The sequence below is a fragment of the Jaculus jaculus genome, chromosome X, assembly GCF_020740685.1.
Source record: "Jaculus jaculus isolate mJacJac1 chromosome X, mJacJac1.mat.Y.cur, whole genome shotgun sequence".
Taxonomy (NCBI): Eukaryota; Metazoa; Chordata; class Mammalia; order Rodentia; family Dipodidae; genus Jaculus; species Jaculus jaculus.
Genome location: NC_059125.1, coordinates 152,933,740 through 153,004,821, shown reverse-complemented (window position 1 = coordinate 153,004,821; position 71,082 = coordinate 152,933,740). Strand labels below are relative to the sequence as shown.

At 45.2% G+C, this 71,082-nt stretch overlaps 3 protein-coding genes and 1 long non-coding RNA gene across 4 annotated transcripts in view; all 4 read left to right on the top strand.

The window, feature by feature from the left end:
* The window catches only part of LOC123456593 (cancer/testis antigen 1-like), a 6,001-nt gene extending 2,945 nt beyond the window's left edge, over positions 1–3,056 (top strand). Inside the window, exons 2-4 of the mRNA XM_045139981.1 lie at positions 1,656–2,130; positions 2,485–2,613; positions 2,770–3,056. Coding sequence (XP_044995916.1) covers positions 1,656–2,130; positions 2,485–2,613; positions 2,770–2,887 — 722 coding nt within the window. The 3' untranslated portion in view covers positions 2,888–3,056. The remainder of the gene's footprint in view (positions 1–1,655; positions 2,131–2,484; positions 2,614–2,769) is intronic.
* A 10,271-nt stretch (positions 3,057–13,327) lies between these two features.
* On the top strand, positions 13,328–19,328 carry LOC123456592 (cancer/testis antigen 1-like). The gene is made up of 4 exons (XM_045139979.1): positions 13,328–13,445; positions 17,928–18,402; positions 18,757–18,885; positions 19,042–19,328. The coding sequence occupies exons 1-4, from the start codon at positions 13,328–13,330 to the stop codon at positions 19,157–19,159; spliced, it is 840 nt and encodes a 279-aa protein (XP_044995914.1). The 3' UTR covers positions 19,160–19,328.
* Positions 19,329–33,306: 13,978 nt separating this feature from the next.
* LOC123456614 lies at positions 33,307–34,139 on the top strand. The gene is made up of 3 exons (XR_006634593.1): positions 33,307–33,341; positions 33,696–33,824; positions 33,981–34,139. It is a non-coding gene; the product is annotated as an uncharacterized LOC123456614 (long non-coding RNA).
* Positions 34,140–41,927: 7,788 nt separating this feature from the next.
* Positions 41,928–52,251, top strand: LOC123456591 (cancer/testis antigen 1-like). Its single transcript, XM_045139978.1, has 4 exons — positions 41,928–41,982; positions 51,020–51,494; positions 51,849–51,977; positions 52,134–52,251. The coding sequence occupies exons 1-4, from the start codon at positions 41,928–41,930 to the stop codon at positions 52,249–52,251; spliced, it is 777 nt and encodes a 258-aa protein (XP_044995913.1).
* The last annotated feature ends 18,831 nt before the right edge of the window (positions 52,252–71,082 follow it).

Here is a 71,082-nt window from a genome sequence, read left to right as displayed (position 1 = left end):
ATCTCTGAGCTGCACCTTGTAGACTGGTTCTAAAGGGTTCAGATATATCAGTGAAGGCCATCTCTGCTTCCGTGTGGGACAAGAAAGGCATAGAGACAGTGATGGTAGAACCTGGTTACGGTGTCATTTGACCTTACTTTGCCCGTGGCTCAAGACTATCAGTTTGAGGCCTGAGGTCATCCAGGCTGCCCTCACATCTGTGTCTCAAATTTTGGACCACCCACGTGTGCACCCACCCAGGCCACTGGATCATTGTTTAGGTGTTCTGTTCTGGCATTTCCCTAGATGTATTCATCAGAGACTGTTCTATACTCTCCATCATTCCCACTTTTTACTGAACATCCCTAGTGCTTGTGATTGAACAGAATCAAATACAGTGAAACAATCTTTTCTCTGGTCCCCTGGCTGTGGTCAGGGCCATCCATACTTACATGACTGAATTTGTGGACTGTCCTGTTCACAATATAGTCAGGTCTGCTGACTATAAGCTACAGGCTGTAGTAGGTCATCTCCATAGTGGCCAGTGGTGTGAGGTTCCTGTGAGTTCTGAGGCAGCCAGTCTCTGGGCTTGCTCAGGTTTCCTGAGCCACCAGGGTGGCTTTGACGTTCATCCCTGTCTACAGCAGCTTAGAAACCTTAGTCTGAAGCCTGCGTGGTGGCTCAGCCCTGCTCGCTTCCCCTCAGGGAGGCACTTGCTATAACTGAGTGACACCTCATAGTACCTATGTACCTCAGGAAACACCTGGTGCAAGCCAGTCAAAGACACTGCCCTGCAAGAAAAACCTCCATAGATGGACCTGGAAAGTATTATACTAAGTCAGGTAACCCAGGCCCAGAAAACCAAGGCCACATGTTCTCCCTCATATGGGGATCCTAGCTACAGATGACTGGGCTTCTGTGTGAGAATGAAAATACTTAGTAGCAGAGGCCAGTAAGTTGAAAAGAGACATAAAGGGTGGAGAAAGGAAGGGAGGAGGATACTTAATAGGTTGATATTGTATATATGTAATTACAAGGATTGTAATGGGGAGGTAATATGATTGAGAATGGAATTTCAAATGGGAAAGTGTGGGGGTGGGGAGGGAGGGAATTACCATGGGATATATTTTATAATCATGGGAAATGTTAATAAAAATTTAAAAAAAAATGAAAATATGACAATAAAAAAAATTAAAAAAATAAAAAATAAAAAATAAAAGAAAAACCTCCATAGGAGCACCAACTAAGTTTTCACCTTAATGCATATGCCTTCACCTGGTGAGGGAAATGGGACTACATTGTATGCAAGGGTGTTCCAGGTCTGAGGGAACAACTGGGGGGCAGCCTAGCAGAACCATATGTCACGGCCTGTATGCGGAGGGGTGAAGGACAGAGGGGGCCTATTTGCGCAAGAGCTCTGAAGCCTTGAGTTGTACCGCCTACAACTACCACCAGACTGAGCTTCCTCAGGACTAGGTTTTCTGTTGTCCACGGGATCTGTGGCATTCAATGTGCCAGCTTGGCGAGAAGCCACCTTGAAGGGGTGTATTTTCCCAAATGCCCTAAGGAACAACAGTGAGAGGGAGCACAAGCTGTATGGCCCATTATAGTCTCCGTAGGCCAGGGAGTGGGCAAGCTTAGTGGGAACCAATATTCGTGAGTTCCTGTTTCCACAGGCGCCACAGACCTCAGGGACCTCACGTGCCACGAACGTTGGGGAAAGGGGCGGGGCCTGACTCGCGGCCTCATTTCCTCCTCAGGACGCCATTCGGGTGCGGGCTCCGTGAGGAAGGCCCGAGTGGACACGCAGGAGCCCGCAGTGGGCACCGGCGGAGCCGCGGGAGGAGGAGGAGGAGAAGAAGGAGAGCATAGAGGGCAGAATCGTCCTCGTGCTCCCGAAGACCAGCGCAGCCCCGGCCGTTCTTCAGCGGGCGAAGGCCGCAGTGACGACGAAGACGACGTCCGGGAGCCGCGCGGCGCTCAGGATCCCGGTAACGAGGCTGCTGCGGGCGACCCCGACGAGGGAGGCCCTGTCCAGCAAGGGGGGCCTGGTGAAGGAGCAGCTGCTGCGCCCCAGGACGCTCAGGCACCACTCGCCTCCGGGCCCAGCGGAGCTGCTGTGATGGCGATGGGAAATCGACTCCTGGAGTTGTATCCTTTTTGTGGAGCCCCTTGACCAGGAATCGGGGGTGGTAGCTAGAACATGCAGGCAAGGGTATGGGGGCATGTTTCAAAGACGTTCACAGCATATTTATTTAATAAGGGGCTGAGAGTGTGTCTGTGGGCAGTCAGGTACAACTTGGTTTAACATTCTGACAGGGCAGGGAGTCACTTATATGGCAGAGGGCTGAGGGAGTGCGGTGGGGAAAGACTGAGCATTGAGGAGATGGCTTGCACTGACCTGGTATAGGCAGGAGAGCGAGTTTTTGAGCCAGACCTTATAGGTGTACTGAGGCAAATGGTATAGAAAGTACTAGATATTGCCTTAATAATACCCCCCACCAGCTCTGTTACAGTGCCTTTCCGTTCCCCTCTGGAAGCACACATGGCTCGCACGTCTTTGATCTCAAATGCTCAGCTCCAACAAATGATGGTTCAGCAGGAGTTCACAGTGGATAACAGTACCCTGTCTGCGTTAGTTCTCCAAGAGTCTGTAGTCGGGGGTGGGGGAGGGAGTCTCCACTCTGGGGGTGATGTATTGGAGGATCGGGTGCTTAGTTGTAAGCAAGAGCAGAATGCTGGGGACTTGTACAGATATCTTTTCTCTGATGGTGTCTCTCTCCTTTTTAGTAGGTTGACGTCTGAAGACCCTAATCTCTTCCGAATTTCCATTAACATCTTCCATGACCAGTTTTTCCTGGTGTTGAGGAACATTCAGAATCAAGAGTTAGTGGCAGATGTAAAATGAGGACAAGGAAGGAGGCCTGATGTCTAGTATTTGGGTGCTTTCCTCATCCACACATGACAAAGGCAGAAGCATTTAATGTTTTTGGTTCAATATTATATCAAAGTCCTGGTTTTTGACTCTATGTTCTCCATAGTAGTCTCTTGGTAGACTTGTTTTCCTGTTGTTAAGAGTGGATACTTAAATACTTAAATGCTTGTTTCTGAAGTAAATAAAACAAAGTACCATTTCTTTGTTTTTTGGTTTTTTGTTTGTTTGTTTGTTCTGACTTTACTCTCTGGTGGTAAGGTAGATGCCTCCCAAGTTATCTTTTGTACTTCAATAGGGGGAGTGGCAATTCTGATAATGATATCTTGTCGTAGTATAGTGTACTTGAAGACAATTTAGGAAATAGAAGAAAAAGTATATTATTTAAATCCAGCCATTCAGCACAAAATACAGTCAATAATTTTGAAGTTAGAAAATTTGGGGCTTGGGATATAGTTCAGGGGTAGAGTATTTATTTAGCATGGTGGAAGTCTGGGGTTCTGTTCTGAGTACTACAACAAAAATAAAATTTATTAATCCTACAGTTTTATTCATATGTGTGTATGAAAGTAACATACAGGTTTTTAAGTTTCCTCTTATTTTTTCCTTAATATTTTAAAACACTGCCTTTTGGGGTTAGGTAGGATGGCATGTGCTTAAAATCTCAGGCCTGGGGAAGCAGAGTTAGGAGGATCCCTGGGGCTCACTGAAAAGCTAATCTAGCTTAATTGGTAAGCTTCACGCAATGAGAGATCATGTCTCAGAAAAAGGTGGATGAGGGCTTGGGAGGAGACTCCAGGAGTAAAGTGCTTGCTAGTCCAGCAAGAGGATCTGAGTTCTGGTCCCCAGAACCCACATAAAGCCAGAAGTAGTAGAACATGTCTGTAACTTCAATGCTCCTATGGCTAGATAAGAGGAGGAGCAGGAGAATCCTGCAGAATCTAGACTCAAGCAGGTTGAAAGGTGAGGACCAACAGTGATGTTGTCCTCTAACATACACACACATGTATCATACAGCCATACATCATACACAGACTCATACACACAAAAATGTCAATGGCATCGTTGAGGTTGACAAGGCTGTCCTCTGGCCTCTGCACATATAAGAACAAGGACATACACACACAGAGGGGGGCATAAAACATGGTACTTTTCCATTTTCTAATATTCTCCCTGAAAAAGTATTGACCATAGCTTAAAAAGAATGCCATCATTGAATGTTTATAGTGTCCAAGTTTCCCAGATTATACATAATTTTACATAATAATACCTATCCCTTTAACAACTGAACCATCTCTCCAAGCTGTGAATACCTATTATTGAGCTAAATTGTCAGAAGCAGAACTACTAAGTTAAACATGTATGCATTTTTTACTTAAAATTTTTGACTTATTGTACAAAATTTCTCTAGAGAATACACCTTCCTGCCCAAATTCTGGTTTCACTATGTCATTGCAAGCACTGGATTATCTTTCTGTCAAAATTTAAAAAAATACTATATGCTGGAAGCTCAACAGCACAAAAACACCAGGGTGGGAATTTTGTAGCTCTTTGAGGTTACCGTAGCGGAACATGAGAACAGTCGCTTGTGATTAGGAAGTGGGTGGCTAGCTTCCTAGCTGCTTCATTAGAGTCTTGCTAAATTCCAACATTGACTCTTACAGATTTCCATCAGATTTTTTTAAAGGTCAGCTTGTTTATTTATTTATGTATTTACTTGACAGAGAAAGAGGGGGCAAGAGAGAGAGAGAGACAGAGAGAGAGAGAATGGGCACGCCAGGGCCTCCAGTCCCCAGTCCCTGCAAACAAACTCCAAACATGCCCCCTTGTGCATCTGGCTAACGTGGGTCCTGGGTAATTGAACCTGGATCATTGGGCTTTGCAGGCAAATGCCTTTACAGCTAATCCATCCCTCTAGCCCCCAGATTTTTATAGACAACTTTATTATTTCCTTTTCTATCTGAATCCTTTTTATTAATTAATTTTGTTCTTTTTTGTGGGTTGGATATTCATAATCCTTGCATCCATCCCTCGTACTTGTTGGAAGGATATCAGGTCTTTCTGAAATCCCTGGCTGCTGCCTCCTGAATCATGAGCCTTTGTGTTCTCCTGAGTAGGGGAAGCCTCTGGTACCTGTGTTACTTTCGGGCTGAGCAGAGTTATCTATCATTCTCTTGGGATATCTGTGGGGTGGTGGTTTACTTCTGTTTAGCAGTTTACTCGTATGCTTGTATTCACTAGAAGTCTTCTACACACTGGAACAGGGTCCTGTTCTGTAAGCAGCATCCTCCCTCCCTCCCTCTTCGCTCCCTCTCTCTCTCTCTCTCTCTCTCTCTCTCTCTCTCTCTCTCTCTCTCTCTCTCTCTCCCTCCCTCCCTCCCTCCCTCCCTCCCTCCCTCCCTCTCTCTCCCTCTCTCTCTCCAGATTTCCTCTTTCCATCTTGCAGCTTGTGGTGGCCCAGACCCTCAAACCCTTCTCCTTACCTGTGAGTGTCTGCTGGACAATTCGAGAAAAAAAAAATCTGTCTCCTGCCAGGATTCAGGGAATGTTGTGGTGTTCACCTGGTTTGTGATCATTTCTGCCTGATAAGCACTCCATTTTAGCCTTGCATCTCTTTGGTCTGCTTTAGGGATTCTTTCAAGTGGATCAAATCCCTAGTATTCCATACATTGCATATTGTACCTTTGTCGCAATGTAGAGTAGTTAGATTGTGGGCTGCAGGAAGAGAGACTCTGTTCATGATCCCATGAGAGTGGGCTTGGTGAATAGCAGGAGAGGAAGAATGTCCACTAATCTAGCATGTATATTGGCCACAGGAGGGAGGAGCTCCTTCCCTCCTACCTTTCTCTTCACTCTCCCTCTTTCTCTCTCTCATGCATTCTTCATTTAATCATCTCCCATATATCATTGTACATCCAGTGCCTCCTTTGCATCATCCTGGTTCATTTTTATTATACTTTATTGATTTATGGCTACTAATCTCTCTCAGGTAAAAATTGCATCATCTCCCTTTGACTTAGTTTCTATAGCATGGCATAGGTAATTTTTCAAGCCGTGCTACCATTATCTTCTATCTTTCTGGGTATCGATGGTTACACTGGGAGAAAAATCAGTCAGTTCTTAGCAATCTGACAAAGGAGGAATAGGGCCAGAGCCATAATGGAGTGGGCTTTTCCCACATAGCCCGTATTCCTCTAAAGATTATTTACATGGGGCTCCAGTGATGGCTTAGCTGGTAAAGCATTGCACAAATGTGAAGGACTGAGATCAGATCCCCAGCATCCATGTAAACACAAAGTATGCTGGCTTGCAAGTGTAATCTCATAGCTCAGGAGACAGAAATAGGCAGATCCCAGTAATAAGCTGTATAACTAATCTAACTGAATTGGTGATGTCTGGGCTGGAGAGACACTGCATCAGTAATTAAGGTGGATATTCATTGATGAAGACAATTGACATGGAACTCTGGCCTCCACATACACACATATGTGTGTCTCCATATACATAAGAACACATATATGCACTTGACCCATAACACACACACATACACGCACACACGCCACATCGCACTTTCAAAAGAGGGGTTCTGGGATTGGAGAGATGGCCCAGCACTTAAGGCACTTGCCCAAAAAGCCTAAGGACCCAGGTTCAATTCCCCAGATCCCATGTCAGCCAGATGCACAAGGTGGTGCATGCATAAGGAGTTCAATTGCTGTGGCTGGAGGCCCTGGCATGCTTATTCCCTCTCATTCTCTCTCTCTCTCTCTCTCCCTCTATCTAATAAATAAGTTAAAAATTTAAAAATAGGGATTCCACATTATCCACTAAGCCATACCTCCATCCCTTCAATGTTTTTTAATTCACTTCTTTTAGTTTCTACTATTTCATTTAAATTTATAAATTATATACATTTGAAGTTATTTGTTGGTGGTACTCTGTTTGCAAGACCTGTCTGGTTCCTGACCAGAAACCTAGTAGGCACCAGAATTCATGCCTTTTCTTAGGACCCCAAGATGCCACATCCATTCAGCTCAGGCAGAAAACATTCACACTTGGTCCGGGTCAAAAAAAGAAAAAAAGAGTCTGCCCATTTTTTTGTGGCCCCCACTTCCCTTGCGTTATCAGTGAGGCACTGTGCTCTAGGGCTGCCTAGCCAAACGAGTGTGAATTGACTTTCATTTCTGAATGTAGAAACACATGCATCTTGGTCTACAAACTTTTGGATTACCCAGCCATCCTCCTTGCCTTCCTAGGAACTCACACTCCTTCACCAAATAGGTGCCAGAATATAAAAGGAAACACAAGTGTTAGAAGCCATTCCCGCCTCACCCTTGCCCTGCCATGTTCCTTCAGGACCACTAAGAAAGAGAAAGTTCTACTCCTTAAAACATAAGCATATAGGATTCCACTGGGTGGACACACATACACACACACACACACACACACACACACACACACACACACACACCCTGTCATCATCATGCTTTGCTGCCAAAGAAAAGGACTACATCTGAAATCCCCACTAGAAGTCACGGCTCTTGCACAAGGTTCTGCCAGTCTGGGCTCATGCCAAATGAGCCTCCTTAACCTGAAATACCCAGCCTAGTGCCCATAGAGACAAGCTGCCCTGTGGCCATTCTGCTGACTATCTAGTGTGCTTCTGTTCTTTGAGGAAGTAAGGTTTGTAGGGGCTTGTCCAGCCTTATCAGGACACACATATGTTGTTCTGTCATCATAACACCCAGGTAAAACAAGGTGTTAGGGGTTCAGGAAAGTCCTTGAGTCTCAAACCCTAGGTTCATATCTAATTTTAAAAAAAGATACATTTTTACTTATTAATTTCTTAGAGACAGAGAGGGAGAGACAGGGTGAGAGGGAACAGGGGTACCAAGGCCTCTAGCCATTGCAAATGAACTCCAGATGCATGTGCCACCATGTGCTTACATGGGACATGGAGAATCGAATCATACCTGGGTCCTTAGGCTTCACAGACATGTGCCTTAACCGCTAAGCCATCTCTCCAGCCCTCATGTCAACATTTAACCAAAGAATTGAATAAAATAAGACTAAGAAAGGACTAGAGAGATGGCTTAGTAGGTTAAGGTGCTTACTTGCAAAGCCAAAGGACCCAGGTATGATTCCTCAGGACCAACGTAAGTCAGATGGACAAGGTGGTGCATGTGTCTGGAGATCCTTTGCAATGGCTGGAAGTCCTAGCGTAACCATTCTCGCCCTCTCCCTCTCTCTCTCTTTCTCTCTAATAAATGAATAATACTGATAAAGATAATTATTAAAATATTACATTTATTGAGGGAAGTACAGGACCAAGGGAAGGAAGATGGATATACCCATGTGGTAGTTCTTGAAGAAATGTAAAAATCAACTGGGTGTGGTGGCTAATGCCTTTTAATACCAGCGCTCTTGGCAGAGGTAGGAGAATTACGGTGAGTTCAAGGCCACCATGAGACTACATAGTGAATTCCAGGTTTGCCTGGGCTAGAGCTAGGTCCTACCATAAAAAAAGAGAGAGAGAGAGAGAGAAAGAAAGAAAGAAAGAAAGAAAGAAAGAAAGAAAGAAAGAAAGAAAGAAAGAAAGAAAGAGAAAGAAAGAAAGAAAGAAAGAAAGAAAGAAAGAAAGAAAGAAAGAAAGAAAGAAGAAAGAAAGAAAGAAAGAAAGAGAAAGAAAGAAAGAAAGAAAGAAAGAAAGAAAGAAAAAACCAGAGTAAGAAAGAAATAAAGAAAAGAAAAAGAAATGTTAAAAGGGACAGGAGAAAGGAAAGAAACTTCAAAAGAGCTCCTGCCATGCAGAGGGCAGGAAAGGTAGGTAGGGATCAGGGGGTTCCCCGTCATCACAGCACAGCTGTGCTGAGACAAGGGGAAACTCACCAGGAACTGGAGATTCAAAAGTGACCAGGCAGCCCAATGAGAGGCTTGTCTCCTTGCACACATCTATTTAAAAACTTATTATGGTAGGTTTCATCTTCTGGCTCAGGAGACAGAGAGCTGATTGGTTTTGGATAGAGGCTGTCTTGAAGAGGCAAGCTATGACACCAAGTTCTGGGGACTGAGCTTGACCAACCAAAATGTTAAGATTAAATCCTAGGAAAGAAGACTTCCCTCCCAGGAGGGGCCCAGGGTGTGGACAAACAGATCTAAGGAAAAGATAATAAGTCAGATCTTATTTTGATCTCTAGCAAAGTGGAGACTGTAAAGATATTTTCAGGGACCCAGTCACACTTACTGCCTAACAAAGCTACATGACTCCCTCACACAGGCGTTAAAGCATAGGGGTCCAGCTTGTGTCAGCATTCAGGGCTGTGATAGGCCTGGCTCCTTAAGCAATGATAATGTATCATTGGGGGATGCCTGCCTGGTAAGGGATGATAATATGTGCTGTGATCATGCGGGTTTTCTTGGTTAGGTTGGGGTAGCCTAGTGGAGTCATCTATCAGGGCCTTGATATCTTATGGAGGGGTGTCCCAGCAGAGGTTTGGCCTGATTGCACAGGCACTCTGAAGATCTCCTTGTACCACCTATTAGTGCAAATGGGATGTACTTCCTGAATCCTCAGGCTTCCTATGGCTCAAGTTATTAGAAATACTCAGCAAGGGTGTTCTTGCTTGGAAGGAAGCAAGTGGGGTTCATTTGACGTAGTGAGGTAGGGAACATCCTTGCATGGGAACAGAGGATTTTAGGTCATCAGAGGTCTCTCAGAGGCATGAGGCCATTCAGCTTAACAGGAAGCAACCTCTGACAGGTCCTGTTTCCACAGGTGCTTTGGGCCTTGCAAGGTGCTGTGTGGGGAAAAGGATACCTCATTCCTTCAGTAGAGCCAGAGAAGGACAGTGGAGCAGGAGGTGGGTGCTAGTGTGAAGATCCCAGAAGCCACGCAGGTCCTAGGTAGGAGAACAGGTGGCATAGTAGGCAACAAAGAATGCCAGGGAGACTGGCAGCTGAAGCTTGAAGCCCAGAACAGCAGAGGTTGTTCAGAGAGAGCTGAAGGCTTTCAGGTGTATACGTGGAGGTTGATAAGGTGCAGGAGTGGAGGGCATGACTGTGGAGGAAGTTCTGCTGGTCAAGGGATGATTGTGAGATTCAGAGCAGGAGTGAGACACCATGGACTGGGTTTCCTTAGATAGCATGGGAAGCCAAATACTGGGGTGGCATCCTTTCCACAGTTCATGGCAGAGGCTCAGGGATGACGTGGGAGTGGTCTGGAATAGACAAGCAGAGGTTTGAGGCCCATCTCGGGATGACATGGCAAAGAGAGAGAGGTATGAGGGAATAGAGGGGTCTGGAAGAGTGAGTCTGCAGTTTGCCATTGGAGCTGGCGGGAGGGTGTGGTATGGGTAGCATCCCCTGAAGTGACTGTGTGAGTGGGCTTCTGTAGCCAACAAGGATGGTTTAGGAGGAAGTAGGTCTGTGTTACAAAGTCACCTTAATGGGATCTGTACGTGTGACCTCATGGTGCCCTCACCTATCCTTTATGAATACAGAGATCAGCTGCGCATACCTAACCCGGTATGAAGAATCACATGATGGAGCAGTTCACAGAGAGCTCTGAGTGATCCACCTTTTCCTGTTTATATGAGTTACAAAAGGGGAGAGGACTTATGAGTGGCAGCTTGTGGCTAGCCCTGTCTCTGACTAAAGGGGTATTCCATTGCACATGTGCAGACACCAAAGAATGTAAGGAGGTAGCTCGGTGGACTGGGCCTGTAGTCATCGAACAGGCACTATTAAGGAGCTTAGTAAGCTGGGTCTTGTAGTGTTGCAGTTACCTTCACATTCCTGGAAAAACATTCAACCAGAAAGAGCTTGTGGGAGAAAAGGGCTGCAGGCTTAAGGAATCCAGAAGAAACACCATCAATGGCAGAAGAAGCTGGCTCACTTCCATAGATGCATAGCACTATGAGACACCACCAGCAGCCAAGAAGCACAAACAGCCAGATTTCAAACCACTCTGAACACACCTAAGGACTATACTTAAGATCAGCCCACATTGACACCTCCCCTAACAGGCTACTGGAGGCTTAATTTCCAAGCTTAATCAAAACTACCAGAGACCATTTGGAATGTACATTCACATTCAAACCACCACTGTAACAGGCTGCATGACCGTCTGGGAGCAGGAATGCAGAGGCAAGGATTTAGCTACCCAAGTATGACTTTTCCTTTCCTCTCACTTTTAGTCGATTAACTTCTGAAAACTCCAGCCTACTCCAGAGGTCTTCCTTGTCCCTGTTCAGGCATATTTTCATGGTAATGTTGGTCTTGGGAGACTTTATCATCAAGCCTCAGGAAAAGGAGTCCTTTCCTCTGGCTGGAATTCAGTTTACTGGATATCACATGGCCATTGAATTTCTTTTTTTTTTTTTTTTGGTTTTTCGAGGTAGGGTCTCACTCTGGTCCAGGCTGACCTGGAATTAACTCTGTCATCTCAGGGTGACCTTGAACTCATGGCAATCCTCCTACCTCTGCCTCCCGAGTGCTGGGATTAAAGGCGTGCGCCACCACGCCCGGCTGCCATTGAATTTCTTGATCTCACAGCAATTACGGTTATCTTCACATTGCTGGGCCCATCCATATTCTTTCACTGATGGTGGTGGACGGCGTACAGCGGCCATCTCTTCTGAAGAGTTATTGGCATTAAATGGATGGTAGGGACATTTTCTTCAGTACTTGTAACCATTATTTAAGTTGCACTGGTCAATAATTCTCCATCCATGCACATGCACGTAACTCTCATTGAACATAATGGGACATACACACAGAGAAAACATGAAAGTAGCCTAGGGAAGAGCTGGGAAGAAGAGGGTTTCAATGGACTGGAGACTGGGAGAGGGGCAAGACAATGTAATGAAGAGGGAATATGTTCAAAATATATCCTATAAATGTATACAAGTTGCCAAGTAGAAAATAAAGTTTAAAAAATAAAATTAGGGTCTTGAAAGATGGTTCAGCTGTTAAAGGCACTTGCTTGCAAGCCTGATGGCCGAAGTTTGATTCCCTAGTACACATGTAAAACCAGATGCACAAAGTGGTACATGCATCTGGAATTTTTTTGCAGAAGCAGGAAGCCCGGGAATGCCCATATTCATGCACTCTGTCTATCTCTCTGTCTCTCAAATAAATGAATAAGAATATTTTAAATGTAAAATTTAAAAAGTCATAGAAGTAAGAAGGGAAATAGCAGGGAAGAAGAGGTTTAATGGGAGGAGATAACATGTGGTAATGGGTGTAAATATAAGAAAATATACTACATATGTATGGAATTGTCAAAATGAAGTTAAATAAAATGTGTAAGATTCAGGTGTGGTCATGCATGTGCCTTCAACCTTGGCAATGAAGAGGCTGGAAATAGGTTGCTCACTGGGTTTTTCTGAAAACCTGACTCATTCAGTGAGACACCCTGTGTTAAGGAAATAAAGTGGAAGAGTGGTGGAGGATACTTGATATCTTCCTTTGGCCTCCACACATGTTTACCATGGGCACGTGCATCTGCACATGTACTCACACACACATACAAAAGTAGCCAGTAAGATCCATGAAGAAATATTTGAAGTGTAAGAGCATAAGGAGAGCTGGCCAAACCCACAAAAGAATAAAGCAAGGTAACACCGTCTCCTAAACACCTAACAAATCTGTCCCAAAACTTTTCTCCACTGATATGAAACCATTTCAGTCATAATTCTCAAAACACCTATCCAAATTCATCTGGTTGTTTGATGTCTCCATGCAGATTAAATTTTGTTCTTTAGGTGGAAATCAGACTCAGTGGTGATAGGGATGTTCCCAGTATCAGAATTCTGAAGGGATGTGACTGGAGAGATGGCTCATCAATTAAAGGAATATGTTTGCAAAGTCTGATTGCCTCCGTTCAATTCCCCAGGACCTACATAAAGCCAGATGCATAAAGTGGTACATGTGTTTAAAGGTTGTTTGCAGTATCAAGAGGTCCTGGTTGCACTCATATTCTCTCTCTCTCTCTTTCTCTGCTTGCAAGTAAATAATGTATAAAGATTATGGAATGGAAGCTGGAAGATGGCTAAGTAGTTGAGGCACCTACCTGCAAAGACTAAGGACCCAGGTTTAATTCCCTAGTACCCACTTAAAGCCTGAGGCACAAAGTGGCACATGCATTTGGAATTCATAGACAGTGGCTAGAGGCCCTGCTGTGCCAATTCTCTCCCCTTCTCTCTCTCTCTCTCAATCCTTCTTTCTCTCTGTGTCAAATAAATGTATTTTTAAAAACCTAGGGGCTCAGGGAACCTACAGAAGAGTGGCCCAGGCCTGCATCACTGCATCCACGCAGGTTCCCAAAGCTGCTTGGGACCACTGCTCTTAGTGTGGCAGCAGAGGAGCCAGGGCTGGGGCAAGGCCCTTTGGGCTTGCTGAGCCTGACTTAGGTTGGGGATGTGGCTGCGCTGGAATGTGGGAATTGTTGGGCCCTGCCCCACCCCAGCTACTAGTCCTGAAGATGGTGCTGGTGACCCTCCCCTTCCCTCCTTGTTGGTGCTCTTGTCTGGGCCTTGTAAGTGCCCTACCTCATTCCTGTGGAACCCTGGGGCTGGGGGCCACTGCGCATTACACAGCCCCTAGGGCACCACAGGGATGTAGGGCATGCGCAGTAGACACTGGCCTGGAACAAAGCACTCCTAAGCAAACACTGTATGCCGCCTGCCTCCCCAGGCAGCCGCTGCTCAGGCAGCACAGGACAGGCCTTGGTAACACGTGGACGGCTGCCTGCCTGCTCTGCCACCACATCCACCGTACTTGAGTGTTAGGAGTGGAGACTCTAGTGGCTCTGTTCCCTGTACCCCCCGATCCCCACACTGAACAGACTGCAGGCTGCACTGCTGTAGTCAGGCTCTAGCTCAGGAATGACAGGACTCTCTGCGGGCTCAGACCCGCTCCCCAAACTCTCCCTCATCCTTCTTTCATGCTCATCCACACAAGGGAACTGTTTAAGCTTCACCTGACACCCAATATCCAACCATAGGAATATCCAGCAGTTCCCAGCCTCACCTAGCGCAGCTTCCCTCCCAGCCCCACCTACATCTGAAACCCTGTGTCACCTTTCTTCTCTCCCATCTCCCAGTGGTCTGTTCTTTTTTTAAAAAAATTTTTGTTTATTATTTTTATTTATTTATTTGAGAATGATAGAAAAAGAGGCAGATAGAGAGAGAGAATGGGCGCGCCTGGGCCTCCAGCCACTGCAGATGAACTCCAGATGCGTGCGCCCCCTTGTGCATCTGGCTAACTTGGGTCCTGGGGAATGGAGCCTCGAACCGGGGTCCTTAGGATACACAGGCAAGCGATTAACCGCTAAGCCATCTCTCTAGCCCCCAGTGGTCTCTTCTTAATGGAGGCACTGTTCTGTTTCATCCCTTGCCCTGTCCTGTCCCTTCCATACCAACCCTGCCCCTTCCATAGCAACCCGATGCATTGTTGCACCTCAAGACACTATAATAAGAACTGTTTTCACTTGGGAAAAAAAAAAAACCCCTAGGGGCAGCAGAGATGGCTCAACGGATAAGGCACTTGCCTGCAAACCCTAATGACCTGGGTTCAATAACTCCACAGCCAGATGCACAAAGTGGCACATGTATCTGGCGTTCATTTCCAGTGGGTAGAGGCCCTGTAGCACCTATTCTCTCTCTCTCTGTCTTCTCTCTCTCTTGCTCCCTTGTTGCAAATAAATAAAATGCTTTAAAAAATAATAAAACTCTTTGTTTAAAAAGAATTCTTGAGGGCTGGAGAGATGGGTTAGTGGATAAGCGCTTGCCTGTGAAGCCTAAGGACCCCGGTTCGAGGCTCGGTTACCCAGGTCCCACGTTAGCCAGATGCACAGGGGGCGCACGCGTCTGGAGTTCGTTTGCAGAGGCTGGAAGCCCTGGCGCGCCCATTCTCTCTCTCTCCCTCTATCTGTCTTTCTCTCTGTGTCTGTCGCTCTCAAATAAATAAATAATTAATTAAAAAAAAGAATTCTTGAGAGAGAACACATTTTCTGGACAGTAAGGTCATACTGTATATCAACAACCTCAGATATGAATAAAAATGTAAAGTTTAATTTAGTATCTTATTTTGATAATTCAGATGGATGAAATAATTATTCATGCAAAGACTTCTATAGAATTGCATGAATCATAACTTTTCATGGTGGAAAAGAATGAAAGCATCAATTACATTATAAGTGTATATGCATACACTACAGTACATGTTTGTGAAGATTTTTTAGACAAGCTCATATGCTACATGAAAATGATTTAGAAATTGAGTTATAACAATGATGAACCTGAGAAAGCATACATGTTCTGTTCTTGTTATGTACTTCATATAAAAATATTAGGATGGAACTCAAAAAAAAATCCTCCAGTGCTGGAGAGATGGTGTAGCGGTTAAGCGCTTGCCTGTGAAGCCTAAGAACCCCGGTTCGAGGCTCGGTTCCCCAGGTGCCACGTTAGCCAGATGCACAAGGGGGCGCACGCATCTGGAGTTCGTTTGCAGAGGCTGGAAGCCCTGGCGCGCCCATTCTCCCTCTCTCTCCCTCTACCTGTCGTTCTCTGTGTCTGTCGCTCTCAAATAAATAAATAAAATTTTAAAAAATATATATTAAAAAAAATCCTCAAACGTGTCCACTGAAGTTAATACTAAAGGAAAGGAAAGAATTGTTTTCTTGTACTTCTTGACTTGCCATCATAAATACCATCTGGATACATACCTGAATTCCAGAATCATCCCTTCCACACAATGACAAAATCATGAAAATGTAGATACACAGAAACTGAAATGATCCTCAGATGCAGAGGAGTAGACTAAATTTATTTTCTGGGGTAACAACATTTAAGCAGCTCTCCTTTAGTAACAGAGCAACAGTAGTGTGGACAATCGCCAAGAACCAATGCATGAAAAAGTGGCAGCTGCTGTATGCACTCAGTCCCTGGGGAAGCATGGATGAACTAAGAAACACTAGGTTAGGCTTAGCACCCTTTGCCTGACTGGAGTATAATAATACATGGGTCACAAAGCACTGCATGGTCTGCATCAACTTGGAAAACAAAGCCAGACACATGATGGAGATTTTGAGTTGGGAGGATTCTTTAGGACTCAGTCAGCTAAAACTGAAGGACAAAAAGAGAAACATGATAAAAACAAGTATTTTTCCTTGGCTCTCTGTATTGGTGACATGCCAAGTGCATTAGGAATGCCTTCTTCCACCCTAAGTTCTCTTGACAGTTTATATCGACCTCTTGTATGGACCTTCTGATGGAGGTCAAATCCAACTGCAGACCACTACCCTCCCACCCAGGTCCCTTTTTTGACTCACATAGCCAGTACAGTACCAGACACTATGAGGTATCTCTGAGCTGCACCTTGTAGACTGGTTCTAAAGGGTTCAGATATATCAGTGAAGGCCATCTCTGCTTCCGTGTGGGACAAGAAAGGCATAGAGACAGTGATGGTAGAACCTGGTTACGGTGTCATTTGACCTTACTTTGCCCGTGGCTCAAGACTATCAGTTTGAGGCCTGAGGTCATCCAGGCTGCCCTCACATCTGTGTCTCAAATTTTGGACCACCCACGTGTGCACCCACCCAGGCCACTGGATCATTGTTTAGGTGTTCTGTTCTGGCATTTCCCTAGATGTATTCATCAGAGACTGTTCTATACTCTCCATCATTCCCACTTTTTACTGAACATCCCTAGTGCTTGTGATTGAACAGAATCAAATACAGTGAAACAATCTTTTCTCTGGTCCCCTGGCTGTGGTCAGGGCCATCCATACTTACATGACTGAATTTGTGGACTGTCCTGTTCACAATATAGTCAGGTCTGCTGACTATAAGCTACAGGCTGTAGTAGGTCATCTCCATAGTGGCCAGTGGTGTGAGGTTCCTGTGAGTTCTGAGGCAGCCAGTCTCTGGGCTTGCTCAGGTTTCCTGAGCCACCAGGGTGGCTTTGACGTTCATCCCTGTCTACAGCAGCTTAGAAACCTTAGTCTGAAGCCTGCGTGGTGGCTCAGCCCTGCTCGCTTCCCCTCAGGGAGGCACTTGCTATAACTGAGTGACACCTCATAGTACCTATGTACCTCAGGAAACACCTGGTGCAAGCCAGTCAAAGACACTGCCCTGCAAGAAAAACCTCCATAGATGGACCTGGAAAGTATTATACTAAGTCAGGTAACCCAGGCCCAGAAAACCAAGGCCACGTGTTCTCCCTCATATGGGGATCCTAGCTACAGATGACTGGGCTTCTGTGTGAGAATGAAAATACTTAGTAGCAGAGGCCAGTAAGTTGAAAAGAGACATAAAGGGTGGAGAAAGGAAGGGAGGAGGATACTTAATAGGTTGATATTGTATATATGTAATTACAAGGATTGTAATGGGGAGGTAATATGATTGAGAATGGAATTTCAAATGGGAAAGTGTGGGGGTGGGGAGGGAGGGAATTACCATGGGATATATTTTATAATCATGGGAAATGTTAATAAAAATTTAAAAAAAAATGAAAATATGACAATAAAAAAAATTAAAAAAATAAAAAATAAAAAATAAAAGAAAAACCTCCATAGGAGCACCAACTAAGTTTTCACCTTAATGCATATGCCTTCACCTGGTGAGGGAAATGGGACTACATTGTATGCAAGGGTGTTCCAGGTCTGAGGGAACAACTGGGGGGCAGCCTAGCAGAACCATATGTCACGGCCTGTATGCGGAGGGGTGAAGGACAGAGGGGGCCTATTTGCGCAAGAGCTCTGAAGCCTTGAGTTGTACCGCCTACAACTACCACCAGACTGAGCTTCCTCAGGACTAGGTTTTCTGTTGTCCACGGGATCTGTGGCATTCAATGTGCCAGCTTGGCGAGAAGCCACCTTGAAGGGGTGTATTTTCCCAAATGCCCTAAGGAACAACAGTGAGAGGGAGCACAAGCTGTATGGCCCATTATAGTCTCCGTAGGCCAGGGAGTGGGCAAGCTTAGTGGGAACCAATATTCGTGAGTTCCTGTTTCCACAGGCGCCACAGACCTCAGGGACCTCACGTGCCACGAACGTTGGGGAAAGGGGCGGGGCCTGACTCGCGGCCTCATTTCCTCCTCAGGACGCCATTCGGGTGCGGGCTCCGTGAGGAAGGCCCGAGTGGACACGCAGGAGCCCGCAGTGGGCACCGGCGGAGCCGCGGGAGGAGGAGGAGGAGAAGAAGGAGAGCATAGAGGGCAGAATCGTCCTCGTGCTCCCGAAGACCAGCGCAGCCCCGGCCGTTCTTCAGCGGGCGAAGGCCGCAGTGACGACGAAGACGACGTCCGGGAGCCGCGCGGCGCTCAGGATCCCGGTAACGAGGCTGCTGCGGGCGACCCCGACGAGGGAGGCCCTGTCCAGCAAGGGGGGCCTGGTGAAGGAGCAGCTGCTGCGCCCCAGGACGCTCAGGCACCACTCGCCTCCGGGCCCAGCGGAGCTGCTGTGATGGCGATGGGAAATCGACTCCTGGAGTTGTATCCTTTTTGTGGAGCCCCTTGACCAGGAATCGGGGGTGGTAGCTAGAACATGCAGGCAAGGGTATGGGGGCATGTTTCAAAGACGTTCACAGCATATTTATTTAATAAGGGGCTGAGAGTGTGTCTGTGGGCAGTCAGGTACAACTTGGTTTAACATTCTGACAGGGCAGGGAGTCACTTATATGGCAGAGGGCTGAGGGAGTGCGGTGGGGAAAGACTGAGCATTGAGGAGATGGCTTGCACTGACCTGGTATAGGCAGGAGAGCGAGTTTTTGAGCCAGACCTTATAGGTGTACTGAGGCAAATGGTATAGAAAGTACTAGATATTGCCTTAATAATACCCCCCACCAGCTCTGTTACAGTGCCTTTCCGTTCCCCTCTGGAAGCACACATGGCTCGCACGTCTTTGATCTCAAATGCTCAGCTCCAACAAATGATGGTTCAGCAGGAGTTCACAGTGGATAACAGTACCCTGTCTGCGTTAGTTCTCCAAGAGTCTGTAGTCGGGGGTGGGGGAGGGAGTCTCCACTCTGGGGGTGATGTATTGGAGGATCGGGTGCTTAGTTGTAAGCAAGAGCAGAATGCTGGGGACTTGTACAGATATCTTTTCTCTGATGGTGTCTCTCTCCTTTTTAGTAGGTTGACGTCTGAAGACCCTAATCTCTTCCGAATTTCCATTAACATCTTCCATGACCAGTTTTTCCTGGTGTTGAGGAACATTCAGAATCAAGAGTTAGTGGCAGATGTAAAATGAGGACAAGGAAGGAGGCCTGATGTCTAGTATTTGGGTGCTTTCCTCATCCACACATGACAAAGGCAGAAGCATTTAATGTTTTTGGTTCAATATTATATCAAAGTCCTGGTTTTTGACTCTATGTTCTCCATAGTAGTCTCTTGGTAGACTTGTTTTCCTGTTGTTAAGAGTGGATACTTAAATACTTAAATGCTTGTTTCTGAAGTAAATAAAACAAAGTACCATTTCTTTGTTTTTTGGTTTTTTGTTTGTTTGTTTGTTCTGACTTTACTCTCTGGTGGTAAGGTAGATGCCTCCCAAGTTATCTTTTGTACTTCAATAGGGGGAGTGGCAATTCTGATAATGATATCTTGTCGTAGTATAGTGTACTTGAAGACAATTTAGGAAATAGAAGAAAAAGTATATTATTTAAATCCAGCCATTCAGCACAAAATACAGTCAATAATTTTGAAGTTAGAAAATTTGGGGCTTGGGATATAGTTCAGGGGTAGAGTATTTATTTAGCATGGTGGAAGTCTGGGGTTCTGTTCTGAGTACTACAACAAAAATAAAATTTATTAATCCTACAGTTTTATTCATATGTGTGTATGAAAGTAACATACAGGTTTTTAAGTTTCCTCTTATTTTTTCCTTAATATTTTAAAACACTGCCTTTTGGGGTTAGGTAGGATGGCATGTGCTTAAAATCTCAGGCCTGGGGAAGCAGAGTTAGGAGGATCCCTGGGGCTCACTGAAAAGCTAATCTAGCTTAATTGGTAAGCTTCACGCAATGAGAGATCATGTCTCAGAAAAAGGTGGATGAGGGCTTGGGAGGAGACTCCAGGAGTAAAGTGCTTGCTAGTCCAGCAAGAGGATCTGAGTTCTGGTCCCCAGAACCCACATAAAGCCAGAAGTAGTAGAACATGTCTGTAACTTCAATGCTCCTATGGCTAGATAAGAGGAGGAGCAGGAGAATCCTGCAGAATCTAGACTCAAGCAGGTTGAAAGGTGAGGACCAACAGTGATGTTGTCCTCTAACATACACACACATGTATCATACAGCCATACATCATACACAGACTCATACACACAAAAATGTCAATGGCATCGTTGAGGTTGACAAGGCTGTCCTCTGGCCTCTGCACATATAAGAACAAGGACATACACACACAGAGGGGGGCATAAAACATGGTACTTTTCCATTTTCTAATATTCTCCCTGAAAAAGTATTGACCATAGCTTAAAAAGAATGCCATCATTGAATGTTTATAGTGTCCAAGTTTCCCAGATTATACATAATTTTACATAATAATACCTATCCCTTTAACAACTGAACCATCTCTCCAAGCTGTGAATACCTATTATTGAGCTAAATTGTCAGAAGCAGAACTACTAAGTTAAACATGTATGCATTTTTTACTTAAAATTTTTGACTTATTGTACAAAATTTCTCTAGAGAATACACCTTCCTGCCCAAATTCTGGTTTCACTATGTCATTGCAAGCACTGGATTATCTTTCTGTCAAAATTTAAAAAAATACTATATGCTGGAAGCTCAACAGCACAAAAACACCAGGGTGGGAATTTTGTAGCTCTTTGAGGTTACCGTAGCGGAACATGAGAACAGTCGCTTGTGATTAGGAAGTGGGTGGCTAGCTTCCTAGCTGCTTCATTAGAGTCTTGCTAAATTCCAACATTGACTCTTACAGATTTCCATCAGATTTTTTTAAAGGTCAGCTTGTTTATTTATTTATGTATTTACTTGACAGAGAAAGAGGGGGCAAGAGAGAGAGAGAGACAGAGAGAGAGAGAATGGGCACGCCAGGGCCTCCAGTCCCCAGTCCCTGCAAACAAACTCCAAACATGCCCCCTTGTGCATCTGGCTAACGTGGGTCCTGGGTAATTGAACCTGGATCATTGGGCTTTGCAGGCAAATGCCTTTACAGCTAATCCATCCCTCTAGCCCCCAGATTTTTATAGACAACTTTATTATTTCCTTTTCTATCTGAATCCTTTTTATTAATTAATTTTGTTCTTTTTTGTGGGTTGGATATTCATAATCCTTGCATCCATCCCTCGTACTTGTTGGAAGGATATCAGGTCTTTCTGAAATCCCTGGCTGCTGCCTCCTGAATCATGAGCCTTTGTGTTCTCCTGAGTAGGGGAAGCCTCTGGTACCTGTGTTACTTTCGGGCTGAGCAGAGTTATCTATCATTCTCTTGGGATATCTGTGGGGTGGTGGTTTACTTCTGTTTAGCAGTTTACTCGTATGCTTGTATTCACTAGAAGTCTTCTACACACTGGAACAGGGTCCTGTTCTGTAAGCAGCATCCTCCCTCCCTCCCTCTTCGCTCCCTCTCTCTCTCTCTCTCTCTCTCTCTCTCTCTCTCTCTCTCTCTCTCTCTCTCCCTCCCTCCCTCCCTCCCTCCCTCCCTCCCTCTCTCTCCCTCTCTCTCTCCAGATTTCCTCTTTCCATCTTGCAGCTTGTGGTGGCCCAGACCCTCAAACCCTTCTCCTTACCTGTGAGTGTCTGCTGGACAATTCGAGAAAAAAAAAATCTGTCTCCTGCCAGGATTCAGGGAATGTTGTGGTGTTCACCTGGTTTGTGATCATTTCTGCCTGATAAGCACTCCATTTTAGCCTTGCATCTCTTTGGTCTGCTTTAGGGATTCTTTCAAGTGGATCAAATCCCTAGTATTCCATACATTGCATATTGTACCTTTGTCGCAATGTAGAGTAGTTAGATTGTGGGCTGCAGGAAGAGAGACTCTGTTCATGATCCCATGAGAGTGGGCTTGGTGAATAGCAGGAGAGGAAGAATGTCCACTAATCTAGCATGTATATTGGCCACAGGAGGGAGGAGCTCCTTCCCTCCTACCTTTCTCTTCACTCTCCCTCTTTCTCTCTCTCATGCATTCTTCATTTAATCATCTCCCATATATCATTGTACATCCAGTGCCTCCTTTGCATCATCCTGGTTCATTTTTATTATACTTTATTGATTTATGGCTACTAATCTCTCTCAGGTAAAAATTGCATCATCTCCCTTTGACTTAGTTTCTATAGCATGGCATAGGTAATTTTTCAAGCCGTGCTACCATTATCTTCTATCTTTCTGGGTATCGATGGTTACACTGGGAGAAAAATCAGTCAGTTCTTAGCAATCTGAGAAAGGAGGAATAGGGCCAGAGCCATAATGGAGTGGGCTTTTCCCACATAGCCCGTATTCCTCTAAAGATTATTTACATGGGGCTCCAGTGATGGCTTAGCTGGTAAAGCATTGCACAAATGTGAAGGACTGAGATCAGATCCCCAGCATCCATGTAAACACAAAGTATGCTGGCTTGCAAGTGTAATCTCATAGCTCAGGAGACAGAAATAGGCAGATCCCAGTAATAAGCTGTATAACTAATCTAACTGAATTGGTGATGTCTGGGCTGGAGAGACACTGCATCAGTAATTAAGGTGGATATTCATTGATGAAGACAATTGACATGGAACTCTGGCCTCCACATACACACATATGTGTGTCTCCATATACATAAGAACACATATATGCACTTGACCCATAACACACACACATACACGCACACACGCCACATCGCACTTTCAAAAGAGGGGTTCTGGGATTGGAGAGATGGCCCAGCACTTAAGGCACTTGCCCAAAAAGCCTAAGGACCCAGGTTCAATTCCCCAGATCCCATGTCAGCCAGATGCACAAGGTGGTGCATGCATAAGGAGTTCAATTGCTGTGGCTGGAGGCCCTGGCATGCTTATTCCCTCTCATTCTCTCTCTCTCTCTCTCTCCCTCTATCTAATAAATAAGTTAAAAATTTAAAAATAGGGATTCCACATTATCCACTAAGCCATACCTCCATCCCTTCAATGTTTTTTAATTCACTTCTTTTAGTTTCTACTATTTCATTTAAATTTATAAATTATATACATTTGAAGTTATTTGTTGGTGGTACTCTGTTTGCAAGACCTGTCTGGTTCCTGACCAGAAACCTAGTAGGCACCAGAATTCATGCCTTTTCTTAGGACCCCAAGATGCCACATCCATTCAGCTCAGGCAGAAAACATTCACACTTGGTCCGGGTCAAAAAAAGAAAAAAAGAGTCTGCCCATTTTTTTGTGGCCCCCACTTCCCTTGCGTTATCAGTGAGGCACTGTGCTCTAGGGCTGCCTAGCCAAACGAGTGTGAATTGACTTTCATTTCTGAATGTAGAAACACATGCATCTTGGTCTACAAACTTTTGGATTACCCAGCCATCCTCCTTGCCTTCCTAGGAACTCACACTCCTTCACCAAATAGGTGCCAGAATATAAAAGGAAACACAAGTGTTAGAAGCCATTCCCGCCTCACCCTTGCCCTGCCATGTTCCTTCAGGACCACTAAGAAAGAGAAAGTTCTACTCCTTAAAACATAAGCATATAGGATTCCACTGGGTGGACACACATACACACACACACACACACACACACACACACACACACACACACCCTGTCATCATCATGCTTTGCTGCCAAAGAAAAGGACTACATCTGAAATCCCCACTAGAAGTCACGGCTCTTGCACAAGGTTCTGCCAGTCTGGGCTCATGCCAAATGAGCCTCCTTAACCTGAAATACCCAGCCTAGTGCCCATAGAGACAAGCTGCCCTGTGGCCATTCTGCTGACTATCTAGTGTGCTTCTGTTCTTTGAGGAAGTAAGGTTTGTAGGGGCTTGTCCAGCCTTATCAGGACACACATATGTTGTTCTGTCATCATAACACCCAGGTAAAACAAGGTGTTAGGGGTTCAGGAAAGTCCTTGAGTCTCAAACCCTAGGTTCATATCTAATTTTAAAAAAAGATACATTTTTACTTATTAATTTCTTAGAGACAGAGAGGGAGAGACAGGGTGAGAGGGAACAGGGGTACCAAGGCCTCTAGCCATTGCAAATGAACTCCAGATGCATGTGCCACCATGTGCTTACATGGGACATGGAGAATCGAATCATACCTGGGTCCTTAGGCTTCACAGACATGTGCCTTAACCGCTAAGCCATCTCTCCAGCCCTCATGTCAACATTTAACCAAAGAATTGAATAAAATAAGACTAAGAAAGGACTAGAGAGATGGCTTAGTAGGTTAAGGTGCTTACTTGCAAAGCCAAAGGACCCAGGTATGATTCCTCAGGACCAACGTAAGTCAGATGGACAAGGTGGTGCATGTGTCTGGAGATCCTTTGCAATGGCTGGAAGTCCTAGCGTAACCATTCTCGCCCTCTCCCTCTCTCTCTCTTTCTCTCTAATAAATGAATAATACTGATAAAGATAATTATTAAAATATTACATTTATTGAGGGAAGTACAGGACCAAGGGAAGGAAGATGGATATACCCATGTGGTAGTTCTTGAAGAAATGTAAAAATCCACTGGGTGTGGTGGCTAATGCCTTTTAATACCAGCGCTCTTGGCAGAGGTAGGAGAATTACGGTGAGTTCAAGGCCACCATGAGACTACATAGTGAATTCCAGGTTTGCCTGGGCTAGAGCTAGGTCCTACCATAAAAAAAAAGAGAGAGAGAGAGAGAGAGAGAGAGAGAAAGAAAGAAAGAAAGAAAGAAAGAAAGAAAGAAAGAAAGAAAGAAAGAAAGAAAGAGAAAGAAAGAAAGAAAGAGAGAAAGAAAGAAAGAAAGAGAGAAAGAAAGAAAAAAACCAGAGTAAGAAAGAAATAAAGAAAAGAAAAAGAAATGTTAAAAGGGACAGGAGAAAGGAAAGAAACTTCAAAAGAGCTCCTGCCATGCAGAGGGCAGGAAAGGTAGGTAGGGATCAGGGGGTTCCCCGTCATCACAGCACAGCTGTGCTGAGACAAGGGGAAACTCACCAGGAACTGGAGATTCAAAAGTGACCAGGCAGCCCAATGAGAGGCTTGTCTCCTTGCACACATCTATTTAAAAACTTATTATGGTAGGTTTCATCTTCTGGCTCAGGAGACAGAGAGCTGATTGGTTTTGGATAGAGGCTGTCTTGAAGAGGCAAGCTATGACACCAAGTTCTGGGGACTGAGCTTGACCAACCAAAATGTTAAGATTAAATCCTAGGAAAGAAGACTTCCCTCCCAGGAGGGGCCCAGGGTGTGGACAAACAGATCTAAGGAAAAGATAATAAGTCAGATCTTATTTTGATCTCTAGCAAAGTGGAGACTGTAAAGATATTTTCAGGGACCCAGTCACACTTACTGCCTAACAAAGCTACATGACTCCCTCACACAGGCGTTAAAGCATAGGGGTCCAGCTTGTGTCAGCATTCAGGGCTGTGATAGGCCTGGCTCCTTAAGCAATGATAATGTATCATTGGGGGATGCCTGCCTGGTAAGGGATGATAATATGTGCTGTGATCATGCGGGTTTTCTTGGTTAGGTTGGGGTAGCCTAGTGGAGTCATCTATCAGGGCCTTGATATCTTATGGAGGGGTGTCCCAGCAGAGGTTTGGCCTGATTGCACAGGCACTCTGAAGATCTCCTTGTACCACCTATTAGTGCAAATGGGATGTACTTCCTGAATCCTCAGGCTTCCTATGGCTCAAGTTATTAGAAATACTCAGCAAGGGTGTTCTTGCTTGGAAGGAAGCAAGTGGGGTTCATTTGACGTAGTGAGGTAGGGAACATCCTTGCATGGGAACAGAGGATTTTAGGTCATCAGAGGTCTCTCAGAGGCATGAGGCCATTCAGCTTAACAGGAAGCAACCTCTGACAGGTCCTGTTTCCACAGGTGCTTTGGGCCTTGCAAGGTGCTGTGTGGGGAAAAGGATACCTCATTCCTTCAGTAGAGCCAGAGAAGGACAGTGGAGCAGGAGGTGGGTGCTAGTGTGAAGATCCCAGAAGCCACGCAGGTCCTAGGTAGGAGAACAGGTGGCATAGTAGGCAACAAAGAATGCCAGGGAGACTGGCAGCTGAAGCTTGAAGCCCAGAACAGCAGAGGTTGTTCAGAGAGAGCTGAAGGCTTGCAGGTGTATACGTGGAGGTTGATAAGGTGCAGGAGTGGAGGGCATGACTGTGGAGGAAGTTCTGCTGGTCAAGGGATGATTGTGAGATTCAGAGCAGGAGTGAGACACCATGGACTGGGTTTCCTTAGATAGCATGGGAAGCCAAATACTGGGGTGGCATCCTTTCCACAGTTCATGGCAGAGGCTCAGGGATGACGTGGGAGTGGTCTGGAATAGACAAGCAGAGGTTTGAGGCCCATCTCGGGATGACATGGCAAAGAGAGAGAGGTATGAGGGAATAGAGGGGTCTGGAAGAGTGAGTCTGCAGTTTGCCATTGGAGCTGGCGGGAGGGTGTGGTATGGGTAGCATCCCCTGAAGTGACTGTGTGAGTGGGCTTCTGTAGCCAACAAGGATGGTTTAGGAGGAAGTAGGTCTGTGTTACAAAGTCACCTTAATGGGATCTGTACGTGTGACCTCATGGTGCCCTCACCTATCCTTTATGAATACAGAGATCAGCTGCGCATACCTAACCCGGTATGAAGAATCACATGATGGAGCAGTTCACAGAGAGCTCTGAGTGATCCACCTTTTCCTGTTTATATGAGTTACAAAAGGGGAGAGGACTTATGAGTGGCAGCTTGTGGCTAGCCCTGTCTCTGCCTAAAGGGGTATTCCATTGCACATGTGCAGACACCAAAGAATGTAAGGAGGTAGCTCGGTGGACTGGGCCTGTAGTCATCGAACAGGCACTATTAAGGAGCTTAGTAAGCTGGGTCTTGTAGTGTTGCAGTTACCTTCACATTCCTGGAAAAACATTCAACCAGAAAGAGCTTGTGGGAGAAAAGGGCTGCAGGCTTAAGGAATCCAGAAGAAACACCATCAATGGCAGAAGAAGCTGGCTCACTTCCATAGATGCATAGCACTATGAGACACCACCAGCAGCCAAGAAGCACAAACAGCCAGATTTCAAACCACTCTGAACACACCTAAGGACTATACTTAAGATCAGCCCACATTGACACCTCCCCTAACAGGCTACTGGAGGCTTAATTTCCAAGCTTAATCAAAACTACCAGAGACCATTTGGAATGTACATTCACATTCAAACCACCACTGTAACAGGCTGCATGACCGTCTGGGAGCAGGAATGCAGAGGCAAGGATTTAGCTACCCAAGTATGACTTTTCCTTTCCTCTCACTTTTAGTTGATTAACTTCTGAAAACTCCAGCCTACTCCAGAGGTCTTCCTTGTCCCTGTTCAGGCATATTTTCATGGTAATGTTGGTCTTGGGAGACTTTATCATCAAGCCTCAGGAAAAGGAGTCCTTTCCTCTGGCTGGAATTCAGTTTACTGGATATCACATGGCCATTGAATTTCTTTTTTTTTTTTTTTTGGTTTTTCGAGGTAGGGTCTCACTCTGGTCCAGGCTGACCTGGAATTAACTCTGTCATCTCAGGGTGACCTTGAACTCATGGCAATCCTCCTACCTCTGCCTCCCGAGTGCTGGGATTAAAGGCGTGCGCCACCACGCCCGGCTGCCATTGAATTTCTTGATCTCACAGCAATTACGGTTATCTTCACATTGCTGGGCCCATCCATATTCTTTCACTGATGGTGGTGGACGGCGTACAGCGGCCATCTCTTCTGAAGAGTTATTGGCATTAAATGGATGGTAGGGACATTTTCTTCAGTACTTGTAACCATTATTTAAGTTGCACTGGTCAATAATTCTCCATCCATGCACATGCACGTAACTCTCATTGAACATAATGGGACATACACACAGAGAAAACATGAAAGTAGCCTAGGGAAGAGCTGGGAAGAAGAGGGTTTCAATGGACTGGAGACTGGGAGAGGGGCAAGACAATGTAATGAAGAGGGAATATGTTCAAAATATATCCTATAAATGTATACAAGTTGCCAAGTAGAAAATAAAGTTTAAAAAATAAAATTAGGGTCTTGAAAGATGGTTCAGCTGTTAAAGGCACTTGCTTGCAAGCCTGATGGCCGAAGTTTGATTCCCTAGTACACATGTAAAACCAGATGCACAAAGTGGTACATGCATCTGGAATTTTTTTGCAGAAGCAGGAAGCCCGGGAATGCCCATATTCATGCACTCTGTCTATCTCTCTGTCTCTCAAATAAATGAATAAGAATATTTTAAATGTAAAATTTAAAAAGTCATAGAAGTAAGAAGGGAAATAGCAGGGAAGAAGAGGTTTAATGGGAGGAGATAACATGTGGTAATGGGTGTAAATATAAGAAAATATACTACATATGTATGGAATTGTCAAAATGAAGTTAAATAAAATGTGTAAGATTCAGGTGTGGTCATGCATGTGCCTTCAACCTTGGCAATGAAGAGGCTGGAAATAGGTTGCTCACTGGGTTTTTCTGAAAACCTGACTCATTCAGTGAGACACCCTGTGTTAAGGAAATAAAGTGGAAGAGTGGTGGAGGATACTTGATATCTTCCTTTGGCCTCCACACATGTTTACCATGGGCACGTGCATCTGCACATGTACTCACACACACATACAAAAGTAGCCAGTAAGATCCATGAAGAAATATTTGAAGTGTAAGAGCATAAGGAGAGCTGGCCAAACCCACAAAAGAATAAAGCAAGGTAACACCGTCTCCTAAACACCTAACAAATCTGTCCCAAAACTTTTCTCCACTGATATGAAACCATTTCAGTCATAATTCTCAAAACACCTATCCAAATTCATCTGGTTGTTTGATGTCTCCATGCAGATTAAATTTTGTTCTTTAGGTGGAAATCAGACTCAGTGGTGATAGGGATGTTCCCAGTATCAGAATTCTGAAGGGATGTGACTGGAGAGATGGCTCATCAATTAAAGGAATATGTTTGCAAAGTCTGATTGCCTCCGTTCAATTCCCCAGGACCTACATAAAGCCAGATGCATAAAGTGGTACATGTGTTTAAAGGTTGTTTGCAGTATCAAGAGGTCCTGGTTGCACTCATATTCTCTCTCTCTCTCTTTCTCTGCTTGCAAGTAAATAATGTATAAAGATTATGGAATGGAAGCTGGAAGATGGCTAAGTAGTTGAGGCACCTACCTGCAAAGACTAAGGACCCAGGTTTAATTCCCTAGTACCCACTTAAAGCCTGAGGCACAAAGTGGCACATGCATTTGGAATTCATAGACAGTGGCTAGAGGCCCTGCTGTGCCAATTCTCTCCCCTTCTCTCTCTCTCTCTCAATCCTTCTTTCTCTCTGTGTCAAATAAATGTATTTTTAAAAACCTAGGGGCTCAGGGAACCTACAGAAGAGTGGCCCAGGCCTGCATCACTGCATCCACGCAGGTTCCCAAAGCTGCTTGGGACCACTGCTCTTAGTGTGGCAGCAGAGGAGCCAGGGCTGGGGCAAGGCCCTTTGGGCTTGCTGAGCCTGACTTAGGTTGGGGATGTGGCTGCGCTGGAATGTGGGAATTGTTGGGCCCTGCCCCACCCCAGCTACTAGTCCTGAAGATGGTGCTGGTGAACCTCCCCTTCCCTCCTTGTTGGTGCTCTTGTCTGGGCCTTGTAAGTGCCCTACCTCATTCCTGTGGAACCCTGGGGCTGGGGGCCACTGCGCATTACACAGCCCCTAGGGCACCACAGGGATGTAGGGCATGTGCAGTAGACGCTGGCCTGGAACAAAGCACTCCTAAGCAAACATTGTATGCCGCCTGCCTCCCCAGGCAGCCGCTGCTCAGGCAGCACAGGACAGGCCTTGGTAACACGTGGACGGCTGCCTGCCTGCTCTGCCACCACATCCACCGTACTTGAGTGTTAGGAGTGGAGACTCTAGTGGCTCTGTTCCCTGTACCCCCCGATCCCCACACTGAACAGACTGCAGGCTGCACTGCTGTAGTCAGGCTCTAGCTCAGGAATGACAGGAAGCTCTGTGGACTCAGACCTGCTCCCCAAACTCTCCCTCATCCTTCATTCATGCTCATCCACACAAGGGAACTCTTTAAGCTTCAACTGACACCCAATATCCAACCATAGGAATATCCACCAGTTCCCAGCCTCACCTAGCGCAGCTTCCCTCCCAGCCCCACCTTCATCTGAAACCCTGTGCCACCTTACTTGTCTCCCATCTCCCAGTAGTCTGTTCTTAATGGAGGCGCTGTTCTGTTTCATCCCTTGCCCTGTGCTGCCCCTTCGATAGCAACCCGCAGCATTTTTGCACCTCCAGGAACTATAATAAAAGCTGTTTTCACTTGGAAAAAAAACCTAGGTGCTGCAGAGTTGGCTCAACGGTTAAGGCACTTGCCTGCAAACCCTAATGACCTGGGTTAAATAACTCCACAGCCAAATGAACAAAGTGGCACATGTATCTGGATTTCATTTTTAGTGGTTAGAGGCCCTGTAGCACCCATTCTCTCTCTTTCTGTCTTCCCTCTCTCTTTCTCTCTTGTTGGAAATATATAAAATGCTCTAAAAAAATTAATAAAACTCTTCCTTTAAAAAGAATTTTTGAGAGAGAACACATTTTCGGTATAGTAATGTCACACTGTATATCAACCTCAGATATGAATAAAAATGTAAAGATTAATTTAGTATCTTTTTTTGATAATTCAGATGGATGAAATAATTACTCATGCAAAGACTTCTTTGGAATTGCATGGAATCATTACTTTTCATGGTGGAAAAGAATGAAAGCATCAATTACATTATAAGTATTTGTGCTATAACAATGATGGACCTGAGAAAGCATACATTTTCTGTTCTTGTTATGTACTTCATATAAAAATATTAGGATGGAACTCAAAAAAATCCTCAAACATGTCCACTGAAGTTAATGCTAAAGGAAAGGAAAGAATTGTTTTCTTCTACTTCTTGACTTGCCATCAGAGATACCATCTGGATACATACCTGAATTACAGAATCATCCCTTCCACACAATGGCAAAATCATGAAAATGTAGATACACAGAAACTTAAATGATCCTCAGATACAGAGGAGTAGACTAAATTTATTTTCTGGGGTAACAACATTTAAGCAGCTCTCCTTCAGTAACAGAGCAACAGTAGTGTGGACAATCCCCAAGGACCAATGCATGAAAAAGTGGCAGCTGCTGTATGCACTCAGTCCCTGGGGAAGCATGGATGAACTAAGAAACACTAGGTTAGGCTTAGCACCCTTTGCCTGACTGGGGTCTAATAATACATGGGTCACAAAGCACTGCATGGTCTGCATCAACTTGGAAAACAAGGCCAGACAGATGATGGAGATTTTGAATTGAGTGGAGTCTTTAGGACTCAGTCAGCTAAAACTGAAGGACAAAAAGAGAAACATGATTAAAACAAGTATTTTCCTTGGCTCTCTGTATTGGTGACAGGCCAAGTGCATTAGGAATGTCTTCTTCCACCCTAAGTTTTCTTGACTGCTTATATTGATCTCTTGTATGGACCTTCTGATGGAGGTCAAATCCAACTGCAGACCAGTACCCTCCCACCCAGGTCCCTTTTTTGACTCACATAGCCAGTACAGTGCCAGACACTATGAGGTATCTCTGCGCTGCACCTTGTGGAGGCTGGTTCTAAAGGGTTCAGATATTTCAGTGAAGGCCATCTCTGCTTCCATGTGGGACCAGAAAGGCCTAGAGACAATGATAGTAGCATCTGGTAACGGTGTCTTGTGACCTTACTTTGCCCGTGGCAAAAGACTACCATTTTGATGCCTGAGTTCATCCAGGCTGCCCTCACATCTGTGTCTCTAATTTTAGACCACCCACTTTTGCACCCACCCAGGCCACTGGATCATTGTTTAGGTGTTCTGTTCTGGCATTTCCCTAGATGTATTCATAAGAGACTGTTCTATGCTCTCCATCATTCCCACTTTTTACTGAACATCCCTAGTGCTTGTGATTGAACAGAATCAAATACAGTGAAACAATCTTTTCTCTGGTCCCCTGGCTGTGGTCAGGGCCATCCATACTTACATGACTGAATTTGTGGACTGTCCTGTTCACAATATAGTCAGGTCTGCTGACTATAAGCTACAGGCTGTAGTAGGTCATCTCCATAGTGGCCAGTGGTGTGAGGTTCCTGTGAGTTCTGAGGCAGCCAGTCTCTGGGCTTGCTCAGGTTTCCTGAGCCACCAGGGTGGCTTTGACGTTCATCCCTGTCTACAGCAGCTGAGAAACCTTAGTCTGAAGCCTGCATGGTGGCTCAGTCCTGCTCCCTTCTTCTCAAGAAGCCACACGCTATAACTGAGTGACACCTCATAGTATCTATGTACCTCAGGAAACACCTGGTGCAAGCCAGTCAAAGACACTGCCCTGCAAGACAAACCTCCATAGGAGCACCAACTAAGTTTTCACCTTAATGCATATGCCTTCACCTGGTGAGGGAAATGGGACTACATTGTATGCAAGGGTGGTCAAGGTCTGAGGGAACAACTGGGGTGGGGCAGCCTAGCAGAACCATATGTCAAGTCCTGGATGGGTGGGGTGAAGGACGGAGGGGGCCTATTTACGCAGGAGCTCTGAAGCCTTGAGTTGTACCACCTACAACTACCACCAGACTGAGCTTCCTCAGGACTAGGTTTTCTGTTGCCCACGGGATCTGTGGCATTCAATGTGCCAGCTTGGCGAGAAGCCACCTTGAAGGGGTGTATTTTCCCAAATGCCATAAGGAACAACAGTGAGAGGGAGCACAAGCTGTATGACCCATTATAGTCTCGGTAGGCCAGGGAGTGGGCAAGCTTAGTGGGAACCAATATTCGTGAGTTCCTGTTTCCACAGGCGCCACAGACCTGAGGGACCCCTCGTGCCACGAACGTTGGGGAAAGGGGCGGGGCCTGACTCGCGGCCTCATTTCCTCCTCAGGACGCCATTCGGGTGCGGGCTCCGTGAGGAAGGCCCGAGTGGACACGCAGGAGCCCGCAGTGGGCACCGGCGGAGCCGCGGGAGGAGGAGGAGGAGAAGAAGGAGAGCATAGAGGGCAGAATCGTCCTCGTGCTCCCGAAGACCAGCGCAGCCCCGGCCGTTCTTCAGCGGGCGAAGGCCGCAGTGACAACGAAGACGACGTCCGGGAGCCGCGCGGCGCTCAGGATCCCGATAACGAGGCTGCTGAGGGCGACCCCGACGAGGGAGGCCCTGTCCAGCAAGGGGGGCCTGGTGAAGGAGCAGCTGCTGCGCCCCAGGACGCTCAGGCACCACTCGCCTCCGGGCCCAGCGTAGCTGCTGTGATGGCGATGGGAAATCGACTCCTGGAGTTGTATCCTTTTTGTGGAGCCCCTTGACCAGGAATCGGGGGTGGTAGCTAGAACATGCAGGCAAGGGTTTGGGGGCATGTTTCAAAGACGTTCACAGCATATTTATTTAATAAGGGGCTGAGAGTGTGTCTGTGGGCAGTCAGGTACAACTTGGTTTACCATTCTGACAGGGCAGGGAGTCACTTATATGGCAGAGGGCTGAGGGAGTGCGGTGGGGAAAGACTGAGCATTGAGGAGATGGCTTGCACTGACCTGGTATAGGCAGGAGAGCGAGGTTTTGAGCCAGACCTTATAGGTGTACTGAGGCAAATGGTATAGAAAGTACTAGATATTGCCTTAATAATACCCCCCACCAGCTCTGTTACAGTGCCTTTCCGTTCTCCTCTGGAAGCACACATGGCTCGCACGTCTTTGATCTCAAATGCTCAGCTCCAACAAATGATGGTTCAGCAGGAGTTCACAGTGGATAACAGTACCCTGTCTGCGTTAGTTCTCCAAGAGTCTGTAGTCGGGGTTGGGGGAGGGAGTCTCCACTCTGGGGGTGATGTATTGGAGGCTCGGGTGCTTAGTTGTAAGCAAGAGCAAAATGCTGGGGACTTGTACAGATATCTTTTCTCTGATGGTGTCTCTCTCCTTTTTAGTAGGTTGACGTCTGAAGACCCTAATCTCTTCCGAATTTCCATTAACATCTTCCATGACCAGTTTTTCCTGGTGTTGAGGAACATTCAGAATCAAGAGTTAGTGGCAGATGTAAAATGAGGACAAGGAAGGAGGCCTGATGTCTTGTATTTGGGTGCTTTCCTCATCCAAACATGACAAAGGCAGAAGCATTTAATGTTTTTGGTTCAATATTATATCAAAATCCAGGGTTGTGACTCTATGTTCTCCATAGTAGTCTCTTGGTAGACTTGTTTTCCTGTTGTTAAGAGTGGATACTTAAATACTGAAATGCTTGTTTCTGAAGTAAATAAAACAGAGTACCGTTTCTTTGTTTTTTGTTTTTTTGTTTGTTTGTTTGATCTGACTTTACTCTCTGGTGGTAAGGCAGACGCCTCCCAAGTTATCTTTTGTACTTCAATTGGGGGAGTGGAAATTCTGATAATGAGATGTGGTAGTAGTATACTGTAATTGAAGACAATTTAGGAAATAGAAGAAAAAGTATATTATTTAAATCCAGCCATTCAGTACAAAATACAGTCAATAATTTTGAAGTTACAAAATGGGGCTTGGGATATAGTTCAGAGGTAGAGTATTTATTTAGCAGAAGTCTCGGGATCTATTTTAAGTACTACAACAAAAATAAAATTTTATTGGTCCTAACGTTTTATTCATATGTGTGTATAAAAGTAACATACAGGTTTTTAAGTTTAGTCTTATTTTTTCCTTAATATTTTAAAACACTACCTTTTGGGATTAGACAGGATGGCATGTGCATAAAATCTCAGGCATCCTTGATGTTGACAAGGCTATTGTCTGGCCTCTGCACATATAAGAACAAGGACATACACACACGGGGTAGGGTCATAAAACATGCTAGCTTTTCCATTTTCTAAAATACTCTCTGAAAAAGTATTGACCATAGCTTAAAAAGAATGCCATCATCGAATGGTTATAGTGTACAAGTTTCCCAGATTATACATAATTTTACGTAATAATACCTATCCCTTCAACAACTGAGCCATCTCTCCAGGCTGCGAATACATATTATTTAGCTAAATTGTCAGAAGCAGAACTAGTAAGTTAAACATGTATGCATTTCTTACTTAAGCTTTTTGTCTTATTGTACAAAATTGCTCTAGAGAATACAGTTCCTGCCCAAATTCTTGTTTCACAATGTCATTGCAAGCACTGGATTATCTTTCTGTCAAAATTAAAAAATTGCTTTATTCTGGAAGCTCAACAGCACAAAAACACCAGGGTGGGAACTTTGTAGCTTTTCGAGGTTACTGTAGCAGAATATGGGAACAGTCGTTTGTGATTACGAAGTGGGTGGCTAGCTTCCTAGCTGCTTCATTGGATCTTGCTAAATTCCATCATTGACTCTTACAGATTTCCATCAGATTTTTTTTAAACGTCAGCTTGTTTATTTATTTATGTATTTATTTGACAGAGAAAGAGGGGCGAACGCGCGCGCACGCTAGAAAGAGAGAGAGAGAGTGAGAGTGAATGGGCGTGCCTGGGCCTCAAGTCCCCAGTCCCTGCAAACAAACTCCAAACATGCCCACTTTTGCATCTGGCAAACTTGGATCTTGGGGAATCAAACCTGGATCCTTTGGCTTTGCAGGAAATGCCTTTACAGCTAATCCATCCCTCTAGCCCTCAGATTTTTTTCTATATAGACAACATTATTATTTCCTTTTCTATCTGAAATCATTTTATTGATTAATTTTGTTCGTTATTCTGGGTTGGATATTCATAATCCTTGTATCCATCCCTCGTACTTGTTGATGGATGTCAGGTCTTTCTGAATATCCTGTCTGCTGCCTCCTGAATGATGGGGCTTTGTGTTCCCATGAGTATGGGAAGCCACTGGTGTGTGTGTTACTTTGGGGCTGAGCAGAGTTATCTATCATTCTCTGGGGATATGTGTGGGGTGGTGTTTTTCTTCTATTTAGCAGTTTCCTCGCATGCTTGTACTCACTAGAAGTCTTCTGGACACTGGAACAGGGTCCTGTTCTGTAAGTAGCATCCTCTCACTCTCCCTCCCTCCCTCCCTCTCTCTCTCTCCCTCCCCACTCCCTCCCTCCCTCCCTCCCTCCCCCCCCCCCTCTCTCTCTCTTTCTCTCTCTCTCTCTCTCTCTGTCTCCAGATTTCCTCTTTCCATCCTGTAGCTTGTGGTGGCACAGACCCTTAAACCCTTCTCCTTACCTGTGAGTGTCTGCTGGACAATTCAAGAAAAATAATCGTTTTCCTGCCAGGATTCAGGGAATGTTGTGGTGTTCACCTGGTTTGTGACCATCTCTGCCTGATAAGCACTCCGTTTTAGCCTTGCATCTCTTTGGTCTGCTTTAGGAATTCTTTCAAGTGGATCAAATCCCTAGTATTCCATACATTGCATGTTGTACTTTTGTCGCAATGTAGAGTAGTTAGATTGTGGGCTGCAGGAAGAGAGACCTTGTTCCTGATCCCATGAGAGTGGGCTTGGTGAATAGCAGGAGAGGAAGAATGTCCACTAATCTAGCATGTATATTGGCCACAGGAGGGAAGAGCCCCTTCCCTCCTACCTTTCCCTTCTCTCTCTTTCTTTCTCTCTCTCTTGCATTCTTCATTTAATCATCTCCTATATAACACTGTCCATCCAGTGCCTCCTTTGCATCATCCTGGTTCATTTTTATTATACTTTATTTATGACTACTAATCTCTCTCAAGTAAAAATTGCATCATCTCCCTTTGACTTAGTTTCTATAACATGGCATAGGTAATTTTTCAAGTCGTGCTACCATTATCTTCTATCTTTCTGGGTATCGATGGTTACACTGGGAGAAAAATCAGTCAGTTCTTAGCAATCTGAGAAAGGAGGAATAGGGCCAGAGCCATAATGGAGTGGGCTTTTCCCACATAGCCCCTGTTCCTCTAAAGATTATTTACATAGGGCTCCAGTGATGGCTTAGCTGGTAAATCATTTTGCACAAATGTGAAGGACTGAGATCAGATCCCCAGCATCCATGTAAACACAAATTATGCTGGCTTGCAAGTGGAATCTCATAGCTCAGGAGACAGAAATAGGCAGATCATAGGAACAAGCTATATAACTAAACTAACTGAACTGGTGATGTCTGGGTTGGAGAGACCCCGCATCAATATTAAGGTGGATATTCATTCATGAAGACACTTGACATAGAACTCTGGCCTCCACATACACACATATGTGGGTCTCCATGTGCATAAGAACACATATATGCACTTGACCCATAACACACACATACACACACACATGCCACATCGCACATTCAAAAGAGGGGTTCTGGGACTGCAGAGATGACCCAGCAGTTTAGGCACTTGCCTGAAAAGCCCAAGGACCCAGGTTCAATTCCCCAGATCCCATGTCAACCAGATGCACAAGGTGGTGTATGCATAAGGAGTTCAATTGCTGTGGCTAGAGGCCCTGGCATGTCTATTCCCTCTCCCTCTTTCTCTCTCTGTCTCCCTCTATCTAATAAATAAATTAAAAATTTAAAAAGAGGGATTCCACCTATTGCATTCATGCATAGCGAAAGTAGTGGAAAGATCTCCTCACCCAGGATAAAGAGGCAGACTACAGACAAAGTCATCCACAGCACATTTTGCTGCTGTGGTCCAGGCCACCCATTCCAGGTTGTGTGTGACACACACAGAAAGCTGTGAAAGACAGATTCAATTAGCTTGGCTCTGGCCTCTAGGGCTATGACAAAACTTGAGAGGAAAACAGTTGATATGGGTAGGTAACATTTCTAACAGGTTGGCCAGGGTGGATAGGTCTCTCAGAGTGTAATTGTGGGCAGAGGTATATTGACACAAAATGCTAAGATGGAATGAAGGTGCATCAGGGATGGCAGAGATGTGGGGGGGGGTGTCAGCATTGAACAGATTTTATGCAGGAGGTAGCATAGCAGAAGCCTCAAGGTCTGTATAGGGGAGGCTCAGGATACTGCAGGAATCAATTCAGAGGCAGATTGTAGGTTGAGTTCCCCCAGGCTTCAGTGTCTAGCAGGTGGTAATGTATTAATAAGACCTGATAGGTTCACATCCAGAAAAATAAACAGGAAGGATACTGGAGCACCTGCTTACCCTCTCAAAGCTCAGCCTTTACTTTCAGCCTGCAAAGTGTGGAGACAAGGTTCCCTGGGAAAGTGACTACGGGATTCTGGTATCACAAGGCAATCTTTGTGTAAGACTTCCAGTGGGTGTGAGCATTGTGAAGCACAGGGGAAATGAAGTAGTATATTCATTTTCATTCTCTCTCCTTCTTCCTTCTCTTCTTTCTTCCTTCTCCTTTCTTCCCTCCCTTCTTTCTTTCCTTTCAGTATTTTACCATTATTGGGTGGTGTATTTTATGCATGTGGTTTAGGTCTAATTAGTTGCTCGTGATCAACATGTATTTCATTATTGCTCCTCATCTGGCTGCTGTATCGATGATTGAAGGTTGGTATGGAGCTGGAGAGATGGATTAGCGGTGAAGGCGCTTGCCTGTGAAGCCTAAGGACCAAGTTCGACTCCCCAGAATACACATGATCGAGATACACATGGTGGTGCATGCATCTGGAGTTCATTTGCAATGACTAGAGGCCCTGGTGCTCTTTACCTCTCTCTGTCTCATATTAATAAATATAAATAAAAAACCTTTTAAAAATTAAAAAAAGAAAGTTGGTATTGATGCTTGCAGAACAGGCTAGCACTTCGTTCAATTTCATCAGTGCTGGTTTCATGTGCTTTGTTGATTCATCTTGCATATATATAACTGTTATATCTTCTTGGTGGATTGATACTTTTATGATTATTAAATATCATTGTCTTTGCAAATTTTTAAAACTAGTTTTTAAGTTTGTATTTATTTATTTAGGTGTTTGGAAGAGAGAATCAGCCTGCCAGGGCCTCCAATCACTACAAATAAACTCCAGACATATGCACCACCTTGTGCATCTGGCTAAGCCTGGGTTCTAGGGAATAGAACCTGAGTCCTTTGGGTTTGCAGACAAACACCTTAACCACTAAGCCATCCCTCCAGCCCTATCACTGTTTTTTAATTCACTTCTTTTAGTTTCTACGTTTTCATTTAAATTTATAAATTATATACGTTTGAAATTATTTGTTGGTGGTACTCTGTTTGCAAGACCTCTCTGGTTCCTGACCAGAAACCTATTGGGCACCAGAGTTCTTGCCTTTTCTTAGGACCCCAAGATGCCACACCCATTAGGCCCTGGCAGAAAACATTCACACTTGGTCCGGGTCAAAAAAAAAAAAAAGAGTCTGCCCATTTTTCTGTGGCCCCCACTTCCCTTGCGTTATCTGTGAGGCACTGTGCTCTGGGGCTGCCTGGCCAACCAGAGTGGGAATTGACTTTCATTTCTGAATGTAGAAACACATGCATCTTGCTGTGCAAACTTTTGGAATGCCCAGCCATCCTCCTTACCTTCATAGGAACTCACACTCCTTCACCAAATACGTGCCAGAATATAAAAGGAAACACAGGTGTTAGAAGCCATTCCCTCCTCACCCTTGCCCTGCCATGTGTCTCAGGACCACTAAGAAAGGGAAAATCATAAGCACATAGGATTCCAGTGGGTGGACACACATACACACAACACACACACACACACACACCCTCTCATCATCATGCTTTGCTGCCAAAGAAAAGGACTACATCTGAAATCCCCACTAGAAGTCACTGCTCTTGCACAAGGTTCTGCCAGTCTGGGCTCATGCCAAATGAGCCTCCTTAACCTGAAATACCCAGCCTACTGCCTATAGAGACAAGCTCCTCTGTGACCATTCTGCTGACTATCTAGTGTGCTTCTGTTCTTTGAGGAAGTAAGGTTTGTAGGGGCTTGTCCAGCCTTATCAGGACACACATATGTTGTTCTGTCATCATAACACCCAGGTAAAACAAGGTGTTAGGGGTTCAGGAAAGTCCTTGAGTCCCAAACCCTAGGTTCATATCTAATTTTAAAAAAAGATACATTTTTACTTATTAATTTCTTAGAGACAGAGAGGGAGAGACAGGGTGAGAGGGAACAGGGGTACCAAGGCCTCTAGCCATTGCAAATGAACTCCAGATGCATGTGCCACCATGTGCTTACATGGGAAAAGGAGAACCGAATCATACCTGGGTCCTTAGGCTTCACAGGCATGTGCCTTAACTGCTAAGCCATCTCTCCAGTCCTCATGTCAACATTTAACCAAAGAATTGAATAAAATAAGACTAAGAAAGGACTAGAGAGATGGCTTAGTAGGTTAAGGTGCTTACTTGCAAAGCCAAAGGACCCAGGTATGATTCCTCAGGACCAACGTACGTCAGATGTACAAGGTGGTGCATGTGTCTGGAGATCCTTTGCAATGGCTGGAAGCCCTAGTGTAACCATTCTCTCCCTCCCTCCCTCCCTCTCTCTCTCTATCTCTTCCTCTCTCCCTTTCTCATTCTCTCTGTCTCTCTCTCTCTAATAAATGAATAATACTGATAAGGATAATTATTAAATTATTTCATTTATTGAGGGAAGTACAGGACCAAGGGAAGGAAGATGAATATACCCATGTGGTAGTCTTGGAAGAAATGTAAAAAATCAACCGGGTGTGGTGGCACATGCCTTTAATCCCAGCTCTCTGGTGGCAGAGGTAGGAGAATCACTGTGAGTTCAAGGCCACCTTGAGACTACATAGTGAATTCCAGGTTAGCCTGGGGTAGAGCTAGCCCTACCTTGAAAAACCGAAAGAAGAAAAATAAAAGCAAGCGAGAGCGAGAGAAAGAGAAAAAGAAAGAAAGAAAGAAAGAAAGAAAGAAAGAAAGAAAGAAAGAAAGAAAGAAAAGAAAAAGAAATGTTAAAAGGGATAGAGGAAAGGAAAGAAACCTCAAAGAGCTCCTGCCATGCAGAGGGCAAGGAGGGTACGTTGGAATCAGGGTGTTCCCCTCATCACAGCACAGCTGTGCTGAGACAAGGGGAAACTCACCAGGAACTGGAGATTCACAAGTGGCCAGACACTCAGAGAGAGGCTTGTCCCCTTGCACACATCTATTCATAAACTTATTAGGGTCGGTTTCACCTTCTGGCTCAGGTGACAGAAAGCTGATTGGTTTTGGATAGAGGCTGTCTTGAAGAGGCTAGCCATGACACCAAGTTCTGGGGACTGAACTTGACCAACCACAATGTTAAGATTAAATCCTAGGCAAGAAGTCCTCCCTCCCAGGAGGGGCCCGGGTTCTGGAAAAACAGATCTAAGGAAAAGATAATAAGTCACATCTTACTTTGATCTAGCAAAGTGGAGACTGTAACGATATTTTCAGGGACCCAGTCACACTAACTGCCTAACAAAGCTACCTGACTCCCTCACACAGGCGTTAAAGCATAGGGGTCCAGCTTGTGTCAGCATTCAGGCTGTGATAGTCCTGGCTCCTTACGCAATGATAATGTATCATTAGGGGATGCCTGCCTGGTAAGGGATGATAATATGTGCTTTGTTTGTGCGGGTTTTCTTGGTTAGGTTGGGGTAGCCTAGTGGAGTCATCTATCAGGGCCTTGATATCTTGTGGAGGGGTGTCCCAGCAGAGGTTTGGCCTGATTGCACAGGCACTCTGAAGATCTCCTTGTACCACCCATTAGTGGTACTGGGATATATTTCCTCAAACCTCAGGCTTCCTATGGCTCAAGTTATTAGAAATGCTCAGCCAGGGTGTTCTTGCTTGGAAGGAAGCAAGTGGGGTTTATTTGACGTAGTGAGTTAGGGAACATCCTTGCATGGGAACAGAGGTTTCTGGGTCATCAGAGGTCTCTCAGAGCCATTCGGCTTAGAAGGAAGCAACCTCTGACAGGTTCTGTTTCCACAGGTGCTTTGGGCCTTGCAAGGTGCTTTGTGGGGAAAAGGGTACCTTATTCCTTCAGTAGAGCCAGAGAAGGACCATGGAGCAGGAGGTGGGTGCGAGTGTGAAGATCCAGGCAGCCACGCAGGTCCTAGGTAGGAGAACAGGTGGCATAGCAGGCAACAAAGAATGCCAGGGAGACTGGCAGCCGAAGCTTTGAAGCTCAGGAGAGCAAGCTTAATCAAAACTACCAGAGACCATTGGGAATGTACATTCACATTCAAACCACCACTGTAACAGGCTGCATTACCGGCTGGGAGCAGGAATGCAGAGGCAAGGATTTCGCTACCAAAGTATGACTTTTCCTTTCCTCTCACTTTTAGTCGATTAACTTCTTAAAACTCCAGCCTACTCCAGAGGTCTTCCTTGTCCCTGTTCAGGCAGATTTTCATGGTAATATTGCTCTTGGGAGACTTTGTGCCTCCATTTATCATCAAGCCTCAGGAAAAGGAGGGTTGGGCTTTCCTTGTATGTTTTCTCACCCCAGGCTCTGCATCATTTTTAGGGAATTGAACCTGTATCAGTCACCACTTTACCTAACTCTTAGTCTGGCCTTCTAGTGACTGAAACATTTTTGCTTATGTTGAAAATTAAACTGGGCTACTATTCTCCCATTGAATGCGTGAAAATTTTCACCAGATGTACCACTGACTGAGGCCTAATATATAGAATCTACTAAGAACTCAAAAAACTAAATAATAAAAAAATCAACCCACTGAAAAAGCGGGGCAAAGAACTGAATAGTGAGTTCTCAGATTAAGAAATCCAAATGGCTAATACACACTTATGAAAATGTTCCATATCCCTATCCATCAGGAAAATGCAAATTATAACAGCTATGAGATTCCACCCTCCAGTAAGGATGGCAATCATTAAAAAATCAAATGACAACAAATAATTGTTGAGGATGTGGGGAAAGAGCAACCCTCATTCACTGTTGGTGAGAATGAAAACTTGTACAACCACTATGGAAATCAATATGGAGGTTCCTGAAGAAGATACATTGAGAACTGGGCATGGTGGTACACTGTGGAGAGCTGCGATGTGCTGCGCCCTAAAGATGGCGTCGGCTTCCGCCTTCCTCTAGCCCGATAGCTAGCACTCTCTGGGATAAACAAGTCCTTATTTGGCTGAGGGTGCTTAACTAATTCTGCTTCCTTAATTGTGGACCTATCTGCATGGGCCACGTGGCTCACTAGGGTTGGCTAGCCCAGGACTACTTAGCTTGTGGGTCGGCTCTCCCCGGGGTCAGAAGATTGTTCAAGGTTCCTGAATAAACTGCTTAAAGAAGAGCTCTTGGGTCGTGTCATTCTTGCTGGTCGAGGTGGTCGCGACAGGACACACTTTTAATCCCAGCACAGGTGGGGTAGTTTGAATAGATGGCCCCAATATACTTAGTGTTTTATTAGTGCGTAGTTTGGATCTGCAGCTACCTGGCTGGAGAAGATGTCACTGAGCAGATCTTAAGGTGTAGTGATGGGTTTGAAATTCCAGTCTAAAGATAGGCAAAGTGTCTAGTTCCAGCTGGAGTTCCTGAAGTGTGCGCTGTGGCTTTTGGCTTTTTCTCTCTCTGCCTGGTCATGTAAGATGGGGCCAACTTCTACCACTATGGAACTTTCCCTGGATCTGTAAACTTTAGTAAATATCCCTTCCTTCTTTGACTGGGCATGGTGGTGCATGCCTTGAATCCCAGCACTTGGGAGACAGAGGTAGGAGGATCACCATGAGATTGACGTCACCATGAGACTGCATAGTGAATTCCAAGTCAGCATGGACTAAAGTGAAACCCTATCTCCAAAAACAAACAAACCATAAATAGCCCTTCCTCCCTAACTGTGCCTGGTTTGAAAGTTCATCTCAGTGAACATGAAGCCATCTGCTGCAACTTGGAAGGCAGAGGTAGGAGAGTTACTGTGAGCTCAAGGTAACCCTGAGACTACATAGTGAATTCCAGGTCATCCTGGACTAGAGTGAGACCTTACCTGAAAACAAAATAAGAAACAAACAACAACAACAAAAACAATGAACAACAATGAACATAGAAGTACCAACAGAGCCATTCATTCTCTTACTGGGCATTGACCCTAATTGCTACATGCTTCTCTACGGAGATATTTGCTCAACTATGTTTATAGCTGCTCAATTTGTAATAGCTAAGAAGTGGAATCAACCCAGGTGCCCATCATTGCATGAAGGATAAGGAAATTTTGGTACATTTACATAATGGAATTCTACTCAGCAGTAAGATAGAATGATACAATGAAATTTGTAGGAAAATTGGCAGACTTTGCACAGATCATACTCAGAGAACACACACAATCACAGGCAAACACCATATGTTCTCATTCATCTGTGCTTCCTAACCTGGATCAGACTGAGTTGCTGGCATGCCTGTTAGGCAACTCAAGGCCCAGACAATAGGTATGGAAGGGTTTGCAGGGTAAGTTGGGGGAAATAAACACAAAACTAAACTTAAAATGAACTGGTACTATAGAAAACTTTATTGATCCTTGAAGATAGATTAAAAGACTTAACCCTCAACAGGAGTATGGGGGGAATACTTGAAGAGAAGGGCCCAGCAGGAGATAGTATGAAATCTAACCTTAAATTTTTTTTTAGCTCTACTCTGCAATTCCCGGTACCAGAAATCAGTTGCTACCCACATTGAGCCGTGAATCAGAGAGACCTACGAGGTCCCCAAAACAAGACAGGCTTCTGTCAAAGCACTTGATTACCTGCCTGAGGTAAATGTAAAACCCTATTACTGAAGTCACCATATGCTGCTGGTGTAGAACACAGAGAGACGCAGCTGGAATCCAGAAGAGATCCAGTGCCCAGACAGCCTGTCTTGTGCCAGAAAGCACTACATGAGCTACTGGAGGAAAGTGGCCAACAAGGCCATGAGCAGCCAGGGGTCTAAGCGACTCAGAAGCAATCAGCCTGACATGTTGTACACACCAGTGCAATGGTGGCACAAAGAGTTCGTAACCAGTGGCTTTCTGATTGGCTAAGAGATCCACTCAGTGGAAAGAAAACCATATGTGGAATGGGGAACCAGGTCAGTATCCTATGGAGACAAAGATTATGCTCTCCAATGAGAAGCTCCCACTAGTCTATGGCTGAAAGAGGGGCTATATCCATCAAATTCACCCTAAATCAATAACACTTATCCCATTTAACCAATGTTGACTTCACTTTCACCTGGAGAATCTGTTTGTTTTTTTTTTTTACGAAGTGAGATCTGAGGAGATAAACCACTTCTCACATCTCAGTCAAGGCCTAGACGAAACCACAGAGGAAGTGGGGAAACGAGCAAGAGTGCTGCTTCCATCCTGAGTCTGACAAGCAACACCAGGGTGAAAGAGAGAGATGGTGAGGATACTCAACACGTATCAAAGCAGAAATCCATAGGCTCCTAAGAGCTCATCACTGAAGTAGAGTTAAAACTCAAACACCAATGTATGTGAAATGTCCCAACTGTCCATAAATTATAACTTAATGTAGCCAAGGAAGGTATAAGAAATGGAACCATTTTCTGACATTGTGATATCACTTGTTTACAGTGGCTAAGGCCCTGGCATGCCAATTCTCTCTCTCTCTCCTCTCTGTCATAAATGAAAAGTAAAAAAAAAAAATAAGTTTACAAAGTGCTGAGAATAAGTGACCTTTGAGCATTATGTGCTAAATAAAACATCTATATCACCCCCCTCAAGGCTTGTGGAATATTGCAAAAGAAGGGGTGGTAAGAATGCAAGAGGCAGAGGTTGGGAAGGGCTTTCTCTGGCTGTAATTCAGTTTCCTGGATATCACATGGCCATTGAATTCATAATCTCACAGCAATTACGGTTATCTGCGCATTGCTGGGCCCATCCATATTCTGTCACTGATGGTGGTGGATGGCGTACAGAGGCCATCTCTCCCTGAAGAGTTATTGGCATTAAATGGATGGTATGGACATTTTCTTCAGTACTTGTAACCATTAGTTAAGTTGCACTGGTCAATAATTCTCCATCCATGCACATGCACGTAACATAATGAACATAATGGGACACACACAGAGAAAACATGAAAGTCTAGGGATGAGCTGGGGAGAAGAGGGTTTCAATGGACTGGAGACTGAGAGAAGGGAAAAGAGAATGTAATGAGGAGGGAATATGCTCAAAACATATCCTATAAATGTATACAAATTGCCAAGTAGAAAATGAAGTTTAAAAAATAAAATTAGGGTCTTGACAGATGGTTCAGCTGTTAAAGGCACTTGCTTGCAAGCCTGATGGCTGAAGTATGATTCCCCAGTACACATGTAAAACCAGATGCACAAAGTGGTACATGCATGTGGAATTAAATTTGCAACAGTAGGAAACCTGGGAATGCCCATAATCATGCACTCTGTCTATCTCTCTGTCTCTCAAATAAATGAATAAGGATATTTTAAATGTAAAATTTAAAAAGTCATAGAAGTAAGAAGGGAAATAGCAGGGAAGAAGGGGTTTAATGGCAGGAGATAACAGGTGGTAATGGGTGTACATATAAGAAAATATACTACATATGTATGGAATTGTCAAAATGAAGTTAAATAAAATGTGTAAAATTCAGGTGTGGTCATGCATGTGCCTTCAACCTTGGCAATGAAGAGGCTGGAAGCAGGTTACTCACTGGGTTTTTCTGAAAAACTGACTTATTCAGTGAGACACCCTGTGTTAAGGAAATAAAGTGGAAGAGTGGTGGAGGATACTTGATATCTTCCTTTGGCCTCCACACAAGTTTACCATGGACACGTCCATCTGCACATGTACACACACACACATACAAAAGTAGCCAGTAAGATCCATGAAGAAATATTTGAAGTGTAAGAGCTAAAGGAGAGTTGGCCAAAACCACGAAAGAATAAAGCAAGCTATCACTATCTCCTAAACACCTAACAAAACTGTCCCAAAACTTTTCTCCACCGATATGAAACCACTTCAGTCATAATTCTCAAAACACCTATCCAATTTCTTCTGGTTGGTTGATGTCTCCATGCAGATTAAGTTTTGTTCTTTAGGTGGAAATCAGACTCAGTGGTGATAGGGATGTTCCCAGTATCAGAATTCTGAAAGGATGGGACTAGAGAGATGGCTCATGAATTAAAGGAATATGTTTGCAAAGCCTGATTGCCTCCATTCAATTCCCCAGTACCTACAAAAAGCCAGATGCATAAAGTGGTACATGTGCTTAGAGTTTGTTTGCAGTATCAAGAGGCCCTGTTTGCATTCATATTCTCTCTCCCTAGCTCTCTCTCTCCCTGTCTCTCTCTCTCTCTCTCTCTCTCCCCCCCCCCCTGCTTGCAAGTAAATAATGTAAAAAAATTAAGGAATGGGGGTGGAAGGATGGCTAAGTAGTTGAGGCACCTACCTGCAAAGACTAAGGACCCAGGTTTGATTCCCCAGTACCCACTTAAAGGCTGATGCACAAAGTGGCACATACATTTGGCTTTCATTGACAGTGGCTAGAGGCACTGGTGTGCCAATTCTCAATCTCTCTCTCTCTCGATCCTTCTTTCTCTCTCTGTCAAATAAATGTATTTTTAAAAACCTAGGGGCTCAGGGACCCTACAGAAGAGCAGCCCAGGCCTGCATCACTGCATCCACGCAGGTTCCCAAACCTGCTGGGGACCACTGCTCTGGGTGTGGCAGCAGAGTAGACAGGGCTGGGGCAGGGCCCTTTGGGCTTGCTGAGCATCACTTAGGATGGGGATGTGGCTGCGCTGGAAAGTGAGACTTGTTGGGCCCTGCCCCACCCCAGCCACTAGTCCTGAAGATGGTGCTGGTGACCCTCCCCTTCCCTCCTTGTTGGTGCTCTTGGCTGGGCCTTGTAAGTGCCCTGCCTCATTCCTGTGGAACCCTGGGGCTGGGGGCCACTGCGCATTACACACCGCTAGGGCACCCCAGGGATGTAGGGCATGTAGAGTGGAAGCTGGCCTGAAACAAAGCACTCTTAAGAAAACACTGTATGCAGCCTGCCTCCCCAGGCAGCCACTGCTCAGGCAGCACAGGACAGGCCTTGGTAACACGTGGACGCATGCCTCCCTGCTCTGCCACCAGATCCACCGTACTTGAGTGTTAGGAGAGGAGACTCTAGTGGCTCTGTTCCCTGCACCCCCCGATCACCACACTGAACAGACTGCAGGCTGCACTGCTGTAGTCAGGCTCTTGCTCAGGAATGACAGGAAGCTCTGTGGACTCAGACCTGCTCCCCAAACTCTCTCTCATCCTTCATTCATGCTCATCCACACAAGGGAACTGTTTAAGCTTCACCTGACTCCCAATATCCAACCATAGGAATATCCACCAGTTCCCAGCCTCACCTAGCGCAGCTTCCCTCCAGGCCCCACCTTCATCTGAAACCCTGTGCCACCTTACTTGTCTCCCATCTCCCAGTAGTCTGTTCTTAATGGAGGCGCTGTTCTGTTTCATCCCTTGCCCTGTGTTGCCCCTTCCATAGCAACCCGATGCAAGGTTGCCCCTCAAGGCACTATAATAAAAACTGTTTTCACTTAGAAAAAAAAAAAAACAAAACCTAGGGGCAGCAGAGATGGCTCAACGGTTTAGGCACTTGCCTGCAAACCCTAATGACCTGGGTTCAATAACTCCACAGCCAGATGCACAAAGTGCCACATGTATCTGGATTTATTTGCAGTGATTAAAGGCCCTGTAGCACCCATTCTCCTTCTCTCTCTTTCTCCCTTGTTGCAAATAAATAAAATGCTTTAAAAATTCTTAAAACGCGTTCTTTAAAAAGAATTCCTGAGAGAGAACACATTTTCTGGATAGCAATGTCACACTGTATATCAACAACCTCAGATATGAATAAAAGTGTAAGGTTTAATTTAGTATCTCGTTTTGATAACTCAATTGGATGAAATAATTAGTCATGCAAAGACTTCTTTAGAATTGTATGGAATCATTACTTTTCATGGTGGAAAAGAATAACAGCATCAATTACATTATAAGTGTATATGCATCCACTACAGTACATGTTTGTGAAGAATTTTTAGACAAGCTCATATGCTAGATGAAAATGATTTAGAATTTGAGCTATAATAATGATGGACCTGAGAAAGCATACATTTCCTGTTCTTGTTATGTACTTCATATAAAAATATTAGGATGGAACTCAAAAAATCCTCCAACGTGTCCACTGAAGTTAATGCTAAAGGAAAGGAAAGAATTGTTTTCTTGTACTTCTTGACTTGCCATCATAGATACCATCTGGATACATACCTGAATTACAGAAACATCCCTTCCACAAAATGACAAAATCATGAAACTGTAGATATACAGACTGAAATGATCCTCAGATGCAGAGGAGTAGACTAAATTTATTTTCTGGGGTAACAATATTTAAGCAGCTCTCCTTCAGTAACAGAGCAACAGTAGTGTGGACAATCCCCAAGGACCAATGCATGAAAAAAGTGGCAGCTGCTGTATGTACTCAGTCCCTGGGGAAGCATGGATGAACTAAGAAACACTAGGTTAGGCTTAGCACCCTTTGCCGGACTGGGGTCTAATAATACATGGGTCACAAAGCACTGCATGGTCTGCATCAACTTGGAAAACAAGGCCAGACAGATGATGGAGATTTTGAGTTGGGCGGATTCTTTAGGACTCAGTCAGCTAAAACTGAAGGACAAAAAGAGAAGCATGATAAAAACAAGTATTTTCCTTGGATCTCTGTATTGGTGACAGGCCAAGTGCATTAGCAATGTCTTCTTCCACCCTAAGTTTTCTAGACTGTTTATATTCATCTCTTGTATGGACCTTCTGATGGAGGTCAAATCCAACTGCAGACCACTACCCTCCCACCCAGGTACCTTTTTTAACTCACATAGCCAGTACAGTGCCAGACACTGAGGTATCTCTGAGCTGCACCTTGTAGAGCCTGGTTCTAAAGGGTTCAGATATTTCAGTGAAGGCCATCTCTGCTTCCATGTGGGACCAGATAGGCAAAGAGACAATGATGGTAGAATCTGGTTATGGTGTAATGTGACCTTACTTTGCCCATGGCTCAAGACTATCAGTTTGAGGCCTGAGTTCATCCAGACTGCCCTCACATCCGTGTCTCAAATTTTGGACCACCCACGTTTGCACCCACCCAGGCCACTGGATCATTGTTTAGGTGTTCTGTTCTGGCATTTCCCTAGATGTATTCCTCAGAGACTGTTCTATACTCTCCATCATTCCCACTTTCTACTGAACATCCCTAGTGCTTGTTATTGGACTGAATCAAATACAGTGAAACATCTTTTCTCTGGACCCCTGGCTGTGGTCAGGGCCATTCATACTTACATGACTGAATTTGTGGACTGTCCTGTTCACAATATAGTCAGGTCTGCTGACTATAAGCTACAGGCTGTAGTAGGACATCTCCATAGTGGCCAGTGGTGTGAGGTTCCTGTGAGTTCTGAGGTAGCCAGTCTCTGGGCTTGCTCAGGTTTCCTGAGCCACCAGGGTGGCTTTGACGTTCATCCCTGCCTACAGCAGCTTAGAAACCTTAGTCTGAAGCCTGCGTGGTGGCTCAGCCCTGCTCGCTTCCCCTCAGGGAGGCACTTGCTATAACTGAGTGACACCTCATAGTACGTATGTACCTCAGGAAACACCTGGTGCAAGCCAGTCAAAGACACTGCCCTGCAAGACCAACCTCCATAGGAGCACCAACTAAGTTTTCACCTTAATGCATATGCCTTCACCTGGTGAGGGAAATGGGACTACATTGTATGCAAGGGTGGTCAAGGTCTGAGGGAACAACTGGGGTGGGGCAGCCTAGCAGAACCATATGTCAAGGCCTGTATGCGGAGGGGTGAAGGACAAAGGGGACCTATTTGCGCAGGAGCTCTGAAGCCTTGAGTTGTACCGCCTACAACTACCACCAGACTGAGCTTCCTCAGGACTAGGTTTTCTGTTGTCCACGGGATCTGTGGCATTCAATGTGCCAGCTTGGCGAGAAGCCACCTTGTAGGGGTGTATTTTCCCAAATGCCATAAGGAACAACAGTGAGAGGGAGCACAAGCTGTATGGCCCATTATAGTCTCCGTAGGCCAGGGAGTGGGCAAGCTTAGTGGGAACCAATATTCGTGAGTTCCTGTTTCCACAGGCGCCACAGACCTCAGGGACCCCACGTGCCACGAACGTTGGGGAAAGGGGCGGGGCCTGACTCGCGGCCTCATTTCCTCCTCAGGACGCCATTCGGGTGCGGGCTCCGTGAGGAAGGCCCGAGTGGACACGCAGGAGCCCGCAGTGGGCACCGGCGGAGCCGCGGGAGGAGGAGGAGGAGAAGAAGGAGAGCATAGAGGGCAGAATCGTCCTCGTGCTCCCGAAGACCAGCGCAGCCCCGGCCGTTCTTCAGCGGGCGAAGGCCGCAGTGACGACGAAGACGACGTCCGGGAGCCGCGCGGCGCTCAGGATCCCGGTAACGAGGCTGCTGCGGGCGACCCCGACGAGGGAGGCCCTGTCCAGCAAGGGGGGCCTGGTGAAGGAGCAGCTGCTGCGCCCCAGGACGCTCAGGCACCACTCGCCTCCGGGCCCAGCGGAGCTGCTGTGATGGCGAGGGGAAATCGTCTCCTGGAGTTGTATCCTTTTTGTGGAGCCCCTTGACCAGGAATCGGGGGTGGTAGCTAGAACATGCAGGCAAAGGTTTGGGGGCATGTTTCAAAGACGTTCACAGGATATTTATTTAATAAGGGGCTGAGAGTGTGTCTGTGGGCAGTCAGGTACAACTTGGTTTACCATTCTGACAGAGCAGGGAGTCACTTATATGGCAGAGGGCTGAGGGAGTGCGGTGGGGAAAGACTGAGCATTGAGGAGATGGCTTGCACTGACCTGGTATAGGCAGGAGAGCGAGGTTTTGAGCCAGACCTTATAGGTGTACTGAGGCAAATGGTATAGAAAGTACTAGCTATTGCCTTAATAATACCCCCCACCAGCTCTGTTACAGTGCCTTTCCGTTCCCCTCTGGAAGCACACATGGCTCGCACGTCTTTGATCTCAAATGCTCAGCTCCAACAAATGATGGTTCAGCAGGAGTTCACAGTGGATAACAGTACCCTGTCTGCGTTAGTTCTCCAAGAGTCTGTAGTCGGGGTTGGGGGAGGGAGTCTCCACTCTGGGGGTGATGTATTGGAGGCTCGGGTGCTTAATTCTAAGCAAGAGCAGAATGCTGGGGACTTGTACAGATATCTTTTCTCTGATGGTGTCTCTCTCCTTTTTAGTAGGTTGACGTCTGAAGACCCTATTCTCTTCCGAATTTCCATTAACATCTTCCATGACCAGTTTTTCCTGGTGTTGAGGAACATTCAGAATCAAGAGTTAGTGGCAGATGTAAAATGAGGACAAGGAAGGAGGCCTGATGTCTTGTATTTGGGTGCTTTCCTCATCCAAACATGACAAAGGCAGAAGCATTTAATGTTTTTGGTTCAATATTATATCAAAGTCCAGGGTTGTGACTCTATGTTCTCCATAGTAGTCTCTTGGTAGACTTGTTTTCCTGTTGTTAAGAGTGGATACTTAAATACTGAAATGCTTGTTTCTGAAGTAAATAAAACAGAGTACCGTTTCTTTGTTTTTTGTTTTTTTGTTTGTTTGTTTGATCTGACTTTACTCTCTGGTGGTAAGGCAGACGCCTCCCAAGTTATCTTTTGTACTTCAATTGGGGGAGTGGAAATTCTGATAATGAGATGTGGTAGTAGTATAGTGTAATTGAAGACAATTTAGGAAATAGAAGAAAAAGTATATTATTTAAATCCAGCCATTCAGTGCAAAATACAGTCAATAATTTTGAAGATACAAAATGGGGCTTGGGATATAGTTCAGAGGTAGCGTATTTATTTCGCAGAAGTCTCGGGATCTATTTTGAGTACTACAACAAAAATAAAATTTTATTGGTCCTAACGTTTTATTCATATGTGTGTATAAAAGTAACATACAGGTTTTTAAGTTTAGTCTTATTTTTTCCTTAATATTTTAAAACTCTGCCTTTTGGGGTTAGGCAGGATGGCATGTGCTTAAAATCTCAGGCATCGTTGAGGTTGACAAGGCTATTGTCTGGCCTCTGCACATATAAGAACAAGGACATACACACACGGGGTGGGGTCATAAAACATGCTAGCTTTTCCATTTTCTAAAATACTCTCTGAAAAAGTATTGACCATAGCTTAAAAAGAATGCCATCATCAAATGGTTATAGTGTACATGTTTCCCAGATTATACATAATTTTACGTAATAATACCTATCCCTTCAACAACTGAGCCATCTCTCCAGGCTGTGAATACATATTATTTAGCTAAATTGTCAGAAGCAGAACTAGTAATTTAAACATGTATGCATTTCTTACTTAAGCTTTTTGTCTTATTGTACAAAATTGCTCTAGAGAATACAGTTCCTGCCCAAATTCTGGTTTCACAATGTCATTGCAAGCACTGGATTATCTTTCTGTCAAAATTAAAAAATTGCTTTTTTCTGGAAGCTCAACAGCACAAAAACACCAGGGTGGGAACTTTGTAGCTTTTCGAGGTTACTGTAGCAGAATATGGGAACAGTCGTTTGTGATTAGGAAGTGGGTGGCTAGCTTCCTAGCTGCTTCATTGGAGTCTTGCTAAATTCCATCATTGACTCTTACAGATTTCCATCAGATTTTTTTAAAGGTCAGCTTGTTTATTTATTTATGTATTTATTTGACAGAGAAAGAGGGGCGCGCGCGCACGCACGCTAGAGAGAGAGAGAGAGAGAGAGAGTGAGAGAGAATGGGCGTGCCTGGGCCTCAAGTCCCCAGTCCCTGCAAACAAACTCCAAACATGCCCACTTTTGCATCTGGCAAACTTGGATCTTGGGGAATCAAACCTGGATCCTTTGGCTTTGCAGGAAATGCCTTTACAGCTAATCCATCCCTCTAGCCCCCAGATTTTTTTCTATATAGACAACATTATTATTTCCTTTTCTATCTGAAATCATTTTATTGATTAATTTTGTTCGTTATTCTGGGTTGGATATTCATAATCCTTGTATCCATCCCTCATACTTGTTGATGGATGTCAGGTCTTTCTGAATATCCTGTCTGCTGCCTCCTGAATGATGGGGCTTTGTGTTCCCATGAGTATGGGAAGCCACTGGTGCGTGTGTTACTTTGGGGCTGAGCAGAGTTATCTATCATTCTCTGGGGATATGTGTGGGGTGGTGTTTTCCTTCTATTTAGCAGTTTCCTCGCATGCTTGTACTCACTAGAAGTCTTCTAGACACTGGAACACGGTCCTGTTCTGTAAGCAGCATCCTCTCCCTCTCTCTCCCTCTCTCTCTCTCCTCTCTCTCTCTCTCTCTCTCTCTCTCTCTCTCTCTCTCTCTCTCTCTCCCTCATTCCCTCCCTCCCTCCTTCCCTCCCTCCCTCCCTCCCTCTCTTTCCCTCTCCCTCTCTCTCTCCAGATTTATCTTTCCATCTTGCAGCTTGTGGTGGCCCAGACCCTCAAACCCTTCTCCTTACCTGTGAGTGTCTGCTGGACAATTCGAGAAAGAAAAAATCGTTTTCGTGCCAGGATTCAGGGAATGTTGTGGTGTTCACCTGGTTTGTGACCATCTCTGCCTGATAAGCAATCCGTTTTAGCCTTCTATCTCTTTGGTCTGCTTTAGGGATTCTTTCAAGTGGATCGAATCCCTAGTATTCCATACATTGCATGTTGTACTTTTGTCGCAATGTAGAGTAGTTAAATTGTGGGCTGCAGGAAGAGAGACCTTGTTCCTGATCCCATGAGAGTGGGCTTGGTGAATAGCAGGAGAGGAAGAATGTCCACTAATCTAGCATGTATATTGGCCACAGGAGGGAGGAGCTCCTTCCCTCCTACCTTTCTCTTCTCTCTCTTTCTTTCTCTGTCTGTTGCATTCTTCATTTAATCATCTCCCATATAACACTGTCCATCCAGTGCCTCCTTTGCATCATCCTGGTTCATTTTTATTATACTTTATTGATTTATGACTACTAATCTCTCTCAAGTAAAAATTGCATCATCTCCCTTTGACTTAGTTTATATAACATGGCATAGGTAAGTTTTCAAGCCGTGCTACCATTATCTTCTATCTTTCTGGGTATCGATAGTTACACTGGGAGAAAAATCAGTCAGTTCTTAGCAATCTGAGAAAGGAGGAATAGGGCCAGAGCCATAATGGAGTGGGGTTTTCCCACATAGCCCCTATTCCTCTAAAGATTATTTACATGGGGCTCCAGTGATGGCTTAGCTGGTAAAGAATTTTGCACAAATGTGAAGGACTGAGATCAGATCCCCAGCATCTATGTAAACACAAAGTATGCTGGCTTGCAAGTGTAATCTCATAGCTCAGGAGACAGAAATAGGCAGATTCCAGTAATAAGCTGTATAACTAATCTAACTGAATTGGTGATGTCTGGGCTAGAGAGACCCTGCATCAATAATTAAGGTGGATATTCATTGATGAAGACACTTGACATGGAACTCTGGCCTCCATATACACACATATGTGTGTCTCCATATACATAAGAACACATATATGCACTTGACCCATAACACACACACATACACACACACACATACCACATCGCACATTTAAAAGAGGGGTTCTGGGACTGGAGAGATGGCCCAGCACTTAAGGCACTTGCCTGAAAAGCCTAAGGACCCTGGTTCAATTCTCCAGATCCCATGTCAGCCAGATGCACAAGGTGGTGCATGCATAAGGAGTTCAATTGCTTTGGCTAGAGGCCCTGGCATGCCTATTCTCTCTCTCTCTTTCTCTCTCTGTCTCCCTCTATCTAATAAATAAATTAAAAATTTAAAAAGAGGGATTCCACCTATTGCATTCATGCATAGGGAAAATAGTGGAAAGAACTCCTCACCCAGGATAAAGAGGCAGACTACAGACAAAGTCATCCACAGCACATTTTGCTGCTGTGGTCTAGGCCACCCATTCCAGGTTGTGTGTGAGACACACAGAAAGCTGTGAAAGACAGATTCTGATTAGCTTGGCTCTGGCCTCTAGGGGTGTGACAAAAGTTGAGAGGAAAACACTTGATATGGGTAGGTAACATTTCTAACAGGTTGGCCAGGGTGGATAGGTCTCTCAGAGTGTAATTGTGGGCAGAGGTATATTGACACAAAATGCTAAGATGGAATGAAGGTGCATCAGGGATGGCAGGGATGTGGGGGAGGTGTCAGCATTGAACAGATTTTATGCAGGAGGTGGCATAGCAGAAGCCTCAAGGTCTGTGTATGGGAGGCTCAGGATACTGCAGGAATCAATTCAGAGGCAGATTGTAGGTTGAGTTCCCCCAGGCTTCAGTGTCTAGCAGGTGGTAATGTATTAATAAGACCTGATAGGTTCACATCCAGAAAAATAAACAGGAAGGATACTGGAGCACCTGCTTACCCTCTCAAAGCTCAGCCTTTACTTTCAGCAGGCAAAGTGTGGAGACAAGGTTCCCTGGGAGAGTGACTACGGGATTCTGGTATCACAAGGCAATCTTTGTGTAAGACTTCCAGTGGGTGTGAGCATTGTGAAGCACAGGGGAAATGAAGTAGTATATTCATTCTCATTCTCTCTCCTTATTCCTTCTCTTCTTTCTTCCTTCTTCTTTCCTCCCTCCCTTCTTTCTTTCCTTTCAGTATTTTACCATTATTGGGTGGTGTATTTTATGCATGTGGTTTAGGTCTAATTAGTTGCTCGTGATCAACATGTATTCAACATGTATTTCATTATTGCTCCTCATCTGGCTGCTGTATCGATGATTGAAGGTTGGTATGGAGCTGGAGAGATGGATTAGCAGTGAAAGCGCTTGCTTGTGAAGCCTAAGGACCCAGGTTCGACTCCCCAGAATACACATAATCGAGATACACATGGTGGTGCATGCATCTGGAGTTCATTTGCAATGGCTAGAGGCCCTGCTGCTCTTTACCTCTCTCTGTCTCATATTAATAAATATAAATAAAACACCTTTTAAAAATTAAAAAAAGAAAGTTGGTATTGATTCTTGCAGAACTGGCTAGCACTTCGTTCAATTTCATCAGTGCTAGTTTCATGTGCTTTGTTGATTCATGTTGCATATATATAACTGGTATATCTTCTTGGTGGATTGATACTTTTATGATTATTAAATATCATTGTCTTTGCAAATTTTTAAAACTAGTTTTTAAGTTTGTATTTATTTATGTTTTTTTAAATTTTTTATTTATTTACTTATTTGAGAGCGACAGACACAGAGAGAAAGACAGATAGAGGGAGAGAGAGAATGGGCGCGCCAGGGCCTCCAGCCTCTGCAAACGAACTCCAGACGCGTGCGCCCCCTTGTGCATTTGGCTAACGTGGGACCTGGGGAACCGAGCCTCGAACTGGGGTCCTTAGGCTTCACAGGCAAGCGCTTAACCGCTAAGCCATCTGTCCAGCCCAAGTTTGTATTTATTTATTTAGGTGTTTTTAAGAGAAAATCAGCCTGCCAGGGCCTCCAATCACTACAAATAAACTCCAGACATATGCACCACCTTGTGCATCTGGCTAAGCCTGGGTTCTAGGGAATTGAACCTGAGTCCTTGGGTTTGCAGACAAACACCTTAACCAGCAAGTCATCCCTCCAGCCCTATCACTATTTTTAATTCACTTATTTAGTTTCTACTTTTTCATTTAAATTTATAAATTATATACGTTTGAAATGATTTGTTGGTGGTACTCTGTTTTTAAGACCTCTCTGGTTCCTGACCAGAAACCTAGTGGGCACCAGAGTTCTTGCCTTTTCTTAGGACCCCAAGATGCCACACCCATTAGGCACTGGCAGAAAACATTCACACTTGGTCCGGGTCAAAAAAAAAAAAAAGAGTCTGCCCATTTTTCTGTGGCCCCCACTTCCCTTGCGTTATCTGTGAGGCACTGTGCTCTGGGGCTGCCTGGCCAACCAGAGTGGGAATTGACTTTCATTTCTGAATGTAGAAACACATGCATCTTGCTCTACAAACTTTTGGAATGCCCAGCCATCCTCCTTACCTTCTTAGGAACTCACACTCCTTCACCAAATAGGTGCCAGAATATAAAAGGAAACACAGGTGTTAGAAGCCATTCCCTCCTCACCCTTGCCCTGCCATGTGTCTCAGGACCACTAAGAAAGGGAAAATCATAAGCACATAGGATTCCAGTGGGTGGACACACATACATACAACACACACACACACACACACCCTCTCATCATCATGCTTTGCTGCCAAAGAAAAGGACTACATCTGAAATCCCCACTAGAAGTCACTGCTCTTGCACAAGGTTCTGCCAGTCTGGGCTCATGCCAAATGAGCCTCCTTAACTTGAAATACCCAGCCTAGTGCCTATAGAGACAAGCTCCCCTGTGACCATTCTGCTGACTATCTAGTGTGCTTCTGTTCTTTGAGGAAGTAAGGTTTGTAGGGGCTTGTCCAGCCTTATCAGGACACACATATGTTGTTCTGTCATCATAACACCCAGGTAAAACAAGGTGTTAGGGGTTCAGGAAAGTTCATGAGTCCCAAACCCTAAGTTCATATCTACTTTTTATTTATTTATTTATTTATTTATTTATTTATTTGAGAGTGACACAGAGAGAAAGACAGATAGAGGGAGAGAGAGAATGGGCGTGCCAGGGCTTCCAGCCTCTGCAAACGAACTCCAGACGAGTGCGCCCCCTTGTGCTTCTGGCTAACGTGGGACCTGGGGAACCGAGCCTCGAACCGAGGTCCTTAGGCTTCACAGGCAAGCGCTTAACTGCTAAGCCATCTCTCCAGCCCTCATATCTACTTTTAAAAAAAGATACATTTTTACTTACTTATTTATTAGAGACAGAGAGGGAGAGACAGGGTGAGAGGGAGCAGGGGTACCAAGGTCTCTAGCCATTGCAAATGAACTCCAGATGCATGTGCCAGCATGTGCTTACATGGGACCTGGAGAACCGAATCATACCTGGGTCCTTAGGCTTCACAGACATGTGCCTTAACCGCTAAGCCATCTCTCCAGCCCTCATGTCAACATTTAACCAAAGAATTGAATAAAATAAGACTAAGAAAGGACTAGAGAGATGGCTTAGTAGGTTAAGGTGCTTACTTGCAAAGCCAAAGGACCCAGGTATGATTCCTCAGGACCAACGTAAGTCACATGTACAAGGTGGTGCATGTGTCTGCAGATCCTTTGCAATGGCTGGAAGCCCTAGTGTAACCATTCTCTCCCTCCCTCCCTCCCTCTCTCTCTCTATCTCTTCATCTCTCCCTTTCTCACTCTCTCTGTCTCTCTCTCTCTAATAAATGAATAATACTGATAAGGATAATTATTAGATTATTTCATTTATTGAGGGAAGTACAGGACCAAGGGAAGGAAGATGAATATACCCATGTGGTAGTCCTGGAAGAAATGTAAAAAATCAACCGGGTGTGGTGGCACATGCCTTTAATCCCAGCACTCTGGTGGCAGAGGTAGGAGAATCACTGTGAGTTCAAGGCCACCTTGAGACTACATAGTGAATTCCAGGTTAGCCTGGGCTAGAGCTAGGCCCTACCTTGAAAAACCGAAAAAAAAAAAAAACAAAAAAAAAGCAAGCGAGAGAGAAAGAGAAAGAGAAAAAGAAAGAAAGAAAAGAAAAAGAAATGTTAAAAGAGAGAGAGGAAAGGAAAGAAGCTTCAAAGAGCTCCTGCCATGCAGAGGGCAAGGAGGGTATGTTGGAATCAGGGGGTTCCCCCTCATCACAGCACAGCTGTGCTGAGACAAGGAGAAACTCACCAGAAACTGGAGATTCACAAGTGGCCAGGCACTCAGAGAGAGGCTTGTCCCCTTGCACACATCTATTCATAAACTTATTAGGGTAGGTTTCACCTTCTGGCTCAGGTGACAGCGAGCTAATTGGTTTTGGATAGAGGCTGTCTTGAAGAGGCTAGCCATGACACCAAGTTCTGGGGACTGAACTTGACCAACCACAATGTTAAGATTAAATCCTAGGCAAGAAGACCTCCCTCCCTCGAGGGGCCCAGGTTGTGGACAAACAGATCTAAGGAAAAGATAATAAGTCATATCATACTTTGCTCTCTAGCAAAGTGGAGACTGTAAAGATATTTTCAGGGACCCAGTCACACTAACTGCCTAACAAAGCTACCTGACTCCCTCACACAGGTGTTAAAGCATAGGGGTCCAGCTTGTGTCAGCATTCAGGGCTGTGATAGGCCTGGCTCCTTAAGCAATGATAATGTATCATTGGGGGATGCCTGCCTGGTAAGGGATGATAATATGTGCTTTGTTCATGCGGGTTTTCTTGGTTAGGTTGAGGTAGCCTAGTGGAGTCATCTATCAGGGCCTTGATATCTTGTGGAGGGGTGTCCCAGCAGAGGTTTGGCCTGATTGCACAGGCACTCTGAAGATCTCCTTGTACCACCCATTAGTGCTACTGGGATATATTTCCTGAAACCTCAGGCTTCCTATGGCTCAAGTTATTAGAAATGCTCAGCCAGGGTGTTCTTGCTTGGAAGGAAGCAAGTGGGGTTCATTTGACGAAGTGAGGTAGGGAACATCCTTGCATGGGAACAGAGGTTTCTGGGTCATCAGAGGTCTCTCAGAGCCATTCAGCTTAGCAGGAAGCAACCTCTGACAGGTTCTGTTTCCACAGGTGCTTTGGGCCTTGCAAGGTGCTTTGTGGGGAAAAGGATACCTCATTCCTTCAGTAGAGCCAGAGAAGGACAGTGGAGCAGGAGGTGGGTGCGAGTGTGAAGATCCAGGCAGCCACGCAGATCCTACGTAGGAGAACAGGTGGCATAGCAGGCAACAAAGAATGCCAGGGAGACTGACAGCCGAAGCTTTGAAGCCCAGGACAGCAGAAGTTGTTCAGAGTGAACTGAAGGCTTGCAGGTGTATACGTGGAGGTTGATAAGGTGCAGGAGTGGAGGGCATGACTGTGGTGGAAGTTCTCCTGGTCAAGGGATGATTGTGAGATTCAGAGCAGGAGTGAGACACCATGGACTGGGTTTCCTTAGATAGCATGGGAAGCCAAATACTGGGGTGGCATCCTTTCCACAGATCATGGCAGAGTCTCAGGGATGACGTGGGAGCGGTCTGGAATAGACAAGCAGAGGTTTGAGGCCCATCTGGCGATGACATGGCAAAGAGAGAGAGGTATGTGGGAATAGAGGGGTCTGGAAGAGTGAGCCTGCAGTTTGCCATTGGAGCTGGCTGGAGGGTGTGGTATGGGTAGCATCCCCTGAAGTGACTGTGTGAGTGGGCTTCTGTAGCCAACAAGGATGGTTTAGGAGGAAGTAGGTCTGTGTTACAAAGTCACCTGAATGGGATCTTTAAGGGTGACCTCATGGTGCCCTCACCTATCCTTTATGAATATAGAGTTCAGCTGCCCATACCTGACCCGGTATGAAGAATCACTTAGGGCTGGAGAGATGGCTTAGCGGTTTAGCGCTTGCCTGTGAAGCCTAAGGACCCCGGTTCGAGGTTCGTTTCCCAGGTCCCACGTTAGCCTGATGCACAAGGGGGCGCACGCGTCTGGAATTCGTTTGCAGAGGCTGGAAGCCCTCGCGCCTATTCTCTCTCTCTCCCTCTATCTGTCTTTCTCTCTGTGTCTGTCGCTCTCAAATAAATAAATAAAATTTTGAAAAAAAAAAAAAAGAATCACTTGATGGAGCAGTTCACAGAGAGCTCTGAGTGAATCACCTTTTCCTGGTTATGTGAGTTACAAAAGGGGAGAGGGCTTATGAGTGGCAGCTTGTGGCTAGCCCTGTCTCTGACTAAAGGGGTATTCCATTGCACATGTGCAGACACCAAAGAATGTAGGGAGGTAGCTCGGTGGACTGGGCCTGTAGTCATCTAATAGGCACTATTAAGGAGCTTGGTAAGCTGGGTCTTGTGGTGTTGCAGTTACCTTCACATTACTGGACAAACATTCAACCAGAAAGAGCTTGTGGGAGAAAAGGGTTGCAGGTTTAAGGAATCCAGAGGAAACACCATCAATGGCAGAAGAAGCTGGCTCACTTCCATAGATGCATAGCAGAATGAGACACCACCAGCAGCCAAGAAGCACAAACAGCCAGATTTCAAACCACTCTGAACACACCTAAGGACTATACTTAAGATCAGCCCACATTGACACCTCCCCTAACAGGCTACTGGAGGCTTAATTTCCAAGCTTAATCAAAACTACCAGAGACCATTGGGAATGTACATTCACATTCAAACCACCACTGTAACAGGCTGCATGACCGGCTGGGAGCAGGAATGCAGAGGCAAGGATTTCGCTACCAAAGTATGACTTTTCCTTTCCTCTCACTTTTAGTCGATTAACTTCTGAAAACTCCAGCCTACTCCAGAGGTCTTCCTTGTCCCTGTTCAGGCATATTTTCATGGTAATGTTGGTCTTGGGAGACTTTGTGCCTCCATTTGTCATCAAGCCTCAGGAAAAGGAGGGTTGGGCTTTCCTTGTATATTTTCCCACCCCAGGCTCTGCATCATTTTTAGGGAATTGACCCTGTATCAGTCACCACTTTACCTATGTCTTAGTCTGGCTTTCCTGTGACTGAAACAGTTTTGCTTATGTTGAAAATTAAACTGGGCTACTATTCTGGGCATGAGTGTCCTTCTAGTTATTGCTGTTCCAGATTTATCCACTTTCTTTCTTGGGTTTCAAGAGAGACTCTGGGATCCAAATGAGCAATTACTACAAGTATTTGCAGATAGTTTTGGCAATGAAAGAAGCAGCACATTAATTACTTAATATAATCCATCATTAGCTACCACCATCATTTGGAATTATATGTGCCCTTTTAATGTTGAAGCCACATGTATATCATGATAATAGCTGGGAATGGTGGTGCATGCCTTTAATCGCAGTACTCGAAAGGCAGAGGTAGGAGGATCGTCATGAGTTCGAGGCCATCCTGAGTCTCTATAGTGAATTCCTGGTCAGTCTGGGCTAGAGTGAGACCCTACCTCAAGAAACCAAAAAGAATAAACAAAAAAAAAGTATGTCATGATTAAAAGTGTCTCTTGTGTGAACTCTAACATGAAAATGAGTCTGTAAGTTTCAAAGGAAATGTCTCACCCATGATTGCCTGAAAGCAAGTCAGGCAAAATACTATCTGAACCACAACCTTGCTCAAAGACCTCTGCAACCTTGTCAAACAGATAGTCGTGAAAGCACTTCTGTCCAACAACTAGTTGTCTGTTTAAACTCCAACAGGTGTCATGATTATTCATCCTTGTGACCAAGGATCATTGTTTTAAAATATCTGATATAAGCCGGGCATGGTGGCGCATGCCTTTAATCCCAGCACTTGGGAGGCAAAGGTAGGAGGATTGCTGTGAGTTCTAGGCCACCCTGAGACTCCATAGTGAATTCCAGGTCAGCGTGGGCTAGAGTGAGACCCTACCTCGAAAAATCAAAAAAAAAAAAAGATAAAATATCTGATGTAATCCTATAGATTTTTGACTATAAAGACTTGCCCTCAGCCAGATGCAAAAATTTGTGCATGCTTCTGGAGTTCATGTGCAGTGGCAAGAGGCCCTAATGTTCTCTCTTTCTCCCTCTCTTTGCAAAGAAGACACATTATTTTTTTGAGTTAGGGTCTCGCTCTAGCCCAGGCTGACCTGGAATTCACTATGGAGTCTCAGGGTGGCCTCGAACTCACAGTGATCCTCCTACCTCTGCCTCCCAAAGAGCAGGGATTAAAGGTATGTGCCACCATACCAAGCAAATATATTTTTAAAAAGACTTATCAGTCTGGGAAAGCACCAACAAAATCCAAAAACGTGGCTGTATGAAAATGTCGGGCGTGGTGGTGCACACCTTTAATCCCAGCACTCAGGAGGCAGAGGTAGAAGGATTACTGTGAGTTCAAGGCCACCCTGAGACTCCATGGTGAATTCCTGGTCAGCCTGGGCTAGGGCGAGACCCTATCTCAAAAAAATAAGAAAGAAAATGTTACAATAAATAATAAATGCATAATAAAGCCCATTATTTGTGTGCTAACTAATAAAAATTTGAAAACAGACTTCTCCTAGCTGAAGCTGCCTTGAATTCCCTCACTTTTTTCTATGGTGAACATACATGTTACCCTTCTTTTGCTGTCCTATCCCCCAGATAAACACTGTTATTTCTTAGAGGATCTCTTGTGGTTGATGTCATAGTGCTGTGATGCTGGAATGAGCATCCAATCAAACACAGTTTTGTGGGAGGAAGGGATTTATTTCATGCTTATAGATCCAGGGGAAGTTCCATCAATGGTAGAAGAAACTGGCTCCCATTTATATATTCAAGCAGAGAAAGGAACCACCACCAGGCAGTAAACACCAAAAGGCAACAAGCACAGAACAGCAGCAAGCAGGACTCTCAGAGCTCAAACTTCTCTCTACATCTTTGTGCCCCCAGTGACATCTTAGGGTTGAACTCCAGGATCCAAGGTAATGCCTGTCTTAAAAACTTTACTGCTATACACTTAATGAATATAACTAAAGAAGCCAAAGGTTTTCTTTGGGGGTTGAAGCCAGAGCCTCTATCCCTGAATTATATTCCCACCTCAAAATTTTCTTACTTCAAAAACATTGATTGTATTTGGCACTGAATGACTGGACTTAAATATTTTTTTTTCCTTCCTTTACGTACAACTACCTTCTACTATTAGACCATCTGAATTCTTGGACTTCCACTCACTCCAACTGAAGGACTAAGACGAGTAACATGGAGGTTTCTGCCACAGCTAAAAATAAATTTAAACAAAAACCAGTAGCTCAGTTTTATTTTTTCATATCAAACATTTCAGCATTCACTACTTCAGCAACAGGGCTAAAAGCCAAGGCAGAGAATGATGCAAGGCATATGCAGGCAAAAAACTAAACTTTAATGACAAAATTACAGTTAACACATGAAATGCCTGTCATGTCTTCTAAGGAGAAATACATCAGGACTCAGGCCTCCTCATTCCTCGTCCTCGTTGTGCAATAGCCACCAACTCTAGACACTGAATGTTCCTCATCACTTCGAAAAGCTGGTCAAGGAAGTTGTTGATGAGGTCTTGGAAGAGAAAAAGGTCTTCAGTCATCCACCTACTAAAAGGGAAGAAGAGACACCATTAGGGAAAAAAATAATAGATCTGTGCAAGTGCATGACACTATGCCTGCTGCTTAAACTCGATCAACCATGTCTCCCATACCAGCACCCCATTGTAGAGGCTGTCTCCCTACTCCTGCAATCACACCCCCCCAGACTCTTGGAGAACTCACATAGCCAGGGCACTGTCAGCCACCATGAACTCCTCCTGAATCATCACTTCCTGGTGCTGAGCATTTGAGGTTAAAGACCTATGAGCAACAACTGCTTCCAGGGGAGATCGGAAATGCACCATTACACAGCTGTGGGGAGGTATGGTTAAGGCAATATATACCACTGAGTTTCTTTTTTTTTTTTTTAAACATTTTATTTATTTATTTGAGAGTGACAGACACAGAGAGAAAGACAGATAGAGGGAGAGAGAGAGAATGGGCGCGCCAGGGCTTCCAGCCTCTGCAAACGAACTCCAGACGCGTGCGCCCCCTTGTGCATCTGGCTAACGTGGGACCTGGGGAACCGAGCCTCGAACCAGGGTCCTCAGGCTTCACAGGCAAGCGCTTAACCGCTAAGCCATCTCTCCAGCCCACCACTGAGTTTCTTTATGCCATTACCTCAGTATACCTGTAACAGCTTCCTCAGAAAGCCCTTTTCTGCCAAATCAGACCAGCCCAAGCTACCTCTTTTAATGCTTCAGATCTTTCTCAATCCCCAAACCCCGCAGCCTTTCAGGCATAGGTGACTCCCTGTCCTGTGAGATGATGAATCCAGTTGTACCCCAGACATTATGGAGTCCGTTGTAAACTTCCCTGATACATGCCCTGATACGTCTTGCCTGGATATTCTAGCCCCTCTCTGTCCCCATTGATGGGCCAATGGGGCTACACAAAAGGATACAATTCCATGAGAGGACTTTCAGGCTCCATCACATCTCCGCTGGGCCCGGAGGCGAGGGGTGCCTGAGCGCCCTGGGGCGCAGCAGCTGCTCCTTCACCAGGCCCCCCTTGCTGGACAGGGCCTCCCTCGTCGGGGTCGCCCTCAGCAGCCTCGTTACCGGGATCCTGAGCGCCGCGCGGCTCCCGGACGTCGTCTTCGTCGTCACTGCGGCCTTCGCCCGCTGAAGAACGGCCGGGGCTGCGCTGGTCTTCGGGAGCACGAGGACGATTCTGCCCTCTATGCTCTCCTTCTTCTTCTCCTCCTCCTCCTCCTCCTCCCGCGGCTCCGCCGGTGCCAACTCCGGGCTCCTGCATGGCTGCTCGGCCTTCCTCACTGAGCCTCCCTGAAGCACGGGCTCCCTGACAGGCGTCCTGCTGAGGGAATGAGGCCGCGAGTCAGGCCCCGCCCCTTTCCCCAACGTTCGTGGCACGTGAGGTCCCTGAGGTCTGTGGCGCCTGTGGAAACAGGAACTCACGAATATTGGTTCCCACTAAGCTTGCCCACTCCCTGGCCAGGGACACATAGGATGGCCCACACCAGCTTTGTTCCCTCACACAGCTCTTCCCCAAGGTCATTTGGGCAACTAGACCCCTTCAAGATGGCTTTCCTACAACCTGGCTCAATGAATGCAGAAAATCCATAAACCTCATGAGAGCCCGGAGCCTCTGGAAGCTCAGCACGGTAGCATTTCCAGGGGTGACACTGTTTTAAGAGTGCCTGTGCAAACTAGCTCCATTCTTGACAGCACAGTTACATCCAAGCCCAGACATATGGTTTCTCCAGGATTCTTTACCCCAACCGTTTCCCCTTTAACGGAATACCCTTGCATACATTGTAGCACTAGGTAGGCAACACCCAGTGATCCATTGAGTATTAAAGAGGCACAGCCCAAATTAACCTTCAATTAGTGGCAGTGTGTTCCATGCCATGTTGGCTTGGTAGAGTGAGGCAGGCTTGATGGAATCATTTGCCAGGGCAGTGGCTTCTACTGGGTGATTTGGACAGAGACCAACTTTTGACAGAAAACAATGAAGAGGAGGCATTTTTATGCAATTGCAGTAAAGACACGTGTGCATTAAGGGGAGAACTCAGTTGGTGGTCTCACAGAGGGTGGCAGGGCAGGGATGTGTGGGTCTGACTCTTTTTAAGATATAAACTTTATTTTGCCTTTTACGTAAAAGCACAACTAGTGAAAATTCAAAGTATAAGAATAAATACAATTTACATTATAGGCATTCCACTCAAAGCACAAATAACAATAAAAAGAATGTGTATAAATAAAGCCATCGAAAGCACAGAACAATGTCTGGCACTTTTATGAGAAAAAGCTGTGACTATTAAAAAACCATGTAAATAGACCCTTTGGTTAAAGACACACTCCAATTTTGGGATGTAGAACATTTTCTTAAGTGTGTATTAGCTATTTGTATTTCTTCCTCTGAGAACTCCCTATTCAGTTCTCTGCCCCATTTTTTTTTTTGAGTAGGTTGTTTGATTTTGTTATTGTTTAGTTGTTTGATTTCTTTGTAGATTCTAGACATGAGGCCTCTGATAGTGGTATAGTTGGTGAAATTTTTCTCCCATTCTGTGGGTAATCTATTAGCTCTGATTTTGGTACATTTGTCTGTGTAAATGCTTTTTAGTTCATGAGATCCCATTGGTTGAGTGATTAATTTCCTGGGATATTGGGGTTTTGTTCAGGAAGTCTTTTCCCACTCCTATATCATGGAGAGTTCCTCGTATTTTTTCTTCCAATAGTAGAAGAGTTTAAGGTCTTATATTGAGGTCTTTAATCCATTTGCAATTGATCTTTGTGGATGGCAAGATGAGTAGGTAGTTGTGTTTTTCCAAAAACAACCTAGGCCCCTCTTGGGAGGGAGTTCTTTCCTAGGATTTAAATATATTCCTAACATTGCGGTTAGTCAACATTAGACCCCAGATCTTGGTGTCATGGCTTGTCTCTTCCTGAGACAGCCCCTAACCCAAGCCAATCAGCTGTCTCTGTGTCACCTGAGTCACAAGGTAGGGCCCACCACCAAAAGTTTACAAATACTTTCGTGAGGGGAGGGCAAGGTCATTGGCCTGCCTGACCACTCATGAACCTCCAGCTTCTGGTGAGTTTCTCCTTGCCTCAGTCCATTTGGGAGAAACCCTTCCCCAGCCCTGATTTTCCACATGGTCTTTTTACCCCTCGCCCCCTGCTCTCCACTTGGCAGGAGCTCTTTGAACTTTCTTTTCTGTCCCCTCCAATGTTTTTTTCAGGCCCTCCTTGGCTCTCAAGTGATGTGGGTATCTTTCCTTGGTTTTGTATTTCCCCAAATAAATATGATGGTTTGATTATTATTCTCAGTGTTACTTTATTCAATTACTTCATTAAAATTAGACATGAATAGAGTTTGGGGTTCAAGGACCTTCCTGAATCCCTAGCACCCCATTACAAATAGGGAAAAGGCAGACCTCTGGTATAGGCTACAGTTTTCAGAAGTTAATTACCTGCAAGGGAGAAGAAAGAAAAAGTCACACTAGAGATGCTTAATCTTCACTTCTGTGCACTCTCACTCCTAGCATCCCACTCAGCCAGCCAGTACACCCAGCTTTCTAAGCTCCCTCACAGTCCCTGTCAGATGACTACAGGCCCAGTCCACTAAGCTCCCTCACACTCTTTGGTGTCTGTATATGTGCAATGGAATACCCCTTTAGTCAGAGACAGGGCTAGCCACTCATAAGTCCTCTCCCCTTCCATAACACATAACCAGGTCACTGTGGATCACTCAGAGCTCTCTGTGAAAAGCTCCATCAAATGATTCTTCATACCAGGTCAGGTATGGGCAGCTGATCTCTATATTCATAAAGGATAGGTGACGGCACCATGAGGTCACTCTTACAGATCCCATTCAGGTGACTTTGTAACACAGACCTACTTCCTCCTAAACCATCCTTGTTGGCTACAGAAGCCCACTCACACAGTCACTTCAGGGGATGCTACCCATACCACACCCTCCCGCCAGCTCCAATGGCAAACTGCAGGCTCACTCTTCCAGACCCCTCTATTCCCTCATACCTCTCTCTCTTTGCCATGTCATCGCCAGATGGGCCTCAAACCTCTGCTTGTCTATTCCAGACCGCTCCCACGTCATCCCTGAGACTCTGCCATGAACTGTGGAAAGGATGCCACCCCAGTATTTGGCTTCCCATGCTATCTAAGGAAACCCAGTCCATGGTGGCTCACACCTGCTCTGAATCTCACAATCATCCCTTGACCAGGAGAACTTCCACCACAGTCATGCCCTCCACTCCTGCACCTTATCAACCTCCACGTATACACCTGCAAGCCTTCAGTTCACTCTGAACAACTTCTGCTGTCCTGGGCTTCAAAGCTTCGGCTGTCAGTCTCCCTGGCATTCTTTGTTGCCTGCTATGCCACCTGTTCTCCTACGTAGGATCTGCGTGGCTGCCTGGATCTTCACACTCGCACCCACCTCCTGCTCCACTGTCCTTCTCTGGCTCTACTGAAGGAATGAGGTATCCTTTTCCCCACAAAGCACCTTGCAAGGCCCAAAGCACCTGTGGAAACAGAACCTGTCAGAGGTTGCTTCCTGCTAAGCTGAATGGCTCTGAGAGACCTCTGATGACCCAGAAACCTCTGTCTCCATGAAGGATGTTCCCTAACTCACTACATCAAATGAACCCCACTTGCTTCCTTCCAAGCAAGAACACCCTGGCTGAGCATTTCTAATAACTTGAGCCATAGGAAGCCTGAGGTTTCAGGAAGTACATCCCAGTAGCACTAATGGGTGGTACAAGGAGATCTTCAGAGTGCCTGTGCAATCAGGCCAAACCTCTGCTGGGACACCCCTCCACAAGATATCAAGGCCCTGATAGATGACTCCACTAGGCTACCCCAACCTAACCAAGAAAACCCGCATGAACAAAGCACATATTATCATCCCTTACCAGGCAGGCATCCCCCAATGATACATTATCATTGCTTAAGGAGCCAGGCCTATCACAGCCCTGAATGCTGACACAAGCTGGACCCCTATGCTTTAACACCTGTGTGAGGGAGTCAGGTAGCTTTGTTAGGCAGTTAGTGTGACTGGGTCCCTGAAAATATCTTTACAGTCTCCACTTTGCTAGAGAGCAAAGTATGATATGACTTATTATCTTTTCCTTAGATCTGTTTGTCCACAACCTGGGCCCCTCGAGGGAGGGAGGTCTTCTTGCCTAGGATTTAATCTTAACATTGTGGTTGGTCAAGTTCAGTCCCCAGAACTTGGTGTCATGGCTAGCCTCTTCAAGACAGCCTCTATCCAAAACCAATTAGCTCGCTGTCACCTGAGCCAGAAGGTGAAACCTACCCTAATAAGTTTATGAATAGATGTGTGCAAGGGGACAAGCCTCTCTCTGAGTGCCTGGCCACTTGTGAATCTCCAGTTTCTGGTGAGTTTCTCCTTGTCTCAGCACAGCTGTGCTGTGATGAGGGGGAACCCCCTGATTCCAACGTACCCTCCTTGCCCTCTGCATGGCAGGAGCTCTTTGAAGCTTCTTTCCTTTCCTCTCTCTCTCTTAACATTTCTTTTTCTTTTCTTTCTTTCTTTCTTTCTTTTTCTCTTTCTCTCTCTCTCTCGCTTGCTTTTTTTTTTTTTTTCAGTTTTTCAAGGTAGGGCCTAGCTCTAGCCCAGGCTAACCTGGAATTCACTATGTAGTCTCAAGGTGGCCTTGAACTCACAGTGATTCTCCTACCTCTGCCACCAGAGTGCTGGGATTAAAGGCATGTGCCACCACACCCGGTTGATTTTTTACATTTCTTCCAGGACTACCACATGGGTATATTCATCTTCCTTCCCTTGGTCCTGTACTTCCCTCAATAAATGAAATAATCTAATAATTATCCTTATCAGTATTATTCAAATATTAGAGAGAGAGAGAGACAGAGAGAGTGAGAAAGGGAGAGAGGAAGAGATAGAGAGAGAGAGGGAGGGAGGGAGGGAGAGAATGGTTACACTAGGGCTTCCAGCCATTGCAAAGGATCTCCAGACACATGCACCACCTTGTACATCTGACTTACATTGGTCCTGAGGAATCATACCTGGGTCCTTTGGCTTTGCAAGTAAGCACCTTAACCTACTAAGCCATCTCTCTAGTCCTTTCTTAGTCTTATTTTATTCAATTCTTT

What these genes read in the sequence shown, in the direction of transcription:
- LOC123456592 (XM_045139979.1), top strand. Translation starts at nt 13,328, where the DNA reads ATGTGGCTGCGCTGGAATGTGGGAATTGTTGGGCCCTGCCCCACCCCA. An exon ending in GGTGCTCTTGTCTGGGCCTT is followed by an intron (nt 13,446 to 17,927) that starts GTAAGTGCCCTA and finishes CTGTTTCCACAG; the next exon opens with GCGCCACAGACCTCAGGGAC. An exon ending in GGAAATCGACTCCTGGAGTT is followed by an intron (nt 18,403 to 18,756) that starts GTATCCTTTTTG and finishes ACCCCCCACCAG; the next exon opens with CTCTGTTACAGTGCCTTTCC.
- LOC123456591 (XM_045139978.1), top strand. Translation starts at nt 41,928, where the DNA reads ATGGAGCAGGAGGTGGGTGCGAGTGTGAAGATCCAGGCAGCCACGCAG. An exon ending in GGCAGCCACGCAGGTCCTAG is followed by an intron (nt 41,983 to 51,019) that starts GTAGGAGAACAG and finishes CTGTTTCCACAG; the next exon opens with GCGCCACAGACCTCAGGGAC. An exon ending in GATAACAGTACCCTGTCTGC is followed by an intron (nt 51,978 to 52,133) that starts GTTAGTTCTCCA and finishes TCTCCTTTTTAG; the next exon opens with TAGGTTGACGTCTGAAGACC.